General features: G+C 40.2%; 1 long non-coding RNA gene and 3 other non-coding genes across 4 annotated transcripts; all 4 read left to right on the top strand.

Moving 5' to 3' along the window:
* The first annotated feature begins 42,101 nt into the window (after positions 1 to 42,101).
* LOC137200060 (uncharacterized) lies at positions 42,102 to 51,256 on the top strand. The gene is made up of 3 exons (XR_010931908.1): positions 42,102 to 42,781; positions 46,951 to 47,047; positions 49,940 to 51,256. It is a non-coding gene; the product is annotated as an uncharacterized lncRNA (long non-coding RNA).
* A 10,353-nt stretch (positions 51,257 to 61,609) lies between these two features.
* Positions 61,610 to 61,682, top strand: trnak-cuu (transfer RNA lysine (anticodon CUU)). The gene has a single exon. It is a non-coding gene; the product is annotated as a tRNA-Lys (tRNA).
* A 990-nt stretch (positions 61,683 to 62,672) lies between these two features.
* trnak-cuu (transfer RNA lysine (anticodon CUU)) lies at positions 62,673 to 62,745 on the top strand. Its single transcript has one exon. It is a non-coding gene; the product is annotated as a tRNA-Lys (tRNA).
* Positions 62,746 to 63,534: 789 nt separating this feature from the next.
* On the top strand, positions 63,535 to 63,607 carry trnak-cuu (transfer RNA lysine (anticodon CUU)). Its single transcript has one exon. It is a non-coding gene; the product is annotated as a tRNA-Lys (tRNA).
* The last annotated feature ends 8,482 nt before the right edge of the window (positions 63,608 to 72,089 follow it).

Raw genomic sequence — 72,089 nt, 5'->3', positions numbered from 1 at the left:
GGATCGATCTGCAGCGCTGCTCCAGTTTATGACAAAAGAGTTCACGACACGGCAGTCACAAAGTCAATACCGTGATAAATACTCCCTCTCCACTCGCTCCTGTCCGCCACTTTACCAGGCATTTGGCCTGACAGTTATTACTCCCGCGGTAAATCCACTGACCAGAAGGGGAGAGAGGGGAAGAAAAGGCACTCCGCTCCAGGTCTCCAGGCTGGATTTATGAACCCAGGTGGACCAAGTTTACTTAATTTAAAGAAAGGATATAAACTTGGAGAGTTGCTCCTTTTGCAGGAGAGCCACTGCTGTAGTTTTACTCCAGAGAAGGTGGAAAAAAACCTGTTAAACGCACATACGCTTCCAACATACTATGCCATGCATTGATGTATTTATGCCTGTATGCAAATGAAGAAATTATAAGCAGTGATTCCACTTTTGTCCATGCATTGTAGATGACTATTAATACACCCAAAATAGATTTGTAATATATCCTCCCTTTTTTTCTCTGGGAATCTAATTTGAATAACGATTAGTGAATTAAAATCAGGGATTAAATCGTGCGCTGTCACACACACTTGTTTGTTTTTGCCTTGACCGACTAACACCCTGAAACTTTCCATCACATGCTCGTCGCATTAACGCGAAAAGATCCTTGTAGTTCAGTTTTCCACAAATGAAGAAATATTAGGAAATGTTTTGTAATTTGCCAAAGATCCTTGCCTTAGTGCTAATCCAACATGTTAAATCCCTTTACAGTTAAAAGTAGCCTTATCCTCGCATATGGCTGGGATCACAGTAATCAACACAGCCGATTATGTGGATGGAAATTACATTGGTACATATGAATATTTTCAATTATTCTGGTCCACATAATACATGTCTGGGGTGAGATTAATATTTTTTTTTTTTCAATAATGACTTACAAACAAGATATCTATTGCATGTTGAGTGGCAAGTCATCGTGTTGCAGCATGACTCTTAATCCTGTTAGAGATTGGAAAACACATAAAAAGATCTCATTAAGATTTAAGTTGTGGCGGGATCATCAATAAAACGTTGGCATGGACAACCCGGCACTTTGCATCCCATCATGCAAAGTATCTCTCACGGCTGTGACCCACATTGGCACCAACACAGCACGACACAGCGTCAGTTAAACTCAATCTGAATACTGACACTCAGCCAACGATTATGGACTAAACAAGCCAAAATCTCTCCCATGTTCTGCTTCTCACTCTTGCTTCTTACTGTGTAACATCCAGAGGTGGAAATTAACATTTACCTAAGTACTTGTATTTCTGTAATGTAAGACTATGTATTATTATTCATTTACAGAGTTTTCAGAGGGTCAAACTGGACTTTTAAATCCCTTCATTTAATTTACACTATACACTGACATCTGAGGAGATTACACCAGCCAGGTTGAAAGATGGAAAATTTTTGATCATTAATTTGTGGTTATTTTATCATTAGTTTCATAAGGAGAGATCAACTGGAAGTGTAACAATATTTACTGAGCCAACAGAGAAAGACTTAGACCTCATTGACAAGAAGCATCTTCATTAAGCATGGCCCCATGAGGATTGGAGATAGGACAGGATCATCCGGAGTCTAAATGCTGGTGATAGATTTAAAGGCGGCAGGAGGAAGATGGAACCTCTCCATTGAATCTCCTGAAACATCCTGGAGGTCTGGAGAAAGACAGAGTAACAGGATCACAATGATATTTAAAGATCATTCAATGACGGAATGGCTAGAGGAACCAGGGCAGAAAGATCATTGCTGAGATGTGGTGAAATCAGGATTGGTTAATAAAAGGGATTTTGACAGCATGAGAGAGGAGAAGATAACATGAGAGAAGAAATAGAAATTCACTCATAGAGGAAGAGAGGGAAAACAGGACTTTCACTAAATCTGGATTAGTGACATTTTGACTCCTCTGTACCTGAAGATGAGCCAATTTGGGCTCGAACTTTGTACTGTTTCTGAAATTTTTGGGAGAGTTCAACAGAGTTGTGAGTCCTTGAGAGGCAATTTTCAAGTAACTTGCCCAACACTGGAAGGAAAGCACCATCTATTAGTATATACATATCCCTCTCATAAAAAGTACAAAACTAACACTATATGGAGTAGTCAGACCACCTGCAACCCTTCTTATAGGTCAGGGTTATGTGAATACTTCAAACTCAGGTTTGGTTATATTCAAATGTAATTTATTAAGGAATGTCCTACCCCACAGACTATTATGCATGCATGCATATACTGTATTAGGGACACTGCTGCTATGGCTCTTGACTGGGACACTAGCCTCTAAACTGGGGCAGATTCATTTCCCCATGAAGATTATTAAAGGATAGCTTTATAAAAAGGTTTTCCTGGTTTATACTCTATCATAACAAAACCCAAGTGACTCTGCAATCAGAGCAACATCACTATAGATTTTCAGTAAGTAAAAACGTCTGCTCTAAATCCACACCTCCGTGTTCCCAGACTGTTCACTGTAGTCCAGACAGGATCAGAGGATGCTGGTGTGTTTTATCCATGAGGAGGGTGGGTAGGTGGGTTATTTGAACACGTAGCAGTGTCACTACCTGGAAAACAACCACAGAGCCTAAACAGAGCAGCCCAGCATAGGGCTATAATGTGTGTGTGTGTGTGTGTGTGTGTGTGTGTGTGTGTGTGTGTGTGTGTGTGTGTGTGATGGCAGCTGGGATGTGAAAGCGCAATACGCAAGAGGTGATTTCAGTAAAGGGGTGATTTTGGCTGGAGGGATGCTATTGATGTCGAGGATAAGTGGACCAGGCCGTGCGGGGGCTGAGGCCCCATTCACACCTGGTGTTAAACTGTGATCTAGAAAAACACATGGTAATGTTAGGTGTAACTGCTCACAACACACACACACACACTGTAGTCAGAATGTGTGCCAAGAAGAAATGTACAGTGCATAACAGAGAACATATCCACAAGCTGGGTCGGAACAATGCCACTAAGGTTAGAAACGCTGGCAGCGTATATAGAAATGGCGTCACTTCAGGCCATAATGTCATGATCAGGGTTAAAATGTTTTCACTGCAGGTCACAGCATGATCAGTGAAGGTAGAAATGTCCTCAATAGAGAGAGTCACTGGCAAAACATGATGTTACCATTCTGAAATATAATGGGCTGAAACATGGTCACTAGTAGTGGAATGCAAAAAGGTGGTAATGCAAAAGAAAAAGTTGAATTCCTGCTCACTGTCAGGGCCACAGGCTGCAACAACCAATCAAAAGAGCTTAATGTAACATTGGACTATTTTCTTGAAGGTTTTCACTTGAAATACAGACTTGATATTTTGTGGAACATTGGACAATTTATGTCATATTTCCTCAATAGCAATTTATATGTTCCTTCTTTTGAAATCAACAAAAAAACAAATGTACAATGTGTTTTTCTTGAAGGTTATGAAAATATATCCATAAAAGACTTGGACTATTTATTGTCCAATCTGCCTCCACTAACTTCTCTTGTTGATTAAAAATAGCTCATTTTGCGAAGGTTATCCAATCTTTTATCAAATAACTTTTTCTATTTCTTTTTTTTTTTTCATTTCAGTTTTCATATATTATATTGACATATGCTGTCTGTCTAAACATACTCACTGCTGGCAGTGTGTAGGATTTTTTTTTTTTTTTGCATGACTTCATTTTCCTATACCTGCCTGTCTACTGGGTATGCATTAGACAACACTTAGTGATGGTAATTACAAATGTCAGCCCAAATGTTTCCAGTGTAAATGTGATTTTGCAGTAAAAAAAAAAAAAAAGCATCACAATGGGCAGAAACATCACTACACTGCAGGTAAACACCATCAGTATGGGTGGAAACATCATTGTGGGTAGAAGGATCATCACTACAAGTACACATATAGTCTGTGAGGTGAAGTTGATTCTTCATCACAGCATGTAGAGTCTCAGTCACTTCAGATAGAAATGTGATCACAGTGGGTACAGGAAGCCTGAGAGGACGTAGATGGACGTGGTCTTTTTCTCATGACCATGTGGAAATCAATGATTAATCCCTCCATAATAAACTTTTATGTCTGGAAACCATGATTGCGATTTCAACAAAACAAGGAAACACCCTGTCGAAAAATCCTTCATGACTTTCAGTTCTACAAGCTGTTTGCACTGCATGGTTTGAGTTGAAAGACCTAGCCTTCATGTTTTAGAGCTCTGACACAAAGCCGAATGAAATTTGAAGTTGTTAAGTGACTAGAACGTGTATTGTCACTGCAAGGTGAGATGTTGGTTGGTGCACAAAAAGAAAGAAAGAAGAAGTGGAGAAAGTAAGAAAGAAAAAAGAAGTAAGAAAGGAGGAAATGCAGTGCAAGGCTGATTAAGAGGCATTTCACTTTAAAAGATTTCAGGCACAATCTCAGATTGCTTGTGCATGGTCAGGCCGCATTTGTACGTTTGCAAACTCAGTTGTTTAGTCATTGAGAGACTAGAAGCAGAGATGACGTTAGTCATGTCAGGAGAGGTGAAAATAAATAATAAGCTGCAGTACATGTTTCACTGTATGTCACTCTGTTCCATGTCTACCCAAAAACAGAAGTGCATGTTGATGCAGCCGAACACTTTGCTACACTTTCATTTGTTTTACTGCAGTGTTATTCAATCTTATTTGATTTGATTTTACTTATTTTAGTGTATTTTTGCATACAATATACACAATTTCTCTAAATTGCATAGCATTGGACTACAACTGCATTTAATTGTGCAACCATGTGATAAAACTAGAAGCAGTCTAGGATATGACTTTCCACATCTAGTGGATTGGATAAATTCCCCAAACTCTGTTGGATGATCTTTGAAATGCACTGTCAACAGAAAAAAGGCTGTGTATCTGAAAAGTTGGCATTCTGGAGATACAGAGTTTTCATATGACGGAGGGGAAACATAGCTTAAATCTACATATTATATTGTTCACAGTCAGTTAACTAATAAACTTATTGTTAACCCTTGAAACTGTAACCCTATACCAGGCTGTATACTTGTCTGTGTGTGAGGGCCTCACTCTGTTGTTGGCTTCCATGTTGCAATTAAAACTGCCTCCCAACTCTGGATGAAGGGAGAGACGCAGACTAACACAGGAGGGAAAACAGGAGAGTAAAAAACAAGAGGAGGGGAAGAAGGAGAGAGAGAGACAAGCAGGCCGAGAGATGAAGGCAGAGATTTTTCTTCAGAGTTTGACTGGAGGCGATACAGCAAGCCGTAATTAATTACCACAGACAGGTACGTATTAAAAACAATATTCCATCTCACCAAAGCCTTGGAGGTCTTTGCGCCAATAAAAAGGAGGTATTCATCAGATGAGGCCCTGTCCAAGTAAAGCTTCCTGAAAGGGGCCGGTGCCTTGTGTGGTTAATTTATATCAAAATCCCTGCATAAACTGGGAGGCCGTAAAAACTCCCAATTAGCCATCTGCGATTGTCTGGAGGAGGTTTGATGTATGGGCCTATCAATACAGCACAACTGCAGTTTCGGCTGTAATATCAAACTGTAATCCAGGGTGCACATGGCAAATAAGCACCCATTGATTCTGTGTGTGATTTTACAGACCGTTAGGGAGAACTATTTCAATATAGACACGGCCATGGAAGAGTGCTGGACATAAAGTGACAGATGACGTAGGTGCCGAGTGTGCGTTTATCTGCTGTAAAGTTCGACATGGATGCTTGGAGCTTTTATTGTCTGGTTGTCAACTGTTTTACAGCTAACGTGTTAAGGTTAAAGGAAAAACATGCAGCAGTTTCAGACCGCTGCATCCCTGCAGAGGAGCTCTAAAAATGCTAAACTATCATGAAAAGTTGGCTTTAAAGCCTCCAGTTAACTCTGAGCAACTTTTAAAGAAATGAAGATAAAGGGGGGAAAAAAAGCCATCAGGTCACTGTGTCTAGACATTTATTTGTGTCTGCAGGCTCGCATTTCAAACCCAGCATGTCAGGTGTGTGTCCAGGCAGGTACGCCTGCTGTGTCTTGTGTGTGTTATGGTAGGCGGGAGAGAGAGAGGCAGGCTGAGGTGATGGGTGGGGAGATCAAGGTTTTTGAGGGGGAGCCAGAAGAGGCGGGAGCAGGAGGAGGAAGAGGAATGACAGCACTGATGAAAGAGGAGAAAGTGAAGAGTAGAGGGAAAGAATGAGGAGAAGGGGGAGTTGAGAGAGGAAGAGAGCCCTCAGGTGATTTATGACAGAGGAGACTACCAGGACAAATATGATGAGGGCTTTCAACAAATAGTCTGGTTGAAACCACACTAAATCCATTCCTAAAAAGTGTTACATGATACCCAACCAAGGCCTTATTAACACTCTAGGGGGCCCTGAGGCTAAATGAGCTGTGTGCCCCGACTGACAACTGTTTGCTCTGGTCCAAATCAGTGGTTAAGTTTGTAAACTTGATGCGTTTTCCCTTTGGTTCTGTTTCTTTTCACACAAAGAAAAAATCTAAGCGAACCAAGATGCATCACTACAAGCTACGTGGGAACATTCTCTCCTCTCATTGGTCAGATGTGTCTGGGACCTGAGCAAAGAACATAAACACAGGAGGAAGGTTCTGAGGAAGGTCCTATCTGGCCAAATATCAAAACTGCAATGTACTGTGTTGCACTAGTCCAGGTCAGACCTCCAACTAGCTGCTAGCAACTGATGATTTCAGTCATCCACATCCCAGCATGCAAACCGCACCTAGCTACAGGAGCTGTTTAGCTCAAAATTGCAGATCAAATCCAGATTATCATCATCTGACTCCATACTTCCTTTTTGTTCTACTGAGCTTTTTAGCATCTTTCAGCTCTTTACTTATTTGCAACTTTACTTATTTGGTTGATTCTCAACATTCATCCATCTTGTTTACATCAGGCAGCTGTATAGCAAAAATGCTTTGATAAACTGTTACAATAGCTGGTCAGCAGCAAACAACAGAGAGACAAAGTTAGGTAAAGAAGCAGCTAAAGAAAGAGAGATTTTTCTCAGGAGTTGTTGAAGACTAAAACAGAGCTAAGAGAGAGTGAGTTACTTGAGATGCCCAGAAACACTACTCCAAATGAATGCTAATCTTTCTCTGTGTATGTGTAAATAGTAAACTGTTAATGCTTACATTTTATCAACTTCATGAAGTGACATGTCAGTGTTTTGTTGACAGTCTTGACAAATCAAGACTGAACTAATCTCATCAGACTGGGAGGTGTGAAATGTTCTGATACTAGCACCTATGCAAAACCGGAATTTTGTTGCTGATAGATAAACAATACTTTTGTTTTTTGATGATTTTTGTACTGAAAAAAAAAATCTTTAACAAAAGAAGCCAAACTTCTAAAATGTTAAATGCTGTCTAAACACAAGCAGTGATACACAAAATGTTGCCTAAGTACAAGTCGAAAACTGCCAAAATTGTGATTTAAAAAAGGAACTGTCTGATCACAGAACCCACAGTTAGTTTAAAGTGTTATTTCCAAGCCTTGTCATACAGTACCTGTCAAACGTTTGGAAACACTTTCTCATTCATGGGAAAGCATGTCCAAACTTTTGACTACTGTATCTCTAGAGATAATTTTCCCTCAATCAGTTAGGCAAATACAAAACCACCATGCACACGGATATGGTAAGCACATTAATAACATAGTGATCTGAACATGCCAAGGGCGATGAAGTGGAAGAAAGGAGGAGATGGTTTACAAGAGGTAGAGAGGGATGAGGTGGAGGAGGAAAGGAGTAGATGGGAGGATGGCAAATGGAAGAATTGGTTTACAGACTGAGTTTTATTCCCATTTCTCCAATTACCAGGGAAAAAATAGAGAAAGAGAGAGGAGAGAGAGAGGCATTCCAGAGGTATTATCTTCAGGCAGCTTGGCCTGTGAGTCAGCAGAGGAAACAAAGGGCCAAGAAAACACCGTCACCTGCGCACACACACACCGACGCAGGCGCTACTGCACATCACACACCGTAAAGCATACACTGATCTGTAAACACTTCGCTGTAAATATTGCACACACACACACACACACACACACTTGTACACACACTGCAGCAGTTGTCCATACAGTCCCAGGTTAATTTGGTGGCAGCGCCTCATCATCATCATCACACAGATGGCCACAGAGAACTTAATTCTTCCTCTATTGACTCAGTTTGCGTCGCCAGTCCCTGCTGTAATGACTGATCCATCACCAAACCTACTGGAGGCTCAGGATGAGAGAGGTTCCCGTTCTAAAAGAGAGAGAGAGACAGAGAGAGAGAGGAGGAAATAAAGCTGAAGCAAGGGGAGGGCTACAGGTGTTGATGCATTTAAATGTGCATGCATGTACATTCCCATTCTGTATGTAGTGTATTCATTCCTCACATATTCAGCATGAATTCATATTTTTGCATAAATTCTATTTTCACCTTTCACCTTTCTCAAAAAAATCAACCTTCTTCTCAACAGGTTCTGCTATTACTGATACATCTTCTGCTTTTTGTTCTGTCTGTGCAGAAATCCATTCAACTTTGAAACATTTCTATTTAAAACTAAACCAAGACGCTGTGCTCAAAAGAGTTGCATATGTTCATTTAACCCTCTTATCTAATCTAATCTAGTTTGGCATTAAGGTTCACTCTCAACTTTATAAATTATACTTATCGGTCTACTTACTAGCTTTTTCAGGGGCTTTCAACCACATCTCATGGTATGAGTATTACTGAGTTTTCCATCCACTGATAAAGGCCCTGAGATGCACTTGAAAGCTCCTGTGATAATAAAGTCCTGTGCAACAAGCCCATTTATGATTTAAGATAAGTGTTCTTTCCCAACCATACCACCCCAAAATGGGGATTTTTAGAGTATTACAGCGGTGTGTCTGTGCATGTAAACATCATATCCTAGTTTTAGTAACCTGGATGAGCCCTTATTGCGGTTTTGAGAAATCCCAATATGGTAGCTGGAACTGCCTGCTGACAGGAGTTGGATCGAACAATCAGCTTGCTTGACATTCAGGTCTGCACAATGCATTGAGATTTGTGAGGCATGTGCATCGGCTTTTCTGCAAGTCATTGTAACCTACTGTTACTTGTAGTACCCTTCTCTATATAACCCTGCAGTGACTTTTACAGTTTACTTGTTTCTTTGGAGAACCATAATTCCAGCCTGATAAAAACTGTGTATCTAAACACCTTGATCCAGATTTGTTATCATTGTTGGCAATGTGTCCTGATGCATCCTTGGCTTGATTTATGTAGTAGCAATTATGTAATGATGATCCACATGCCAGAGTTAAAGTAAAAATCAGATATCAGTAATGTAGAGGGTAAACCGTTTTGTTGATCTTGTCTTCAGTTACTGGTAATCAGATAGAGAAGCCAAATACAGAAGGACCGTGACAGCAAGAAACCAAAGTTCCTTAACTGCTGAGGTAGCTCAGTCAGGGCAGAAATGACAGGGGGTGGTTGAAAGTAAAGACACAAAAAACTCTGAAACCCAGATAATGTCAGAATCATGTATAGAGGTTTAGGAATATCTGTATACACAATCATGAATATGATGAGAACCAGGATAAGACTCAAACCTGGATACCAGTGCACATGTTAACATACTCACTGTCGTGAGTTTCATTTCTTGCACTCAGACATAGACAAGTATCAGACCGAGAACCCATTTAATAAGATTTAGTCCCATTTGGGAAGATTTCATTGTTGCTGACTAATCGTGTTTAATTGTAGAATTGTCTGCATTGAATTCTCTAATGAGGATTATTTCTAAAGAATTTAAATACAGAAAAAATTAAAGTACTGCTAATTTCACCTGGGACCCCCTGTAGCCACCCTTAGGGACCTCTGGAACTCTTTTAAGGACTCTTTGAAGTCCATGCACCCAACTCTGAACCACTGCAGGGGAGAGTGAAGGGTTAACCAGCTGCCAGGGAGCCCTGTCTTCCTTCTTAACTCTCTTAACTCCAACAAGTCCGGACTTCTCAAGCCAATTCCTCCAACATGATGGACGTTCTCTAACAGTTGGCCATTTCCACTTTTCCTTGCAGACTTCCCCCTTCCCTCCCCTCCCACCCTCCCTCCCTCCCTCCCTCCACCACTTCTTTTCTTCCCCTTTTTCTTAAAGATGCCTGCGAGATGAAAGGCTGTGGCCCTCGCCCTCGCCTTATCACTGTCTTTAGAGCTTGCGAAAACTTGGCGGCACCTCAGCTTTTTAAAGAGAGAGAGGAGAAAAAGAGAGAGAGAGGGAGAGAAAAAGAGAAGAGAAATAGCGTTGGGGATTATAGTTCTGAGGACAAACCTGACTATTCACACTTGGCATTAGCAAGACAGCCCGGGTACAAGAAGGATATTTTTTATTCCCTTCAATTTAACTTTAATTACTCAAATCTCGGCGAGGGCACACAAGAAAAGCCCAGGCATTTGTGTCTGGGAGATTAGCAGACTGCCATGCCAAGTCCTCGCCGGCGCTGCATCGTTAGATAGAATTCAAATTCAAATCCAGGCTAAAGACAGTGCAGCTGTCGCCCCCCTGGCCTGAAAACCCCCTGGATCAGGAACGAGCTGTCCTCCCTCCTCCCTGCTTTCCCCAGGAGAAACCTAATCCTGCCTCCCTCTCTTCCTCTCTTTCCATCGCTCTGTCTCCCTCTCTCTCTGATGACTGTGACAGCTAAAATAAAGCCATTAAAGCCTCCCTGAAATAATTAGTAATTAAAAATAAAAAAGTGGGTTGTTTTGTATTTCTTTGGCATCTTTCCTCAGGCTGGGAGTGGAGGCTGGCGGTTGTGGGTGTCAGGGGTGATGTGTCTCTCACAACTCCTCGGATCTTTATTGAAGTGTGGTTAAAGGAGGGATTTCTTCTTGGACATATCAGGTTAAACAAATGCTTCCACATCCACACCTCCTCCCAGCTCTCAGGGAAAAACTTGCTGGGCTTTCCTCTCCTTGGGAAGTTTGACGACATGCCGAAAATTCTGCTTCTCTGTGACGTGTGATACCGCGAGTCTTCATTGGGGGCTTGTTTAATCTTGTCAGCATAGGACTCTTCCTCCTCCCCCACCTCCCTCGCTCCCTTCCTGTATCTGAAGCCTCTTTGGGAAGACGGCTCAACGGGAGAGCGTCTCACACGACGCCGAAATCCCCACTAGTTGTTCGCCTTTCACCCGCAATTGACTTTGCGAACACCTGCAATGTCTTCGATAAGTAGCTCGTCTTATCTCCTTTGGGAGAGCAGACCCCCATTATCGCGGGTTCGGGGGCAGATACCCCCGTCGTGCCGCAGGCCGCAAATGATAATCCATGCTGCCACACCGCTGAAATCCTGGTAAAGTGATCCTAAATTGACAAAACCCTTGGATCCTCTGGACTAGGTTAAGCCTCATCTATTAGTGCTACAGTAGCTCAGGATAAGGGTTCGTCAGCCTTGTGCCACTCCTGAGAACGTCATCAGCAATGCCGTCCTTTTGGTTATCTTCCTCCTTTAATCCCCGCAGACACAGCAATGCAAGAGGGGCAAAGAGTTCACCATCCCTCTCTCTCTAAAGTCTTTAGGTAATTTCTTCATAAAGTCAGTGGTTGGGTCTGTGAAAACACTGCATCGAGCCATAATATCAGAGCAGACGGCATTAAGCTTGTGCGCAGAGTACTGCAACTGGTTATTTCACTGGCCCAGAGTCCGTGAGCGCAGTAATTGATTGGCGTGATGGAATTAAGGGGAGACTTGCCGTGCTGAAGGGAGAGCTGGCACGGGCCTGATACATTAAATATCTGGCACGGCTCAGCCAGCCAGGCATCTGATTATGATTTCAAAGGACTCGGACCTGGACTTGATTAAAAACCACGTCGCCCAGATGAAGGGCCTGCAAGGCCCCCATAGGCATCCACAGAGATGCCAGTAAGGGGAGCCACAGTGAGTAACAGCAGCCCTGTATGAAGTCATGGCACGCCAGCCTAATTACAGGTCCATTTAAGGGGGCTTGTTTCAGGCAGCCAATCAAACTTTGTCTGGGAAGGATGTAGGTGGGCTACGGCTGTATACCTTTCTCACAGAGATAAACCCTCCTCTGCAAGAAAGAGTGAGAACTGTTATGAAATTATGGCAAATGAAACTGCGGAAAACAGAGGGAGGAAGATGCAAGAAAAGTCTAGACCTCCTGGAGGAGTTTACTTACTGCCTTCCTTGCTGAGTTCTAACAAGCCGCAAGAGCCAAGTTAATAACCCCTATTCCCCCCTCCCTCACTCCTTCCATCCTTCCATCCCTCTTTCCCATCATCCTGCCTCACACCCCTCCCTCATCACCCCCTCATCCTCTCTCCCAGTCTGCTCTGGCCTAAGGGAGGGGATAGCGATTAATATCTGCCTAACTTGTTACCTAATTCATTATGGAATAGCAGTTAATTTGATTTGATATTATTTTAATAAAATTCTGTAATATATTAGATTGTTTCAGGCTATCAAAATCATTTTCCAATTATTATGGTTACTCAAGCAAGTCCAGCTTTTTCCCCCCTTTGTTGCGAACGGCAGTTGGTCTGACTGTGAATACATTAGCTGCTACAACTCCATCCTGCCGATTGAAGGGAGACTAAAATATACGTGTATGCATGATTACACCCCAAATGTTATTAGTGCTATAGATCCACACAGCCGCAATAGATTGGAGTGTAACTGGCCCAGCAAGGTGCCTTAAATGTGTTTGATTGAGCCCTCGTAAGGAGGAATGAATAACAAAAATCCAAAGAGATCTGATTTCTTTCTGTGCTAACGGCCGCACACTAGTGTTTTGGCTCTCTGTTAATTAGTAACACGCTTCAGCAACCCTGCCCTTTCTGAGGCATCAAGGCACAGTGGGCTTCGCCTCAGAAGGATGTGATTTAAGCAACCCCAACACCACCACCACCCCCACCCATACACACACGCACACCTCGCTGCCCCCCCGCCAGCCTTTGAAAGCTATCGTAGAACAGAGAGATGGGGACTCACCATCACATCTCGAATACCCTGCCCACAGCTTCAAGGAGAGGGGTTTAAAAGGGAACAACACCTTATAATCGCAGCGTGATGGTGTGCTGTTTGTAAGCTTTTCATTTCCAGCACCTGTGACCTCACTCGTTCCTCCCACAGGCTAGAACTGTGTCCTTACTTCAACTTGTAGTAAGCAGGGCAGAGGTAAATATTTTAACCCTAAACTGGATCACCAGGTTAGGGTTAAATGTATAAATGTGATAAAATTATGGCCAGTTTCTAATCTGATGGAACCAAGTTTTGCTCAGATTGTACCAGTCAGTTTTGAGTGAACATTTCACTCATGGAGACATGATTCAGACTGTCATACAAGGTTTTCTGATACAACAGGTCTTTCAGCATCTTCTTCCTTATTACACATACCAACACATATGGACTTTCACTCCCTCAGGCTAAAAAGGTACTATATTTGCTACCTCATTATTGGTTCACTCTTAAGTAAGGACAGAAAGAAAAGAATTTCAGTTTATTGAGTAGTTGCCAACAGTTTCTAACCACCTGTTTAACGCACTGAGTTGATCTAAGGAAGAGGGCTTTTATTATATGCTCTGTTCAGTCTGTCAAAGATTATGCAGAGCTGCTGCTACAAAGTGCAATTTATGTCCACTTGCACATCATTTCCTTGTACAGTCAATGGTGCAGAATTTCCAAAGCTGTCCACCTCTTGAAGAAATGCCTCTACGTCTATAATTACGGGCCACGCAGTCAATTACACCCAGCTGGAACAGTGGAGCCAGGTTGACATTGATGTCTTTTATTTGACCACAGACAGGTTTTTTTGTCTCAACGCCTTGTCCAGTGACTCTGATGTCTGTGCCAAGGGGTGCCCCGGGGCACTCGCTTAGGGCCCAGCCCGGTTTCATGAGTTCCACCTCTCTAAAGCTCATAACTCAACTTTGACGAGCTGTTGGCAACCTCCCAAACACATACCAATCTCTTGCCAATGTATGCAAACCACTCTCACCTCGAGAGTTCTCCTTTTTTTCCATACCATGACAATGGAGTTCACTTTTTAAACGCCCTACTTTTTATCTCTTATTGCATTCGAATAACCGCCCCCCTTCTTTTTTCTCCCTGCAGTCACAGCGTTATCATGATTTATAGAAGAGTCCATTTTGTTTTCAGTTCCAAGACGCTCAAATCAAAGTACCATTGCAGTGCTTTATCTTGGTTTATTGGAAGCCACTGTATACTCCCCTCCTGGTCAGTTAAATGTATTTAAGTGTATATTTAGATAAAAATAGTCTCCGAACTGCAGATTTCATTGTTTTCCATGTCAGTGATGAATTTCTCTTTTTTGATAGTTACTCGCAGGGAGAAGAAAAACGCAGGCTTGGCTGCACTGTTATTTCCTCTGAAGAAAAAAAAAAAAAGAGAAGGCACTCACGGTAAGAAAAAGGGACCGACTCAAAGAATCTGATTACTCTACCTTGCTTTGAAAGTATACCATCTGCAGTGCATTCACCATTGTGGTTTGACATTTAATTAACATGTCAAAAAATATTTTGGTCATTATTTCAAGTTTTTCCCCCGGGGTATTTGCCCACAAGCCTGGAATGTTCCCATCAATTATCGCCACTCCCTTCTCTCCTCCACTGGCTGTGAGGACACGAGGAGAGGTCACTGGAAAACTTGTCTTGCAGACTTGGAGCGCATTATAAAACACAGCGTTCAAGGGGTTTATATGCAAAGCAAGGTGATGACAAGGCATGCTTATGTTGACTGAGACGCCAGCATTTCAGAATAACACACAAGCTTGGCTTTTCCCCTCAGTCTCTTGAGCACCCAACTCAGCAATCTCAATGAGCTTCCATGTTCTCTAGCAGTCAGAGGAAGAGAAAAAAAACACACACAATACACAGAAAACATGAAAACCCACCTTTGTTTAAATCAGGTAACAATACCTTGCTGTCTGTCAGGCCAACACAAAAGCCTTTAAGATGCACCCTGCTGTTTCTAAGATTCTCAGAGAATGCATCTGCACAGGCGGATGACGTCTTATGATTTATGCCATGAGGACACAGTATAATAGAACAATGGCCAGAGTCCTTCCATAGAACAAAGAGGGCTGCAGGAGAGCCGGTGAATGGCGAGATGCTGTCACTTATTACAGGAAATATGAATGGATAGAGGCCACATTTGATTTTTAAGGTACAATACTTTTGTGAGATGTTTGTCAGTCATCACTCACCAATCAATCCTTGATTAAAGGCTGCAAACACCTCAAAGAAATAGGAAGGGATGGTGGGAAGTGTATTTAACAGGGATACATGATGGAAAACTGATTCCTGTTTATTTCCAAGACATTATTGTAAGTGATATAGAAACATTATTGAGGTAATTGACAGCAACTATGATGTTTACTGCTGTCTTATTTATGTTTACAGTGGATAACACATGATTTCAGATGAGTAAGACAAGCCTAAGCTGAAAGGACACATATTAACACACACACAGACATGCTCACACAGAACACATCAACACAGAGGAGCAGTGGTGTTGTTTTCGAATTCAGCCTGCTTCTTTGGTCACCACAACTTTTGAGTTTAACCTCCATCTGACTTCGACGCACATCTTTTTAACTGCTCTCTACCGAGGCGACCAGGGGCACTATGTGTGCTTCCTTGCACCCCGCGCATTAAAACCTTCCCTCTTATGTTCTGGGAGATTGAAAGTGTCCAGCATATTATTCAAATGACACGCTGCCTCACCGGGCGCCTCTTTTCTCTCTCCTCTATCTCCTTTCCTCCGTCCCCCCCTCCTTCACATTATTTTTGAAGACAACTGCAGGCTAGAGGATAAGAATCCCGGTTGCGGTGCTTGCCGGCACTTCCTCCTCGGCCCTGATTTGAATAAAGAGCTTTGAAATTAAGTGGACAGGCCCCGTCAGAAAAGCAGCGGTGTGCCTTTAAGAAAGCCACCGTGCCCGGGTAAATTATTTTGATTGACGGTACCAGGAAATTTTTTGCGAGCTGGGTGATTTAATTGCGAGTGCCAGGGGGCATCTTCAGGGGCCAGGTACCGACGCTCCTCGCCACTGCCCGTTTGATCTCCTCTAGCCGTCTCCCGATGGTACCAGCCGCCCGGGCACCGAGGGCCAGAGGGCAGATGAACAAAGGCAAGTCTGAGTCTGTGAGCCTCTCTCTACTTCGCCTCTTCTGAAATAGAAAAAAAAAAAAAAAAACAAAGCTGTGGAATGGGCAGCCAAAAGTGTGAAAATGGATTTCCAAGCTCATTTGATGTTAAGTCTTTAGTGTCAAGAGTAGTATATTCATTGATAAAGAAAAAAGAAAGAAAGAGAGGGAGAGGGTAAGGTGGAGATGGAGGGGTGGAGGAGGAAGAAGGGAGGGAGAGCAAGAGAGTTAAGGCAAAGAGAGTGAGAGCATCTTCTGACAAACAGTGTTTTTTTTTTCTATTTTCTGGATGGAGGAGAGGTGTGGACTGGGTTTCAAACGGGAGGGAGGATTAGGGAGAGGGGGCTTAATGAGAAAAGGATCCCTAGTCAACGGACAGGGCCTGTCAAAAAGAAGAAGCCAATACTCACTCCCAAAAGCCAAGCCGAGCCCCAGCCAGCAAAAACATGCACACAAATGCACACACACACACCTCCAGACCCAACAGTTTTCTTTAAATCCCATCAACCAAAACCCAACACTACCATATATAACCCATACTACTATCTCCACCAACTGTCCATCTCACATTCACTCTCACAGCAGAGTGAACCAGCAAGAGAAGTTGTCTTTATCAGTCCCAGTACTCGATATGAACTGAACAAAGTAGCTTGGCTGTAGCGCTCAAATCAAACCTCGGATCCAGATGCCTCTGGTCTCAAACTCTTGTGTCTCAGACTCTGCCACTACCGCTCGTTGGCTGATTTATTGCCTTAGATCTACTCATTTACATACATATAACATTAGCTAAGCCATATTCTCTCCATCTGTTGTATAGCAAAACAATGTTGAAATGCAATTACATAGTATTTAGTATAAACTGCTAGCTAAATGGCACTGAGGTGTTTCTGACCTCAGCCCGGTTAGTTTTAAAGGGTATGGGCTTCACAGTGCTATATTCTAATGTTTTGTTGTATTTAATTATATGTATTTATTTTATTATTATTAACAATAATGGTAACATTGATAATGAAAATATAATTCTGGGTTTTTTATTCATTATTATTATTATTATTATTTTTATTTTTTTGCCTGCAATATATACTGTTATTGTGTTGTTCTGGTTTTCTTATTTGTAACATTGATAAGGAAAATAAAAGAAGAATTGCACTTCTAAATATTTGTATGATTTTTTTTTTTTTTTTTTTTTTTTTTTTTTGAGGCGGGGTGGGGGGTCACCACCAATTACACTTAGGGCACCCAAATGGCCAGCAGCAGCACCAAGTAACAGGGAGCTGAATAACCAGGCTTATATGCTGAATTTGATAGAATGAGATTCAAAACCTATATGGTAGTGTAGATGTGAACTATATGCATTTAGATTCCAAACGTCTCTAAAGACAGGATACATTAGGAGATATAAAATGCATCGAATACTATATGTACATTCAAGTCAAAACATGTAATCAGCATTATGCGTGACATTTACTGACATATAACTGTTAGGCTGGAGGCTGTAAATCCAGTCTGTGTTCAGAGGAACAGCGGCCTGTTGTGACCAGCCTATACTGCACAGGATCCACACACTATTGAGAGAAATGTTCCCTCAGTTACTCCCAGTGCTTTTATGGCATCTCTCCATGAGCTATGTTATAGAGGCTGTATGCAAGTGTGGGTTTAGACGCTCAATATATTCTAATCTACATGTTGATAAAGAGGACTGAGATTTCCTATTGACACTTGGAAGACGCTAGCTTGTATGGAGAGGCTCCAAAACTCAGAGCAATAGCTATACCTATGATTACAATGCTTATACATAGCAAACAATAAGATGGAGCTGCGTGCAGTTGATAGAGAGAAAACAGTGTCTTTATGAAAATCTCACATTCCAACGGAAGGGAATAATTTCATTTGCAAAGAAAAGACCCTAAATTGTCCCCAAATGAAAGCCCCTGGGGGCTTTTACCTCAGTACAATAGACCTTTAATCCAATGAGACTCCCATACACATTCACATTCACACACGCATTATGCTCACCACCACTCGGTTGTTCTTTAACTTCCTATATACTCTGTGTTCTTTGTCTATATTGCACCCTGTGATTTTTTTTTACTCTTAAAATTACATATTTTGTGTGTGTGTGTGTGTGTGTGTGTGTGTGGCTTTTTTAAAAAAACACCAGCATCATTTGCAATATTAAAATCTCTCAAAAAGTGTAAAAAAATGTTTTTGTACATAGTTTGTACTTTTTTACTGGGGACACTTTAGTATGAAAAATTTCTATTCATCCTGTGGAATTAAGTGTTCTCTTTTCAGTCAAACATTTGGACAGAGAACAAATGTGTCTCACTGAAACAAAAGAGTGAAATGTCCTTCCCTGAAAAGACGATGGTAAAGTCAAAGGAGTCACACAAGATCAAACAGCTTGATTTTGTGTTATCACAGCTAAGGCTGCTGGGTGATTAAGAAAAAAAAACAAATCACAATATTTGTTTTCAGTCAATATTAATACATATCATTAATATATATTAATACATATTAATACAGGTTGGCATTGTGTTTTGTTTGTCAGAAGCTCTGTCATAAAATTACATTTTTATCCAGTTTTAAGTCACATTTTACACTACACTTTTGAATTCTTGTTGTTTTACCTATTTGTTTTAACAAGATAAAAGATTTTAGTTATCAGATGCTCAGATTTTAAGTAATAAGTTTCCTGGTCAGGGCAACCTGACACAAACTTTGCTGCTAGCATAACCCGGCTTGTTTTTAGCAAGGGAGCTAGCTAGCCAACAGGGGACTGTAGATACTGGGTTTCGAGACGGTACCAACACCAACTACCAACTGAAGCCTAATTTTAACAGCGGGTCCACTTGCTGGGCTTGTGTCAGTAAGATTCACTGCTTGATGTCCTTTCTGTGGGTAACCTCTGCTTAAACCATATCAACACTGCGGGCTCCGGGTTGGAGCCTCTGAGTGTAAGTGCCTTAGACCTCCCTGCTAGCAGCTGCTACCCTCCATAGCTGGTCGCTAACCTATGATTATGCATTTTTAGCCCTTGTACTGGCCTCCTTTCTATTTCTGTTCCCCAGCCACCCCATCTATAACCCATGGCTCCACTCACCTCCTCATCTGGCTGAATCAGCTGCGGCCATCTTGCTGATAAGATTGCAAAGTTGGAAGGAAGAATCTCCAAACGCTACCAGACCCAGGAAGCTGAGAAATTCATGGACACCATCATTTTCAGCCCAGCACAAACAGACATAACCTGTGGCCTGATGCCACTGCTCCCTGTCACACAGAGGGAGAAGCTCCTCTCGTACACCTCCTAACTATGACATCCAGCTGGAAAATAAATTTGACATCCTCAACCTGCGTGACTTTCCTCCTTTGGCTGGGGAATCCCAGCCTCCTCCTCCATCTCCCCTTCCCTCGTGTGGGTCCCATAGCTCACTGTCACCTCTGACCCCTGCACCAGCCATACTTGGACACTCCTCCTGCCCCAGGGCTCGCCACTCCATACCACACTTTAGACCAGTGCCATGTGGGGCTCTGCCCCCCTCTCTGTCCACCCTTCTCTATCCATTCTGTGACCAACTGCAACTTCCTCCACCGACCACTCCCCGTCCAACCACGCTCATTATTGGAGTTTCAATAATGAGGACACTAAGAAAAAATCTGTGGTGACTGATATCCTAGAAAAGATTCCCAGCATCCTGGCTGAGCACCCCCTCGCCCAGGATATTGTCAACTATGTTGGCTGCAATGACATTCCCAGTCAGACCTCAGAAATACTAAAACGTGACTTCAGCAAACTCCTTGACTCCCTCACAGTCAATGGTAAATGGATCTTTATCTCCAGTCCCATCTCCTCAGTCAACCCCAGTGTGCGTCAATTTTGCTGCACTCTTAGCCTCCCTACCTGGCTGCAGTTAACCTGTACAGTTCATAAAAAGCTTTTGTTGACAATTTTAACCTCTTCTGGAAATGCCCAGCCTTCTTCCATGATGATAGAATCCCGCCCAATGGCCTAGGCTCACTCACTTTAACTGACAATTTATTTTACACAATCTATAGCTCTCCCTCACCTTTTACCACATGACCTCATCCACTCCTGGTCACTTCAGGTCTCCACCAGCAAAACCACTCCCTCCCCTACAAACCATATTAGTTCCCCCTTGCAGGTAGGACTACCCTCTACCTGGGAGAAAACAACCTCCCCAATACAATAGCAACAGTGTCAAGACAAAGATTAGATAAGCAGGTCACAGTAAAAATCTTCCAATCCTACAAATTTGATTCACATTCCCTGTAAGCCAAGTATCTCAGGCCCTGCTCCAACAAATTTAATATTAGGGCCCTGATTAACCAGTCACTTTTAATCGATGATTTTACCTTTTACAAGCTTGATTTTATGTTATTAACAGACATTTGGTTGGACACCAAGAATGGGAATGCTGTCCTTATTGAATCCACCCCACCAAATATCATGTTTGAGTCTGAAGTACAAGAGAACAATAAAGGACAGGGTGTTTCTGACTTTTTTAGGGATATGTTCCTTTGTAAGAAGTTATCATTGGAGAGTTCTCATCCTTTGAATAAAAAAATGGAAATTAAATTCTCTCCATGTATTCTACATATAGTCATATACAGGCCACCAAAATACTCTCCACATTTCCTTGATTATTTCACTGAGATGCTTTCAATTATCTGCACTGAATTTGACTGTGTAGTCATTAGGGGTGATTTTAATGTACACATAGACAATGTCAGTGAAAAAAATGCCATAGAACTTTCTGCCATACTTGACACGTTTGATCTGACTCAACATGTGAAAGAGCCGACCCATAATAGAGGACACATTCTAGATCTAGTTATTATTAAGGGTGTTAACATTTCAAATGTCACTGTGTTTGATGTTGCTCTATCAGATCATTTCTGTGTATTCTTTGATCTGTCTATTACACCAAAAATCAACATTAGATCTGAAACTGTTAAAAAAGGTACATTAATGAGAATACCAGGGCACTTTTTATGGAAGCCATCAGATCTGAAACTGCCCCAGCTTCAAATCATGTTGATGATCTACTGAACATCCTCAATCTAAAATTTGGAATGTAATTGATGCCATTGCTCCTGCTAAGGTTAAATTCATCGTTAGTAAGCAAAAGACACCATGGAGAAACTCTCATTCTGTAAGGGCCCAGAAAAGGGAGGGCTGGAGAGCCGTGTGAAAATGGCATGAATCAAACTTCCCGATTCACTTTGACATCTATAAAGAAAAAATACATATTTACAGTCAGAACTTGAAAAGTGCTAGGCAATAATTTATTTCGGAAATCATCAACAAGAGCAGTAATTACTCATGCATCTTATTTGCTACCATTGACAGGTTAACTAACCCTCCGGTTCCAATATCCTAGGAACTAGTTTCTACCAGCAAATTCAGCAAGTTTGCATCCTTTTTTAATGAAAAGATTCAAGGCATCAGAAATATTATTATCTCCTCAATGCCAAACAAAAAAAAACATCATCACCACAGTCTCCCAGAAGTAACTTGGTAGGCATGACACAATTTAATCCCACTGACAACAAACCACTCAAAGAAATTGTATCCAATCTCAATTCATCCACCTGTTGCCTTGATATTTTACCTACTAAAACTGTTTAAGGAAGCTTAAACAGTTTTGAGCAACCTGATGAAAGAACTAATATTTATAGTTAACAATTCTCTCCTGTCAGGAATTTTTCTAAAGCCCTTGAAAACTTCAGTCATTAAGCCTCTCCTAAAGAAGAGCATTCTTGATGCTACTATGCTGAATAACTAACAGTCTATATCAATATGTTTTTAGGTAAAGTTATTGAAAAAGTTGTTCACCAACAACTTAATAACTTTTTAACATTGAACAATTGCTTTAATAACTTTCAATCAGGATTTCAGCTCCATCACAACACTGAGACTGCACTCATATAGGTGCTAAATGACATTCGCCTGAACAATGCTTTTGACACTGTGGAAAATACAATTCTATTAGAAATATTAAAGAATTGTGTGGGACTCTCTGGAGATGTCCTTAAGTGATTCAAGTCATGTCTTCATGACAGAAAATACTTTGTCTCCATTGGAAACTGTGTGTCCGAGCAGATGGTCATGACCTGCGGGGTTCCACAGGGCTCCATTTTGGAACCTCTCTTGTTTAATCTCTATATGCTTCCTTTAGGTCAAATTATACAAAATAATAAGCCTACCATAATTATGCAGATGACATGCAAATCTACATATCACTTACGCCAGGCAACTGGACCTGAATTTCTGTCACTGCATCAAACAAATCAATTACTGGATGCACCAAAATTTTCTTCAACTAAATAGAGATAAGACTGAAATAATTGTCTCTCGAGCACAGAGAGAAAGACAGAATGTCAGCTTGCACCTTGACTCCCTGTCTCTCAAAACTAAAAGTCAAGTCAGATATCTTAGCATTATCCTGCACTCAGATTTAAATTTCAATAGTGAAATCAGTAACTTAATCAGCTTAATACCATCTAAAAATATAGCAATAGTCAGAGGAATAATGTACAAGCAAGACCTATAAAGGCTTACCCATGCCTTTATTTTCATTCGATTGGATTACTGCAATGGTCTGTTCACAGGGCTTTCAAAAAAAAGCTTTTGGGCAACTCCAACTTATTCAAAATGCCGCTACCAGGGTCCTGACAAAAACTAGAAATTAAGACCACATTACACCAGTTCTAAAATCCTTACACTGGCTACCAGTCACTCAGTAAACTGACTTCAAAATCTTGTTGTTCATCTACAAATCACTCTGTGGCTCTGGGCCCAAATGCATCTCTGTGGCTTGTGCCATATTAACCTTTTAGGAGCCGTACAAAACACAGTGAAGCAGCTTTTTGTTATGCAATCCCCAGAATAACCCCCCAGATGATATTAGACAAGCCCTTGTGCCTTTTGCACTTTTTAATTGTAAATCTTTTACCTTTGCTGTATTTTATTACTCTGTAAAGCACTTTGAATTGCCCCAGTGTATGAAATGTGCTATAAATAAAGTTGCCTTGCCTTGCCTTGCCATATCAAGATATAAATGAAGTCACTATTTCTGTTGAGTTTAAAGATTCCCTTAAAGGTATAATTTGTAAGAATCTTCCAGGCCAATGGATGTAATACCATCTTCTCTATTTTTAAAAGTTTTGCCAATTATTGGCACCACTGTATCAGCTATTGTCAATTCTTCAGTGTCTGCAGGATGTGTCCCTTCCTATTTTAAGTATGCTACTATCCAACTTAGATCCTGCTTTGCCCAAGAACTATAGGCCCATATCTAAACTCCCATTTTTGTCAAAAATTTTAGAGAAGGTTGTGTCAACTCGTTGCTGCGTTGGAGAGGCATAGTATTTATGATCAATTTCAGTCTGGGTTTCAGAAACAGCACTCTACAGACACTGTTCTTCTGAGGGTCTCTTATGACATTTTAATGTCCTCTGATGTGATTTTTCTGTGCTAGTACTACTTGACCTCAGTTCTGTGTTCGACACAGTAGACCATCATATCCTGATAAAGACGTTACGACTGACGACTGAGTTATATCTTATCTTTCTGACAGACGTTTTATCATCTCTACTGGTGACTTTATGTCAGATTCCTCTCCACTGCCTTGTGGTTCGGGTTCGGTTCTGGGGGCCCTGTTATTCTCTCTATATTTGCTGCCCTTGGGATGTATCATAAACAGATTTGATGTTGCTTATCATTTATTTGCAGATGATATCCAACTCCACTTTTCATTCAAACCTTATAAGGCTTTTAGGTTAACTAGGCTCCTAGACTTTCTTAACACTATTAAATACTGGATGGCAGAAAATTTTCTACAGCTCAGTGCTGATAAGATGAAGGTTCTAGTTTTTGCCCCAGTGTGAAATATCTTAGGTGAGCACCATGTTTTTTGCCATTAAAAAAGAATTAATGTGGGGAAAAGCAGATTGTATTGTTGTTGTTTGTTGCCGGGGTGTTCCTCTGCAGATGGGACTAATTGCTGGTGTTTGAGACTGTGTACTTGTACTCTGTGTGCTTTATTGGATGGTAATGCTTATGGTAATAAACATAGTTTGTAGTGTTTCCCATCTTTGTTGGTACAGGTTTTCAGGAGTATTAATATACTGTACATCACTCATATCAGTATTTATGTAGACTAGCCCTGTTTGGGACTATGATTTACTGCATGGCCAAACAAGGAGAGGCCATACCACAGTTTATTCACCAGTGCTCTTGATGTTTAAAGGATGGGTCCTAGATTTTTCAAGTCTGTCTTAAAATGACAGTCAGGCGCCCAAATGAACATTGAAACAGGTTTTTCTTGCTATAATTATTCCTGCTGTTCATACTGACTATTAGCAGATCCCTTCATAATGCACTTACAATGTAAGTAATGATTACTAATGAAGTAATCCTTATTATACTTCCACCACAGCTCAACAGGGAAACACTGTCCAATGGAACACAAAGACGGAATTTGATGCTAAAAAGACTGTAAATGTGGCAGATATCCACTTGATATGACTAGCTCAGACTGCTGAATCCTCATATAAGCATCAGCTCAATTTTTAAATGCATTTTTGAACAAAATGACTGTGTGGACACACTGTGGATTTTGCCCTTCATCACTTACACTGAAAGCACATTTGAGGTTTTAAGGGATCTTTAACTCTAATAGCCAGTATGAACAGGAGGAATGATTACAGCAAGGAAAACCTCTTTCAATGCTCATATGGGCACCTGACTGTTGTTTTAAGACACACTTGAAAAATTATGAACCTATCCTTTAAGGTTGTTGTTACTGTTGAGCTGTTGCCTTTTGTGCCAGCACAAATTTTCTCAGAATGAGCGCTTGTCTCTGCCCTCTTAAGCCACCTTTTGATATCAAATCAAAAGCATGTGGTGTGTTTAGCTAATTCAACCAACCTGGCTGTGCATTCCTAAAAGACTGCCATGTGATTGGTTTGTTTATGTGATGTCATTGGTTGTTAGTATGTTTCAAGCAATGTAACTTGAAAGTATATCAAATTTTTTTCTGTCATGGAAATGCTTCTATAGGAATCAGTGTTCCCATATCACAGAGCCCTAATCTTAGTCTGACATTACATTCGCATATACCTTCGGCTCCAAAGTAATTAGCTGTATGGTGTTCATGGTTAAGTGTCCATCACCATCCATGTGATTCAGAATGACAGCGGTTTCATCCACATGCCTGGCCTCACTGGGAGAAAAACACCTCCACCTGTGCATTTTAGATTCACATGCATGTATAGAGACAGTGGCTTCTGTAAAATGATACTATTTATCATGTAAAATGCACTATTTTCTCAGGATGGGAACCCCTGGATGGGCTTCTGGAAGTATGACATTTTGAGGGAGAGATTTCAGATTTAGATGTAGATTTATGCATTGTCTTTAAAATGAATTCTTTGCAATGGTGCGCTTGTTAAAGGGCTTGTTTGTATTTGAAATCTCTCCCTACTCTCCTCTCAGACACCTTTTTCTCTCCCTCTATGGATCCAAGCAGCATTCTACTCCCACTTAATTGACTTTGCATAAAGAGGCATCTCTAAACTGGGATAATAATGTCAAGTTAAACCTCTAAACTTTGCACAGGGAAATCAAGTGCATGTTGTAGAATGGATTCAGGTACATGATACATAATGCAAACTATATCCTCTGCGGGCCAAACTGTGTATGCATTTTGTGGATATTGTATATAAATGGCTGTAGAGGGACAACTCAAATAGAACAGATATTATTTCAATTAGAAGGAACAGTTTTGACTAGGCAATAAAAAGCAATCTGCTAGATACGATGCAATCAGTATTAAAGGGATATTTCAGTGATTTAGTATTGCACTACAAAAAAATCTTACAAGAAAGAAAATAGAGAAGAGAGATAGAGAAAATAGAGAATAGCATTGTTTCATTAGAAAGTCCCTGCCTGATCAACATCCATACCTTTCAAACTCCGCACATCCAGTTTGTCTCGCTGTCTTTCTGATGGCCCAGATGTTCCATGCTAACACTTAGCATACATGTCCCATGTTGAGACTTTAGTAACAAGTATGTTGAGAGACAGTATAGGATGGCGCTTCTTCTCATTAATGTGTAGACCTATAGCAGGTAGGTAGTAGCAGGTGGTAGACAAATAGTGTGTCATTGCTGCTTGCATCATTCAACAATAATAACATTTTAATCATTGAAAGCTGCACATATTAAGAAGTTTTATGTTCCTAAATTTAGAAAATATATAGCCATGGTGCCAAAAATGCCTTGTTATCAACATCAAGGTGATGTTGGTGTTCTAATTGCTAAATGGTTAAACTGACAGTGTGAACAGTCTCTCAAAGGGTTCCCTCAAAGATTAGTTTAAAGCTATATGGATTTTTTTCTATAATGTGGGGACACTCACACTTAGCCAAGCCATGAGCATTCTTTCAAGATGCGCTGGTACAATGTGAAAGATTTTCCATAGCATTTAACAGCTAGGTCAAAAGTAATGATGTGTTGGAGGTATGTTGGTGTACTCACATTGAACAATTGTATAACTAGTGTTGCTAATCTGAATATTGCATTTTGGGTAGCAGCTTCACAATAAAAACCTTGCTACTAATGTGAAGCTGAAAATGTTGGGTTTGCATAAAGGGTTTTTTTTTTGTTGGTCCAGTCATTGGTTATATCAATTTTGATGACACATCAAAGTTATTCCTGAGATCCTGGAATGCAGCAACATCGCTAAAAATAGGTCTAACAGGCAACAAGCACAAGCAATCAGACAGTCTGACAGGTTCTAAACAAGCTAATAGGTTGGCCAAACTTATTTGGAAGAGAAAACAATGGTGAATGGTAAAGTTATTACCCAAACCGTCTGTTGTAAACATCCACTATAGTTTGCAGAACAACTTATTAGTTCATTTTTGGCCTGCCGTACCTGCCATCGTTGTGATCTTTAAAGATCCTCACCAGACATGTATTAAGATGCATAAACATACTGTGTTTGGAAGTATAATGTGTGTCTGATATGATTTTTCAGCAAAAAAAGTATAATTACCGCTTTAAAATCCTTAAAATGACATCTACTCCTTCTCCCTCATTAAAAATTCCAGAAGCTATGAATATGCAAATATATTCATGGCAGTGTGCAGCAGTGCAGGGGCTCCTCTGCACTGCTTCTCTGTAAAGAGTGTTAGGGACTCTTCTCTTAACATGAGTAAATGTGTAGATAACAAGAAGGTACAGCCCAACCGAACTCCTGAACATTATTAATAACTTGCATGCCTCATTTCCATCAAAGCTTAGAATGGCACTCAGCAGACTTCAGCTCATAGGACACAATGCCCTGCAGCAGTGGACTGGTGTAGCAGAACAGACTACAACGGCTCAGAGGCAAGAGGAAGTGGTGTGCACGGAAGCAAGAGAGGGGTAAGCAGGCCAGTTTGTTAGCCAAGCTAACAGCTCATGTGACCAGGCCAGCCATTCTTTTTGGTCAATTTTCGCTCACTGGATAGAAAATGGATCTGATCCGACTGAGACTGAATGTTCATTGGGAGATGAGGAACCATTGTGTTTTTCTCCCGACGGAAACTTGGTTAAACCACAATATGCCGGACTTGGCTTATTTTCAAATCAAGGGGTTGCTACTTTTCCATGCAGATTCCATGCAGATCTTTAATTATAAATGATTGCTTCCTTAGATTTGTGACGTAGGATACCCTGCCTGATTGAATCCGTGTTTTTGAGACTGTCCTTGGTACAATGCAGTTTAAAAGCAGAAATGCTAAACCATGGAGTTGACTGCTTATTTTGCTCCTGATATTTCTTGTAGCATATGAAAAACACCACATGGTCATGTTAACATAACTAAAAACTTGATATTCATTGGAGGGGGTCTTTAACAGTTTTCCTGTGATTTATTATTAACAACGGGTGTGCGCACATTTGGTCTTACCTACAAACAAAGAAGTAACTATCAGTTTACACCCAGTTTGGCTGCTCGTGTTGGACCTATTTTTAGTGATCTCAGATCTCAGCAATGACTTGGGTGAGTAAAGTGTTAATATAATGATTCTATGATAGAAGCAATGGCCAGAGCTACGGAAATGACAGATATGAGAAAGTATGAAGTAATAGGTAAAAGTAAAACTAAACTAAGAACCAATGAGATTTTAAAAGTAGTTATCTTTAAACAGAAGAACAATCTTACACATGTTGTTAATCAGTTTAGCACAAGCCCTGCTACCAAGCAGGACCACAACAGTGCAGGTCAATGCAGTTACTGTGTCCCCTGATGTGAGGCTTAACTTAATTTATCTTAACTTGGCAGGCCTGTACAGTACCAACTGGCTACATAACCAGTTCACTGCTACAACATCAACAGAGAAGCAAAGCTCCATCCATCAGTGAAATTTTTGCAGGTTCATCCCCATAGCCCTGCAGTGTGTTGATCATCCTCCCTGCTTGGATCTCATCAACCGTCTGCTGCCTAACCCTCACCGCTCGTCTAATTCCCAACAAGCTGATTTCCGCCCAAGATTATTTAACCGAGAACCTGCATTGTTTATTTTGTTATATAAGTCAATAATCTTTTTCCCTCCTCTATTCCCCAGATTTAGCTAATCTGCCTAATTACAAATTAGCATTCTCCACATAGAAGACCCAGATTTCCAAATTAAGACCCAGGCTTCCAGGGGACGCTGAATCAGCTGGTATTGGCTGATGATGTGTCTCCAAAGCACCCAGTAAGACACACAGGAGCTTCCTCCTCTGTACCTACCATGTTTCCACAGCCCAGGATAATGTGGCACCTGAAGAGAGAGGAGACTGAGCTTTGTTTAATTTGACCCTCTGATGTCAATAGAGAATATGTGTTTAAATTGTTGAGTGTCTCTCTATGATCCCAGTATGCTAAAGTGGCTTTGATTGCCACAAATCTCCCAACAAGTGGGTTAATTCAGCCATGTTAAACTGATGTCTTCAAACTGCTTGTTTTCTCTGGCCAACAGTCCAAAACCCAAGGAAATCAACAAAGTGACAAATTGGTTGCACTGAAATCAATTAAATGTAGGAGTAATTAAATGATCTTCTCAGTCAAATAAAGTACAAATATTCATGGCCTTCTATTTTGTAGAGATGGCCAAAGGCATTTAGTACAACCAACTGTTAAAGTGCAGCAGATATTGTTATTAGTACATTATGTCACCTGGAGATCCTGTATGGTTATTTTTAGATTACCTTAATGGATAAATAAGTCTTAAACAGAATGTGATGAACATGATCAAAGAGGCTATCCTGAGTTAGCATGTGTTTCAGCATAAACGGGTTCTACCCTCCTTCTGCCCTCCAATGCGGAGTCGAGGGCAGTGGGGCAAGAAATAAACAGATTTGAAAAAGCAATCAACAGACCCCCCCACACCATCCCCCAACTCCCCCCGAGCTGATTTGCATCTGATCCCCAGATCATGTTTTATTTATCAGTAATCACAACCAATCAGGGAAGAAATTAATCAATGAAGGCGCAAGGCAGGAGCGATATCCGCCATCTGGGGGTCGCACTGATCCCTCCACCCCCTGGCAGGCACACACAAACACACATGCATACATACGGGCATGTACACATACACATCCAAGGTCCAACACGCATAGATACACACACACATGTATGCACATGCACACATGGGCAGGGAGCAGCAAATACAGACATGCGGTGAGAAAAACACACATTCACAAATGCGTGGACACACACAGGGCTCAACAACGATAAGAACCAACATCATGCACCCACACAAAGACACACACACACACATACACACACACACACACACACACACTGAAGTCCCCTTTCCGCTGGCTTGTCATAGGCCCATATTTAGGTGACTGATATTTTTCTCTCCCACTACCAATGAGCTCCAAGCAAGTCCATATGGCCCGGATCAAAGGTGTTGCTGGGTGCATGCTTCTGCTTTATTGCCAGCCGCTGCTGTTAATTAGGAAACAAGATCACAGGCAGTATTAAAATCCAATTAAATTGATATGAACAGATTGCCAAGTGATGTTCGCTAATGTATAATTGAGCACCATGCAAATTTCTCTGGCTGCCTTTTGTTTTGCCATGTCTCTGCCTCTATCTCCCCAGCCCACAATGAGCAACTGAGCTTGAAACTTTTCCTCTTTCTGTCATCACCGGCTGAGAGATAAACAAGTTAATGCCCTGAAATGGGGGTATTGCTTTCATCAGTTAAAGTGATATCCTTCCCATCATGCACAAGGAGGACCGTGTGGAGAGGGAGGGATGGCAGCAGGGGGCATGTATCCCAGGACGCTTTGCCTCTCGGAGGGCATCAATCTGGCCTGCCTGGACATCAACATTTGAAAACTTTGTATGTTTTTCGTGAAAGCTATCTTGAAATCGAGTTTATTAGGCAACTAATTATATTGGGAAAAGGTGAAACATAGTTAGGCAACAGAAAATGAATTTCTTTTAGTCAAAAAATGGCTCCAAACTACAAAAATCATCCTCCATATTCAAATATACTTTGGTACAATTGTTCAAAACCTAGGGGTTGATACTGCCACAAGGGATAGCAAGAATCATCTGAGAGGTTGGAAAAAGTCTAATTTCTACACAAAATTATATTTATTTTTTATGCTTTCCACCCATTTCTTTTTTTCTCCCTTTGATTTACTGGATAATTCTTTATTCTGTACATAACCTTTATTTAATCAGGCATACTAATTGAGATCAAGAGAGACCTCAGTAAAAAAAAGGAAGCCAGAGAAAACACATAAATTACCTTCAGACCAAATTTTTGTTGAACTGAATGGTCATATGCAACCAGTGATGAGTGATCATGATTAGACATTGTAAAGGCTAATTAGCTAAACATGTTGGAAATCACTGCTTGTAATACACCTCCCAAAAGATATTGCAAAACACTTTAATTTCTATTTTTACTTTTATTTTCAAAATACTATTATATGTAATTAGTTGTATATTGTAACTATTGTATATTATGTTTAAGTTCAGGCCACATACCAAGCAGTTGTTATGAATACTAATAAGAATAAATCAAATCTTAAGTAAGTGTAATAAGGTTCCCAGTAGAGCTCCAACAGAAGCTGAGGACTGACATGTAGCACACAAAGGAAGCTCCAGAGCCACAGAAAAGAAAGTGAATTTCTCAAAGAATGTCTAACTTTAACACTGATCTCGTCAACCTCTTCTAACATGGCAGGTCAGCCAGGTTATGGGATTGGACACATTAGGGATTAAGGATTAAAAAGTGGATTATAAAGGCTCCCCCCTGTCCCAGGATTTACAATGTGACATATTCATACATGGAGATGTGACTGGTCAGACTGGTTAAGAAGTGAGGGATTTCTCTCGGCGCTTTAAGCCGGTCCAGCAGTGGACTGGCAGGTTTTAACAACGGGGCTTAGTCCTGCTGGAATGATGAATGACATGAATGATGATCAGGTTGTCAGACTATGTCAGCGTGTAAAGCTGTCACTAGCCTATGCTTCCTGAGTGACTTTTCTTTTGTATCTTTTGACATAATAATTTTCAAATTGGCTTCCCTGTTCCATGGATCCTTAATGCAATCCCAGGTTTTGAGGAGGTTCTGGGGACCAGTTTCATGGGGATTTCTGAGACATTTTAGTATTGGTGAATGTGTTCCAGTGCTCACTGAGAGACTACCAAGGGTTTGAGGTCATTCCACAGGGCCCCAGAGGGTTTTTGTAGATGTTTCAGGGACCTTCATGGATGTTCAGTGAGTATTCAAGGAGTGGGTTCTAGGCTCCACTGAAACATTTGAGGGAGGTTTCATGGGCCTTTGTTGGTCTTTTAAGGGGTCCTTGAGTGTTCCAGTTCTTTAAAGTGGTCCACTGAAAGGCTTACTGACTTCAGGGTTTTTTTAAAGGTTTCCCAGTGGTTTCACTGTAACTTAAAGGATGGATTCACAACTTTTCAAGCCTGTCTTAACACAACAGCCAGGTAACAAAATGAAAATTGAAACAGGTTTTTCTTGCCATAATCATTCCTCCTGTTCATACTGGCCATTAGAAGATCCCTTCATAAGGCACTTAGAATGTAAGTGATGGGAGGCAAAATCCACAGTCCTCCTTCTGTGCAAAAATGTATTTAAAAGTTCATCTGAAGCTTATATGAATCTTCAGCTGTCAAAATTAGTCAACTCAAATAGATATCTTTCAACGTTACTTTTCTTTTTAGTGCCAAAGTTCCTCTTTTTGTTACTATACTTCCACCACAGCTCAACAGTGAAACACTGTCCAATGAAACACAAAGAGGGAATTTGATGCTAAAAAGACTGTAGTGTGGCAGATATCCACTTGATATTACTAACTCAGACAGCTGAAGCCTCACATTTTTGCACAAAATGACTGTGTGGACACACTGGATTTTGGCCCCAATCACTTACATTGAAAGGGCATTTGAAAGGGATCAGTTAATAGCCAGTATGAACAGGAGGAATGATTACAGTGAGGAAAAAATCTCTTTCACTGTTCATATGGACACCTGACTATTGTTTTAAGACACACTTAAAAAATTGTGAACCTATTTTTTAATTTACTAAGGCTCCTGAAGACGTTTGGGTCCTTGAATCGATTCCACTGGTTTTTGAGGTTGGATGGTGAGTTGATTTCAAGGGTCCTTTGAGTCTTTCATTGTAACTAAATTCACTAAGGCCTCCAGTGGTCTTTAAGGAGGTCCCAAACAATCCCAGGAGCAGGGTCCCTATGAGTTTTACAAGGGTTACAGGACTCACTGAGGTACTTGTGGGTGTTGAGATCATTCCACAAGACTTCCCAGAGTTCTTGGGGATGTTTTAGAGACCTATGGTGGTTCTCGAAAGGGTACCAGTAATGAATCAAGAGTTTTCCAGGTGGACCTTATTTCACCCCAAAGGGTCTTTGAAGGGGTTACAAAGGATACCAAGAGTAGTGTCTTGTGAGATCTTTAAAAGGTTCCAGGACTTATTAATGGACCTGCAAGAGACCTGAGGACATTAGGTAGGGTTATAGAAATAGTTTTAGGGATCTCTGCATGCATTGAAGAGGGTTCCAGTAGTCCTGAGGGTTGTTCCAGGGCCCACCAGGGTCCTGCAGGGGTTTCACTATAATTTTATTCATTATGGCCTGGCTTAGACATCCAGAAATGGGGCTGTGTGGCCTGATATGTGTCTGTTTGAAGCCTCTTGACACATAAACCTGTTCTAGCAAACAAACCCAGTGATTACCGAGTCAGGGAGGTCGGTATCACCCATTCCAAGCCCATCCAATTATAACCCCATATTATCAGCGATTAAATACCACTCACTCTAACAGCTGAATGAGCCTAATCACATATATTGTCGACATATCATCTCACATACAAAACGAGAAAGTAGAAGGCTTGGATGTAAATGAAAAACAACAATCTCTCCGTCAGATGCCGCCATCGCCAGCGTCTCGGCTGCCGGCCAAGTCAAAACCTACCGGGAATGTCAGGATGTCGCCAAGTCAGGCCAAGCGTGGAATGAAGAGAAAAAGCGAGATGAGGAGAGAGGGAAGGATAAAGAGATGGATGAGGAGAAGTGGGTGCAGCTGGTGCCCTTTGTCTCTCCAGTGCTTGGTCCTCGGAGCTTCAGATCCACTGGGAGGGCAGAGAAAGCCCCAGTAATGACATGCTAATGTGACTGTCAGGAAAGAAAAGTAGAGAGATCGGAAATTGCGCCAATTCTCTGCCATAAATGGGCAACATTGCAAAAAGGAGGGGAAATACTCCCCGTCCTTTTTATATGAAAAGTGATAAAAGCCTCGATAAATCCCAATAAAAAGGGATTTGGAGATATGAGGCAAGCAGATAAGAGCGAAATGGTGGAGTAGGGATGCAGGTGGGGGAGGACGGATAAAGGTATAATTTTGGTTGGAAAGAGTGGAAGTGTACAAGGCCTGCTGGGAAATCTGCGTGTGGAGTTGGATGGTTTTGTCTTTGCATCCCAGTTTGAGGACTACCTTTTTTAAAGTCCCTTATAAAGTAGACCAAAATGAAAGGTGAACAGAGTGACAATAGCCTTCATTGTGGAGGTTTGGAATCATAAACCTGAATGTCTGACAGACAAGCATAAAAGAATAATTCAGATAAATAGGTTCAAGATACAAAAATATACTGAACACACATGTATGTTTTGAAGTAATGTTTAAAGATGCTACATGTTGCCTCAAAAATTCATTGTCATGATATTTTATTTTTGAGACTATGAGTAAAATAACTTTTAATAAATCAGACCATCTCTTGAAAGACTGTTAGCCTCGAATGGCCTCTACAGTACATTTTGTATTAAATTTGCAAGGTGCCGCTAGATTGGAAAGCAAAATGAGATACAGCTTGTAAAGTTTCTGTTGATGGTCGATAATGAAAAGAATGAAAAGTTTTTTAACAAATTTATCTTCCTCAGACACAAACACCATCCTCCTCTGAAGAGCAGACAGAAACCACCTCCATCACCATCAGATGACATGAGACTTCCTTTGCAGAGACAACAGACTTTCTGTATTACCTGAGCACTCTGCAGCTCAGTGTCTCTCAATGAAAGAACAGGGAAGTACAGTGAGGGATTTCCAGAAAGATTTCTATTCAAGTGTTACACTAATTTTAGGATGTTGTTGGTCAACTCACAAACTATCATGTCCCCATAATTGAATGACAAAATGTCATTGATTTTCCAAAAATGATCTGCCACCTTAATGGGTATTCACAACAATAAGTTTTTAGTTTGATGTGTGTGTGTGTGTGTGTGTGTGTGGATGTTAACATGGATGTTAACATTAACATCCATGTTAATGTTAACAACATTAACATGGATGTTATTTCTGGTGACAGTCCCTCTAAAACACTGCCTTGTCTTTCTGACTTTACACTGTGGTCTGTTTGCTTTATTCTTGTAGCCAAACTAGGTCAATGTTGGTGACATTCTAGTAAATACATCAGCCACCTAAAATGTGAACTTTAACACATCTAACACATCTATACTGCATTAGCATGAGCAAAGTGTCCAGAAAAAGCTGCTTCCCTTATAGTAAGGCAACAACACAATGCCTGCCATACATCTATATCTGCACAATACAGCTAATTTCTCTTTTATCATTTTGTGTGTGTATTGAAAACTGTTTAAAAGAGCATGAGCATGCACAGGCATCCAAACAAAGAAACACTGTATGAGTAAAATGGCTGCAGTGTATTTGTACATTGCATCTAATTTCTGCTACTGTTTATTCATTAACACACACGGATTGGCATTTAATTCACAATGTATCTCTTTCTGGAGAAAACAATGGTGCTAATTAAGAAACAAATGGCCCACTCCATAAATTAGCACTGCTTGTACTCGCTTATAAAAATGATGTGTTTAATTAAAAGATTCCTGACTTTTCCCCAGACAGTTACTGTCTCACTCCCTGCTGCTTTTGCTCACAAATATGATTGTATCGAAGAGTGTATCGACATGAAGAACACCTCAGATCTATATGTGTTTTTTATGTTTAGGTGGAATATGGCTTTCACCAAACAGGCTCAAATGGACTTTTCACATTAATGATTATTATCATTATTATTATGATTATTATCAGATCATCAGACATTTAAGTGTGTTTTTGTATGTAAATGCAGGTGTGATGCACTGAAAAAGATGATGCATGGGGAGAGATTTTATTAAAGATTCTTTTAGTTATTTTCCTTGAGATAAATGCACTCTTTTGAATTCATTTCACTTAATTTATGTTACTGTCACTTTCAATAAATTATGCAAAAAGAATTTGATCTCCAAACAAAAACAGGCCTCATTTAATGCCAACAGCTCTTATTGACATTTTACAGTTTTGTGAGATCATTTGACTAAATTAAAGTTTTATTATGCTTGAATACAAAATAAACGCCTTAAACTTGCCCTTGTTTGCAGTGTATGTACATGTACACATTTTATTATAGCTTCTGTGTTATCCTACAGATCATTTGTTTTCCAGATCTGATCAGAAACCAGTGAACACACAACAAAGTATAGGCCTATTTGGTTATAATCGTGTGTGTGTGTGTGTGTGTGTGTGTGTGTGTTCTTAAAGATCTATATTAACCATGAGACCATAAAAGGTTCCATGTGGAATAAAAGAACAGACAGGAATGTTAGGCAGAAAAATCAGAGGGGTGTTAGGGTGTGTGTGTGTGTGTGTGTGTGTGTGTCCTAAATATGGCAGATGAGTGTAAGGTGTGGGTGTGTATGAGCACCTAATTGGCCCAGATATCACAGAATGAAATATTCATGTTGAGGCTCGGTGTCTTTTAAAAAGGGAATCTGGTGTGTAATGATGAAGTCGGACTATTTTATCTGCTGTGCACCCCACTGACACACTTAAAGCTCGCCATGCTACACCTCCCACCGCCCACACACACATACATACACAGGCCTGTGTACACAAACATACTCAGACATCCTTATGAAGTTATGCATACACATAAGCCTGTGATCATAGCTGCATACAAGTCATGAGTACACTTCATATTGTAAATAAACACATCCTCCTCCCCTATCCATCCTTGACTGTGCTGTCAATTGAGTTTTCCATTGCTGAGGTGCTTAAAGTGTTTTTTAAAACCAAAATCTAATTATAAAATATATATCAGATGTAGTCTCAACATTTCATGAGAGGTTAGTATGGTCTAGAAGAAATGAGGCCTTCTACAGTTTGAGCTGTTCTCACAGCAAGGTGGGGCACAAAGCACAGTGCAGAGGCAAAGTATGCATAGGTTTATGTTATGTGCACCAGGTAGTAGGAAATTAGAAATAGGAAATTTGAACAAACAAAACAACAAGCAAAGCAAAGACCATTTGTGATTTATGTATTCTGGTTTAACATAAAAAGCTGGGTAAAAATCTGATGATCAAGAAGCTTTTGGGTGCATGCCATCTCATTGTTTCAGTATTAAAAGGTCATCGATAAGTAATGTCAAAGTTGCATCTGGCAAAACTTCAAGCATAGTAGCAAGGTGCAAAATTTTGGCAACATGCATCTCCCAAGGTAGTGTCCATCTTCCCTTCTCTTCAGGAAAACAATGGCTCATGACTGATTCTGTCACTGATCATGCAGAGTCTTGGGGCCTGGTTAGTGTGTATGACCTGTTGTGTTACCTAGTCGGAAATTAGATGTGTTTATAGTTGTTCTGAATGGCTGCAAAGGTGGAAAAGTTGTGTGAAGAATAAATAAAGAGAGCTTGACATAGAAGTTAAGACCCTGGCTCCTTTTTCATGTCAGCACAGCAGGCCAATCATAGCTGTGAATGACGAATTGGTGGTTTCAGGAAGTTGTAGAAATTGTCGCACACAGCCAACCTGTTCCCACATGGTTTCCAAAGCTATTCACTCATCCGACAAGCAGTTCTGATGTAGTATACTGGTGCTGTTAGGGTGCAGGACAGACATTAGCACTGCACTGACAATAGCATTTCACTGAGACAACAAAATCCATGTAATGTCAATACACGGCTTTGGCAAAAATCGCAGGGTTGTCTTGCAAAAATGTTGAACCTGGCTCAACTTTTGTCACAACACAATGCAACATCAACCAGTAATGCACTCCAATGTCCAATCACATACAGTACTGTGCAAATGTTTCAGGCACTAAAAGTAAAGTGAAGATGCCCCAAAAATAATGGCATGAATAGTTTTTATTTATCAATTAACTTCATACAAAGTTCAGTAAACAGAAGAAAACTAAATGAGAACAATATTTGGTGTGAGCAGTTTTGTTAGTTTTTCAAGGTACTTTGTAGGTATTGTAGGTTGTTCCAAGCATCTTGGAGAACGTGCCACAGTTCTTCTGTTCACTTAGGCTGTCTAGGCATCCAGCTCACGGATCTGTTACTCAAACTGAACTTCCTGTTTTATCTTCTCACCGCCCGCACCAGCCACTTTGTGGGTCTCACTCAGCCAAAAATTTAACTATTAGGGAAAAAAGTCTGGTTCAGAATATTTTAGGCCTACTTTGTACAAAAAAGGTCTTTTGAATGACATTCAAATATAAATGCAGGTTCCCTTCTTAGCCATTGATTTTGGTCACTCAACACTCTTCTTCAGCACGTTCTTGTTGGTCCAAGAACTTCTTTGTTTTGGTTGCTGTTTGGATAAAATTCCCCACAGAGTAACTGAATGACAATCTTGTGATTGATATTGAGATTGAATCTTGCCAATTTTGAGGACTACAACTCTCCCAGAGTCTTCTTGTCTCACACACAGCAGCTAACTAGCCAAGCAGCCCCCTCTCCCTCCCATCCTTCTATCCATCCTTCCCCACTGGAGCAACTACTGAGGAGTCCCATGAGGAGGAGGTAAATGAAGGCCCCACACCCTCCTCCTCCTCCTCCTCCTCCTCCTCCTGGATGCACTGCAGAGCTGCAACACACCAAGACCTCCCTCCACCCTTGAAACCTCTGGAACAAGCTCACACACACACACATGCACAGACTGATTTTCCCATCACACACCCAGCCACTAAAGCCTTGGCAGTGAGCAGCACAGGCCTTGGCAAAGTTCACCTTAATGAGTGGCAGCTTCAAGCCCCCTGCCACTGCTGGGTGGCCGAGAGAGATAGAGAGAGCGAGAGAGAGAGAGAGACAGAGAGAGAGAGAGAAACCTTATTGAGCAGAGTGGATTGTGGGATTGGCATATGCTGTGTGTTTCTGCGAGGCCTTGGCCAGCCGGCCGGCTACTGAGCACTCAAAGCCTCCCTGAAGTGATGCTGAACAGAGAGAAGAAGAAAAATGAAAAAAACATAACCACAATGGGGGTTTTGCCCTTTGTATGGACAATTAATTAAAATCCATTTATTTCCTCTTTTTATTCATTCTGTTTCTCTGTCTCTGTTCTGCTAACCAAAGCTCGTAAAAGCTGGCCACAGAGAGAGGCGAGTGTGGCCAAACTGGAGCCGTCCCATCCAAACCACAACCAGCTGACAGCCTTCAAGGAGCTGCTGAATGGAAGAGGAGGAAAAACAACGGCTGCTCTGCATTAGAGAGCACAAAGACAACTGATGGTCTCTATAGGCCCACTGCAGCACCATTACACTGAGGCTGGCTCCTGTTAAAAATCTTTTCAGGCAGTAATTGGCCTTACAAGATGAAGCATACACAACAAATATGTCACATGTTGTCCTGTCATCTTTATATTATTTTTTGTACAGAGCAATTGTATCAAATTGGAGCGGGTTGATTTAAAAAGCTTTTTTTGTTGGTTTCTAAAGGAACCAAATATTTTTTGTCTAAGTCAACATATTTAGATTTAGGATTGCACTCCTTTCATTTTGTGGGACTAAGAAAGGATCAAAATCAATGCAGCAGAACCAAAGATATCTTTTCTCTTCTTTTCTTCTTCTTCCTCATCCAAAACGTTGTGCCTACATTACCCACAATGCAATTCTACCGCCAACAGTTGTGGGGTATGCTAGTAGTGGCTAATGCAGCCTGGAGCTGCTACTCAAGCAGAGATGAGGAGCGAGCTACAGAGGTCTGATAACTTAGTAGATTTTTTTAATTTTCAAACTTGCAGTCTTCAGCCCCAACCGATGCCAACTCATGTAACATCACTTGAGACAATGCATCAGATTTCACACAGCTCCCTCTGGAGACACAAAATATTTTATACAACTGTTTTTACACGTGCAGTACCTGAAAACACACGTGTATGTGTAAAATTGGTGGAGTTCCAACACAATAAATTGTCAGTGCGTTCCAAAGCAACTAATACAACAACTATTCACCTGAGCGTTTTCTGATCTGCCACCTATATGGTTAAGTTCAAGCAACTAAAACTATTGAGTTACGGTTAGGGAACTGTTTTTGTTATGGTAAAACAAAACCTGACACGTCAGGATATGAACCACAATTAAAGTCAAAGATGTCTAAGTCAGATAACTAAACCATATAGGTGGTATGCCCAACCATCCACCACAAACTCCTTTTTAAAGGCCAAGTCACACCAGCATTAAAGTAAAATGTTGGAGTGAAACCAGTTTTAATGGAATTTGCTTTCCAAGTAGATCTGTATCTTTTATGTGACCTTGGCGTGCTAATTTGTACTGTTGACCAATAGCACAGACTCTAGACAGTGCTGTTCTTTGGGGGAATTTGGAGAGCTGGAAAGTCCAAAACAGAGGAAACGATTATAGCTTTTAGCTGAGTTGCACCATCCACTTTTATATTACCCTGCTCTGCTGGAGAATAAACTGCTCCACAGGTGGAGCTCCCTGAGGTGGAGAGTAAGGCTGTGAAGCTCAGGGTGGCGGATGGGCATGTAGCACATAGTGTAGCTCAACTTTTATGTCCCATCAGTGAACATAATCCAGCAAACCAGATGGGGTCCTTTGACATGGAGGAAATATTGGGAACTTTTGTCCTGAAGCACCCAACTTTGGTGCCTTTGCTGTGAGGCACTCAGATCATATTGGATGGTTTAATTTTGGTTGTAAAACCAGCAACCCTTACAAAAAAATATAGTAAAAAAAAAAAATACTGCCTTGGTCTGTATTCTCCTTTCTCACAGTCCTTGCCAAGAATCCCCTTTAAGGTTTAGACTACCTAAATTATGGAGTATTCTTCCCTGCTTCCTTGATTCATCTCTCCCTTCATTCTCCCATCATCCCTCTCTTCTCCCTCTCTATCCTGGACATCCGGTCTTTCCTCTCTGGTACCTGACATATGATTTCTCAATCTGACAGTAATTCAGTCCCTCCGCCTTTATGAATTATGGAGTGAATATGACAGTAGTCAGTTTAACATAACAACTGCCATCAGCCATGACGTTAATTGCCCTCTGATTCTGCCAGTTATGGTGATAGCAGAGATGACTGGTGCATAGAGAGGCCAGGAGGGGAAAAGAGCCCCGAGTGAGAGCTATAGGGGAGGATGCTTGGACGAGCGAGAGTCCAGGAAGAGAAGGACGAGACCCACAGGAGTAGCTGGAGGAGTAGGTGGTCAGTAGGAACAAGAGTAGGACACTTGGAGGAAACTAGGAGTATTGGGGCCAACAAAAGTGGGAGGCCAGGAGGCAGCTGGGAGGATGAGGCCTGGAAGAGCAGGCAGGAGAAAGGAGACGAGGCCCAGAGGAGTAGCTGTGGGAATAAGGCCAAGACCATTCAAGCGGAGTATGATTACAAGGATGATGAAGCCTGAAAACTGTATCTGAGACCAGGGAGAGACAGACTACCTAGAGTTTTCTACGTAACCTGCTTGTCTTTGGACTGTGTAATGAAACTATTGCAGGGAAAACATGCAGACTCCTCACAGAAAGGCTGAGTAGTAGATTCAAAACCAGTTGTCTAACCTCAGTGGTTCTAGATTTGAACCCAGGACACTAAGGTTGGCACTGAGGTGACAATGGTTACACTGCAAGAATTTAATTTGAGTATCATCATACTGTACATATACAGTATTCTTCGATGTTCATATCAGTTTTTTTGTGGCAAAAAAACAGACTAAAAGTGAATAAAAAGTAACCTTGAAAACAAGAACTACAAAATGTTTTACATCTTTTATCAATATATTAAAAAATAAACAATAGTTTGAAAGTTGGACGAATGGGTATGTAGCCAGGTTAAAAATACCATATATTGTAATAAAGTTTATGTTAAGAGAAAATTAATTAAGGTTAAAAGATACATCATAAATATGGTTAAAAACAGCTATTTCCTGAAAGATTAAAAAGTTCAGTGTAATAAATAAGTTTAAAAATAGGCAGAGGTATAGTTATAAGTATTTCATTTTATTTTGAAGAGTTCATGGTCGTAAAAGGAAGTAGTATTCTAGATTAAGTTTAATACTGGTCATTCATTGGTTGAAGTGGGTGGGATCACACAGGTGTATGTAAGGAAAGAGAGAGAGGAAGTAGAGTGTGAGTAAAAGTCATGTAACTTGACGGACTGCGTAACGATGTATACGCAGTGTTTACAAACAAATGTGTAGCTGGTGTCTGACATTATCTACCCGACAGTCTATGCCAAGATACTCATGCTGCATATTTTCTGCGAGCAGCTGAAGATACTTCTACTCGAAGTTTGTTGTACAGTTGTTCACGTTTGTTTGTTTATTAGCTCATTAGCTGAACGTGTGTTGTTAGCATTCATTAGCACAGTGAATGGACTTATAGCCACTATAACTAACACGAGTGATTAATTAGCATTCATTAGCACAGTGAATGGACTCATAGCCACTGTGTAGCTAACCCAGCTTATGCTAAAGGCTTTAGTTCATCGTTTCGACATGAAAACCCTGAGGATTTATTGGACAGTGCAACGAGCTACTAAGTCATCGCTCAGAGAAACTTTTCACTACATGGGCCGGACCCGCCATCTTGGGACTTCAGCGTGTATCCTGTTCCTTCCCGGAGACCGAGACTGGTATAAACTGCATCCTGTTCCTTCCCGGAGACCGAGACTGGTATAAACTGCATCCTGTTCCTTCCCGGAGACCGAGACTGGTATAAACTGCATCCTGTTCCTTCCCGAATACCGAGGCTGGTGTAAACTGCTGATTGGAGTCAGACTTCATGACCAAGGTAAGTTACCACATTTTATTTAGTTGCTCTTTGAGTGAAGCAGCCAAATAGTTTTGGGCCTTTCCATTCACAAGCGTCGAATCAGGCCTGCAACAGGGATTTTATTTTATTTTATTTAAATACCTGCCGGCTTACGTATAGGGTGTGTGCTTGGTGAATGTGGGCCCACAAATTTTGATATACATTTAAATCAGAGGAAATCTAAATTTCACTTTGAGTGTATTGTTTTACATTGGAAGAGAGTTATTGCCATAAGTCAGTTATTGAAAGAGACTAAATATTATTTCATTGTTTATATAATTCCAGTGTGATGTTTGGTTATTTCTTTCACTTGAGGTATTTAACAGTGGATATCAGTGACAGCTTTGTTTAAAGGAGTGATACACCTATTTCATTGTAGTAGTCTTAATTCATCAGGTAGATTACAGTGCATAGATTTAATACAAGTGTTATGTACAACAGAGCCTAATAAGTGTGTTACAGTTCATTAACAGTGAATAAAGTGACCCAAGACAAATACAAAAGTGTATATAAACAAAAGAGAAACATTTAAGTATTTAAGTTGATGTAAAGAACTCAGGGTCCTTCCCTGATTAGACTAAGGATAGGTGGGCTACAGGTAGATGAACAAATTGCAGTTTGTAGTCTCATTGAGAGACCCCCATGCATCTGTAGCTCCTGACTAGTAAAACCATATCCTCCACCAGCCAATAATATATCTTGTTTAGAAGTTGATAAACCACTTGACCTGTTGCACTCCTAATTAATAAGAAGCATCTTGTATTCAGTAACGTTCTGTCTCTGTCAGTAATGTTATCTGATGTTAGCACTTCTTGGAAGAAACATATTTTTGGACTACATGGACTGGGACTAAGTTCAAAGTTTATACCAGCCACATGTCCAGCCTGCTGATCTGTGCCCTGCACGTCTGGCAGTAAATGTGTGTGTGTGTGTGTGTGTGTGGATGCTCTGGTGCACATTTCAGGCCGAAGGGCTGTACTCCCACAAGCTTCAGCCACTGTGGTTCAAGGCTCTAAGCTCTGCCTCTGCACTCGAGGCGCCGAAGAAATGTGTTTCCCACAAGGGATTCAGAAACATAACAAGAAACAGGAAGTAATTAGATTTATTTAACCATGACCAGTGCCTTTGTGATCAGTTATTATTCCCATCAGTTACAACATTTTGGTGTCCAGCTTATTTGTAATGGTAAAGATATGAGGTTGGTTTGATTCAACTCCATACATCTTTACAATGTAGTTCATTAGAGCAAGCAACAAAAGTCTCTTGTTTAACCACTTTACCTAAACCACTCATTTGGAAGTGAACCTAAATGATGAAGACATGTCAATGAATAATTCATTTCTGTAGGGAAGGTCCACTGCATTTTGCAGTTATACTTCCTTGTGCATGGAATACAATGGTTTATTATAAAAGAGATACATTTTCCTGTATTTGTGCCTCCTAATACTTTGAGTGCTTTACAGACTAAAGCTGTTAAGATAACTATAAGGGCTCAAACTATGAAAATATGACACAGCTTCTAAAATCATGGCGCTTTCTTTCAAAGAAAGTTTTCTAAATTACCAAAATGTAACCACTAGCTAACCTTTAAACTCTATATGTCAATGATTTTTTTTTTCTTGTTGAGAGTTGACAGTTTGTATCAAAAACTGACAACTCTTCAATAGTCTTGGTACTTATAACAGATAATTAAAAACTGTTGCACTGAAGCTGTTTATAATGGGAGCGAACCCAATAATACCGGAAAAAATGTTAAAGTTGCCAACAGGTATGTGGCCTTTGCTTATGTTTTCAATGTCTTATTGTTCTTTTACATTCAAAACCCAGATGTTTACTTCTGTTCTCCTCTGGAGTCAAAATTAGTTGCAGAAATTCTTGTAAAGCCAGCATTTAATGTTATTAATTCCATAAAAACACCTCTCAGTGTAAATGTCTATGCATTATGCGGTGAAGGTCTACATTTGGTTTCAGTGTTTGTTGTTTCTGTTGGAAACGTGGCTGCTGCTTATTCACACTCTCTAGTTGGGCGCTGGTGTTTTTCTAGTGGATGCAAAGCGACCTGTTTGGTTGGAGAGGACCAGGGGCGTTCCTGTTTCATATGCAGATAGAGGGCACCTCAGAGGGAGGGAGGAAGAAGGCCTCCTCCTCCTCCTCCTCCTCTTCCTCTTCTGTAGGTCTCAACTCTAAGAGGACGAGACAGTGAGGGAAGCTTCAAGGTGGACCTGTGTAGAGGATGCATGGATGCTGCTTTCACCACACAGACACACACACACACACACACATCCATGATGCTAACTCCCAAGGGCCTCAGAGTAAAGTCATACACTAGCTTTCATTGAGGCCAGTGGCGGATGGTGGATAAAGAAGAAAGCCGACGCGGGGATTTGAATAATTCTGCATCATACACACACACTGCATAACAAAAGGTGAGAACAGAAGAAGACATGTGGATTGAAACAAAAAAAAACATAAGGAGAAGAGAAGGAAGCTGGTGTTTCAGAAGACAGAGAAAATTACATTTTGAAATGGTTGAAAAATTAGAAATGAGAATGAATTCAAAGTAAAATGAAATAGTATATATTCATTCACCAATTCCATGTTCATTTAAATGCATTCATTCAAGAAACATTCAAACATTCAGCCATGCACCCAGCTATTTATTCTTTATTAATATATTCCCTTATTCTTGTTTTCGGTGTTTTATTGAGTGATCAAAACATTCATTCATTCATTCATCAAATAAACATTGTTTCATTTACTTATCCACTCATTCTATTTAAAATGATCCCTCAGTCATTAATCTATTTATTCATTAAAGCATTCATTCATTCATCCATCTATCTGTCCAGTTTTTAATTGTTCCCTAATTTATTCATTCATTCATGCATCCATTTATTCCCTTTTAATATATTCCTTCATTAATTTGTTTTTAATGTTTTGCTCAAAAATAACTGATTCATCAATGTATCCATATCCATCTCATCCATTTGTTTATTAATGGAAACATTCATTTATTCATCCATTCATTCCTCTCTAATCGGTCGTTCATTTTCCCCTTCATTTATTTATTCACTGATCAGTTCCTTCATCAAACATTTACTCATTAATGGAGACGTTCATTCATGCATCCATGTATTCCTTCATATCCTTCATTTGCTCCTCTGTTCATTTCATTATTTATTCATTTGTTCATTACATTCATCCCTTCATTCATGGATTCACCCATCCGTTGATTTTTTCTTAATATGTTCAGTCATGTGTTACTTCCGTCATTCATTCATTCATCAAAACAATCAACCAATCATCCATCCAACTATTATATTTCAGTTTTAAGGAGTTTGTTCCTTCATTCATTCACTTTTAGATATGTTCATATGTCGTCTTTCTATGTTAATTCATTCGCTCACTCATCCATTTAACCGCCTCAATCGTCCATCACTTCCTTTAGTCATTCTATCATGTATTCATTCATTCATTTTTCCTTACATGGAGACTATCCCAGCATGCACCGGGTCTCCTCTCCCCACACTTCAAACATACAGTATGTGTATGATGGGGGGGGTCAACAGCAGACCCGCGCTGCGGTTAAACTGCAACTTGTTCAACTCCGTCTCATCTCCATGTGGTCTCACGACTCCCACACAGTCCAACCCCTCCGCTGTTCAATTACAGCGTATTAACTTCTCTTTTTGGCTCTCTCACAGAAAGTGCTGCTGCAGTAATTGCGATACAATGTAGTAAAAAAAAAAAAAAAAAAAAAGAGGAAAGTGTGTATTGTCATAATTACTAAAATGTGGATATTAAAATGTGAGTTCATTAAGACTCAATTTAAGCGTTTCTGCAAATCACAAGACGCTGTATTGTACAGAAATTGATATCAACAAAGGGTAATCACATTTTCAAAATTGAAATATTACCACCTATTAAACAGTAATCTCATCAAGTGCTGATATGTCGGAGATTACAAAAGCAGAATGTAGGGTCTCCAATGACTGTAATTAAGGCCGACCCATCCACTTACAAATAAAGGCTATAAACCCATTATTATGTGGAGAATTAGAGGAAATTCTCTTTTCAGAAATGAGTCAAGAATGGAAGTATGATTACCCTTTTTTTTCCTCTTTTACTTGGTCTTTTTTAAATCACAGCAGAGGGCTAATCTTTGTGCAGCCACAGACAGACAGAATAGCAATGGTGCCCCGGAGAAATGTGTTGAATAAATGGACAAGGCGGGAGGATTGTGAGGTAGGTGTGTGTGTGTATGTGTGTGTGTGCGTAAGGGCAGGGCACCCAAAAGAATGCCATTTTCTTTTCTTCGCAACACCCCTTCTAATAAAAAAAAAGGCAAGGAATCTGATGGAGTTTCTTTAATCACAAAGGAAAGGATTTGGCGTCTGCTTCCTTCTGCTAATTTATTCATTCAAAAGTCTTAATATCTGTGCAGCGGGCGAAGGATCACACAACACATGCTAAGCATTTTCCCTGCCACTCAAGATTTTTTTTTTTCTTTTTGGCTTCATTAAAAAAGGTTAGAGATTAGATTTTTTTTTTTTTTTTCTTCATGAAAGCTTCCAAAATGTCAATTTTCTATTAGAAGGACAGTGAAAACGCAACAAAAAGACTGTGTTTGATGAGTTCAGTAAGGCAGTATGTGCATGTGGGTGGGTGTTGGATGGGTGGGGGGGGGTTCATAGGCAATATGTAGACAATTCGCTGGAAGTACTGACTGTTCTATTTGCTGTTAAAATATGTTGGAACTTTTAGTTTCTCCACAAAATCACAACACAGCGGCCTCCACTAAAAGCAGTAAAACACGCTAAGCTACTAAAACATATTTCTGTGCGTTTCGCCGACCGATTTCAGGGTCAAATATGTCCAGATGTATTTGAGAAGTTTCCATTTTGAGTAAAGAACAAAAAAAAAGAAGTGAAATCCTACTATGACTGTTTATGTAGCCTCCTGAGCCGCCAAAAATCTGCAGGGGGGCAGCTTCCGGAAAGCCGGCCAATCAGAACAGAGCGGGCCCATTGGGAGGGAAGCCATAAAGAGACAGGAGGAAAAATGGCCTGTTTCAGAAAGAGGAGCTGCATGAGGGACCAGTATAAGAGAAAAACGTCTTTTAAACTGTACATATAAATATAGACCTGGCGATGTGTATGATACGTCTCCTTTAAGTTTGACAGGCTAAGAGGCAGCTTCAAGCACACTGCAGATGTGAAGCTGCATGATGTGAGTTATGACAGTTTGGTCATTTGGTAACAACACAACTGGACCCAACTAAGAAAGACAGCTAATGTTAGCAAGACTCCCTCCTTTCTATAAACCTAATGCACATTAACAGTGCAACAGGAACTGAGGATTACTGAGCGGGCAGTGAAATAACATGAATGAGAGGTAACATCTATTGGAAATCAGTGTTAGCAAGATAGGCTAACTAGCTTACACTCTCTGAGTGGAATACAAACTTAACAGAATGTCCTTGCAAATGTCTTAAAGGGACAGATGGCTTAAACTAAGTGGACTTATTAAAAAAGGGACAAAATCTAGTGTACACAGAAGAAGTGCCTTTTTGAATTTTTGCTGTTGCCACTCAGAGAGTCTTAGTAAATGACTGCCTTGCCCTGGTTCCCCACAAAAAACACAAGCGCACATACTTTGCATGAAGAGCATTACACATGTCTAACTTGATAATCCCATCCTTTTTCTGACATCCATTTTTCTATATAGTGACATTGGTGCTATACGTAACTCCTACTGCTAATACTGGAATGTTATTGAATGTATGCCATAAAATGTATTATGGACATGTCATTTCCTTCACTCATTAATCTTCCCTCACCTGACTGGTCAAACACACCCATTGTTGCCACATGGGACTCATAAGAAGAAGCCCAAACAGAGCCTTCAAGCCACTCAATTGCCATAAAAGTAGCACTATTGAAAAGAAAAAAATAATATTTACAAAAGGTTTCGTTTGTGTATTTATACATGTATTAAACAGTAATGAAAATTATTTTAAAATAAAAATCATAAAATAAAAGTCTTAAAAAATATTAAACAATTCCATTTATATGAGCAGATGTTACCAATATTTATCACACAACTATGACAAAATTCCAATATTGGAATAGGAAAAAAGATTCATTTAGTTGTTCTAAACTGAAGTGACATTTGGTTTGGATGGTGATCAGTTATCAGTCATTACTTGTCCAGCACCTTCTGAACTCAGCACACTGTCAATCTCAATCTACTCAGATGAGAGGAGGGGCCGATTCATTGGAATATAGCTGAACTTTTCCTCAGTGAAAACTGTCCAAATGGTACAAAATTAGCCCAAAGTACTACAACAGGGTTTTTTTTTTTAGTTTTTTTTTTTTTAACCCGCTCAATTGAAGAAAGTAGACCAATGGGGTGGAAAAGCAGCCAATCTGGCAACACTGAAAACACCACTCATTTTCATAGGTTTTCAAATGCTTAATCTTTTCAATCTGTGAAAATATAGAAGCTGTCAGCTATTTCTCATAAACTATTATAACAAAAGTTTCTCAGTAAACAGGACATGTAGTCACAGAATCTGTTTTACATTAACAACACCTAGTTTGAGTAGTTATTCATATGTCCTGGGGGTTTCACTGAGCAGTAAGTCATGTCATCATCTGGACCATTTCTTGGATTTGTCTGGCTTTTCGTTCACTTGGCTGGTAAAACCTGAGCTTCATACTTCTGAAATATCTGCTTTACCTGAAAACAAAACCGGAGTGGCAAAAAAAATGAAAGTACAAAAAGGTGATGATCTGTTGAGACAGGCCCCATGAGACTAGTGTTTCTCTCACAGACAATACATACACAGAGATGTGGCCTCCAACCCCCACCATCCTCACACACACACACACACACACACACAGCTACCATCACCCATCCAGCAGTGAGAGAATGATTCATTCCAGACTGCTTTTATCTGACCTGAGCCAAGTGTTCTACACACTGCGGTCAGGCCTGCCGAGCACTTTCTCACTTAGAGATTTCACCGTGTGTGCATGTGTGTGTGTGTGTGCATGTGTGTGTGCCCTCTGCCTTGTTCGCTGGCCCTTCTTACAACCTGTCTCAGAGATAAGAACCGTTGCTTTTTCATTTCAGGAAACTCTCCCTCTCTGTTCTTCCACTCGGGAGCAGAGCGCTGAGGACCGGCGAGGCTTTCCGACTTCATCCTGTCAATACGACGGGATAAGGAGTCCAACTGAAAGTTCATTAATTCCTGGGTAACCTATGCCTGGGCCAGGCTAATACCCCCCTCTGCTCTATTGATGTTGCTGTTCCCAGGGTGAGAGAGCAGCTTTAGGCATGCAGCACACACACTTCTCTCTCTCTCTCTCTCTCTGTCTCTCTCTGAACATTTCTTTCCACACCTACAACATTTACATTTGACACATAGAAACTTACATGGAGGCAGAGATTCTTATGATGCTATATATATATGTACTTTGATTCTCAGTGTAAATATGATGCCTTATAGCTCACTTTTAATACTTTGTACTCCATACAGAGCACTTTGTGACTCCTGGTATACATATTATACATATTGTAGGTGCCAGATGATGAAAATGTCATCATCCATAGGGCTCTGAAAGCTGTGTGCTAAATTATTATTGACATCTGGAAGCCCCTGAAAACTTTAAAATTACATTTTTGTCTTAACAATTTACCTAAATATTTTGTATTCTTGTACAATCTAAGGTTTATTTGCATGTTACTGTCCACATGATTAACCAGTTTCAAAATAATAATGAAAAAATGTTGCTACCATACCATTTAAGTATTGGGAGGCCTAGTTTCATCAAAATATCAGTGTTACTTATTGTAACAACAAAATGTAGTCAAGTTGTGCATGTGATAATCAAAATATAAAACATCATGAATAGACCTACTGCTATACGTACCTCAACAACTCAAACAACAACATATAGGCCACCTGTACATCATAAAATAATGAGATTGTAGCAATCAACAATACAAATATCAATCAACAATAACTATAAATGTCTCAGGAGCTTTGCATGTACATTGGGCCTTCCTATTTGCTTGAGCTAGACACCTGGTATCTTTTCAATGCTGCAAATTCATTAAAGTTTGGAGTCAAACTCTGAGCTGCTGAAACTCTCAGGATGGAGTGAAGGTGTTTGTCAGTGAGATGTTGTTCTTCATGACAGAGAACAGCTACTCGCACAGGTACGCGCTATCAAACATGCAGAGCACCCGGGCGGCCTGTAGGCGGAGTTCGGACATTGTCTCTGGGATGAAACAGGAGAAGTGTCCTATCCCAACAGAATAGCACTTGGACTTCAATGTGCTGTTACACCGGAGTTCTATGAGCTCATCGGTATGCTCACTGGTGTGCTGTCCATATCAATGGAAAAGTTCAAGATTAAATTTCTGGCTCTCAAAGTCAGCAAACCATCTTGCAAATTCACTATGAAGTGTTTTCAGTTTCTTGGCAGAACTACCAGTGCGCCAGTGCGGGGATGTCGCCACTGACACCAGATTAAAAACTCTGGTATACTGCGAAATACAGAGAGATTAACCTGGCAGTGATAGGCTGAATCAGCATTGTGTGATATTGTTTGGCAAGGGCTTGAATGTAACGGATGTTCATTTATATGTAAAAGTCCCGCACTCCAGCTTTAACATCCAGAAGCTCATCCGTAACATCATTTGGAATCCACTCCACGGATGAAAACTGACAACTGGGCGTCATCCGTAGTGTCAGTACTCTCATACACATCCATCATTTTTTACGGTGTTTTGTCTCATAAGGCCTCCTTTATATTATATTCATCACAGCCATGTCAGCCCCACAAACAAGACAAAGGGGTTGTAGGTAAACAGGTATCCAGTCTCCCATCTGTCTTGGAACCCCTTGATTTCACAGTCAACCTTTCTTTTGGCCACTTTATTTATTTCAAGCTAAGTTTGCTAAGTTAGCTAGCTAACATCGTTTTTAATGGATAACCATGGCAACATCTGGTGCAGAGCCACTGTCTCAGCAGGAGATCTGATTGGTTAAGAATGCAGGATGTTGCTGGGATTGGACAATATTCAGTAAAACCTTTATTTAGACAGGGTAGACCATTGAGAGTAAGCTCTTTTTTACAATGACGCCCTGATTACAATACAAATATAAAATATAAGAGACAATAAACATAATCTGCAAATATAAAAAGCAATAAGAACAGATAAGCAATGTAAAACTTAAGAAACAATAAAAGCATTATATAAAACCAAAAAAACATATAATATGAAAACATATTAAGGCAATAAGAAGCAATTTATGCACATAAAAGTTAAAGCTCAATTAAAATATACGCATTCACACTGCCCTATGTCGGCTCAAGAGATTTAAAAAAAAAAAAAAAAGGGATTAGCTCATTTAATTTTACTATCTTCTGCAAGTTGTTCCATAAAATCATCTCTTGGGCCAGAAAAAAATGTGCTTCAGGCCTGATGTGGGCCGCAGGCCTTGAGCTTGACACATGTGGTTTAAAGCATTTATACGGGCCATTTAAAAAGACAGTGTAATTAATAAGGCCGCGGCAGGTGTTGTTAAAGGTGCCCACAACCGCAATCTGCTATAAGGTTGGACTCAAAAACAAGTGAATAAATAGAAGATTTGGTTTGATGTCAAGAGAGGAAATTTTTGGATGTTAAAAATCACTCATGCTAATTGCTGACAGGAAATCGGGGGCACACTGTGTGGTCGGATGAATGAATGATTACAGTGCTTCAGATGGTCAAAGGCTACAAGAAAAATAAAGTAAGTCTTGCTCATGAAGAAGCTATTAAAATACAATGTAACTACTGCTGTTAAAAATGTCTGTAAACAGGTAAAAATGTGAAAATTTTAATTCTAGCCATATATGAAGTAGACCAGTGGTGGAACCACTGGTTTTTAAGTGACTAGCATGATTCTATATCTCCTGGACAGCATTATATTATGTTATTTCTTATTATTATGTCATTTATCTGTTTTTTACTTTGTGCTGTATAATTTTATTACTGTCTCTCACTTCCCTTGTTGAAGAACTTTGGCAGTATGTTAAGAAAAGTGCTATACAAATAAAATTATTGTTATCAAACTGCACTTAGAACACTCACCCTGGTTTAGTCTCCACACTAAGAGTCCATCACAGTGCAGAGCTGGTCGTTGTGGGCTTATACAGGGGGAGCGCAGGACCTCGACCTCCGGGGTCACGTTCCAGGAGCCAATTCAAAAGCCTGCATCTGTCACTCGGCTTTCCTGATGAGGGATAACAAAAGAAGAGAGTGCCAGTCTTTGCCCCACACCACCCCTCACCCCCACCCTTGCCACCCCATCAGCAACAACACAGGTCTGTGATTTGTGATAAGAGCAAAGAGCCTGACACATCCCGTCACTATTTCACTTGTTTTACAGCTGCTAGCTCACACTGTGCAGGGAGTACGAGAGAGAGGAGACTGAGAAAGGTAGAGTGAGAGATGTGTGTCCTAATTGAATATTTTGCCATGTTTAAGAAGATGGTTTGTTCAAAGAAAGACATGATCAAGTGAGCATTACAAAAAAAAAAATATTCAGTGTATGGCCTTTTTCTGATCTGCAAATGCTACACTTGAGATTTGGTGAGAAAAACTGCAAGGATTATGGAAAGATCATAATTAGGTTTACAATACCACTTTTTTAAGGTTAGGGAGCCTTTGTTGTGTGAATAAGTATTTGGTTAAACCTGTAATAACTGATTCTTTGGCCACTTGGGGCAGCAGAAACAGGTTGTGAACTCAACATGACATATCATAACCTTTTAAAATGATATGTTGAACTTTGTTGTTTTTGCTTTCTACCAACTCCTGAGGGAAATATCTGGCTCTGTAGCTGCTAAATACTCCACTATGCTCACCAGTTAGTCACTAACTGTGTCTGTTTACCATTTGGTGCAGGTAGCGTACGGTAGGTTTTTACAGCTTTTTCACAGAAAACAGCTACCTGCTGCGGCCGAAAATAACACTTTGAGAGCACTGAGAGTGAACCAAAACAGTAAAGTTGCAGCTGCACAGCTAAACAATGAGCTGAACTTCTATAAAGCTCTGTAAAGCTGAGGAGAGCTGCAAAGTCGGGTAATAATTCTTAGACATTTTGGGCATAAAAGTGCGTCTCCAGGTGTGAGGGAGTGCTACTGCATGTGTAAAAAGTCTTGTGTCTCCAGAGGGAACTGTGTGAAATCTGATAAATTGCCTCAAGTGATGAACTTGCGTCGGTTGAAGCTGAAGACGACAAGTTTGAAAATGCCAAAAACTGGGGGTGTGGAGTTAAAAAGGAGTGAGGTTGCCAGACCTCTGTAGCTCCTCATCTCTGCTGGAAGCTAGCAGCTCCTGGCCATTGTTGCCAACTCTGAAGGCTAAAGCCTACTTGAAAAGTCACTAGATGACATCACGCGTAATAACGTAAGCACATACTGTATTAGATTTTAGAAAATGAAAGTCAAGAAATCAAGTCAAACTAAACTTAACTGACTCTAACTTGCTATATCATTAGCTACTGTTATTTTTTATGCTGCTATTGTTTCATCAATAGGCATCTAAATCTACCTCTAATATCCAAAGACAATTTAACGCTGGCTCCTGTGTAGACCGTGGAAGTGGAACTGTGGAACCACTAATAGAGAATAAAGTCACTCTTGTAAACTGTAACCAAGATAAAACTTAAATAGTCAATATAAATTGTTCAGAATAAATGCAAACAATAAGGAGTTTCCCCCACAAACAATGGGGATCAGTGATTGGTCGTTAGTTATGCACATTCAGAGCTCAGTCACGTCTCTGTCTGGCTGATGATTGGTCGACTGAATATGCCGCTGCAATGCCCCACTCATTGTCCAGAGACATCAGTGCTCATTCACTGAGATATACTCCCTTCAAGGCATTAACCGCTACTAGCATAACACACCAATTGAGTTGCATTGTGGGTAAACACCTGGTTTTGACAAGAAAGATGAATGCATGGAATAAAAAAAGATGATATCTCTGATTCTGCTGCATTGATTTTTAAAATATTTCTTAAAAACTGTCCACCGTGAGTCCAACAATGTCATAGGAGTACAATGCTGAACTGCTTGAGTACTCTTTAGAGCATTTCAACAAATGACTGATGCTGTTGTTTTTCTTTGGAGGAAAGTCTCCCGCCACACTGGAAGAGAGAATTCCACTCTCCTCCAGCAGCTGTCTCCACAGAATTTACAGTCCTCATTTTCAACATCTCTTCATTCACCATCTCTTCCAAATGCAGCAACTGCAGCATAAATTAGTAAGGCAAACTGTTTTTTATGGAAGTTTCTCTTTTGGTTCAGAAACACAAGTTTGTGTTCTTGCAGGATTTTGGGGTTTGTCAAGTGACAAAACTGTCACAAGACTGTAATCACAGTCTCCTACTGTTGGTGTCTGGTGTGTTCTCCTCCATTTACTCATTCAATCTGCACTTTTTCCAGACTGTCAGGTCTAATAATATCTGTGTATGTTGATGGATGTAGTGTGTTTAGGCTGTCCAGGTTTTGTACATTTCAGTCATCTTAAAATGTGTTCCCAGCTTTACTCAACACTCCTGCACAAATTAATCAAACTGTAATGATTATGTTTGTCTTTTCGACATCATTTTTTAGATCCAGGTTTACACATCCAACTGTAGCCAACATTATGAACCAGAGAAATGAGCGCTGTAGAGATTTAATAACAAAATCAAAACTATCAAGTGTTTCTGAGGCCAGACCCCTTCTGATGCTTTCACATCACATCATATCGTGAGAGATTTCAGAGTCTTTAAAATTGTGCTATTGTCTCAGGTGTGATCTTATGAGATCTGTAACCATGACCTCAGTGACACTGATGGCGCAGTCATTCAAGGAATTCAGAATAGCCGCTAAAAAGCAGCTGAAAAACAATGATTTCAAAAACTCTGCTGCAGCCATTAGCTTATCCAACCCCAAAAGTTATGGAAACAATATGTATGAAAATGAGTCGGTGAGTCAAAATCCTCTCCTCTGCAAAGTGTTTTGTCCCATAAGCAGCCTGCTGTTCCTAAACTGATGAGAAGCTTATCCTGGGTTTGCGGGCCAATAGACTGCCATTTTGCTTCTTTCTTAGGGGTGTCCCTACTTTGCGATGCAGAGCTGTTTTAATAGTTTCCCGGTGCAGTTGGCATGGTTACCGGTGCAGAGAGACAGCGACTTAAATCTGCCAGCTGAATCTCACCGAACCTACTATAATCTTTGGACAATCTCTGTATTAACATCCAACTTCTGCCCCGGCTCTCCCTCTGCAGCTTGTTTCCCCGCCTGCTGCACACCTCAGACCAGCACAAAGAGGGTTTTTTACTCTAACAGGATAAAGGCTGGTAAAATGGGGGTTCCAACATCATTACCTATCAAAGCCTTCCTTATTGCCCCTGACCCAACACAAGCCATTTGTCTTTTTAATTTTGAAAAAAAAAGAAGGGGGGTTGAGCCTTAGTGTGACAGGCTACCGCAGGCTGTAGTGAGGTTTTGATACAGGGAATGAGAATGGGAATAATAAGGCAGGACAAGGGGCTCTGGCGATGGCTTACTGGCCCTCTATGTAAATCCCTGGAACGTGTGGGGAAATGTAGCAGGCAATGTGCTAGTGTAAGCCCTTTAGCGGCCGCTGGCCCTGATTAAAACAGCACATTAAGATGCCACAGGCGCCTGAAAGACATCGGCCAACCCCACAACCAAACTCTGGGTTATTTATTAGCCGGCCCTGCTAGTATTGACTGGCCTGAATTAATGTGCTCTTTCCTCTTTTGCTACTGTTGATGTGTTTAGTGCTACAGCCATTTGTAATGATGCTGGCCACTCCTCATGACCTCAGTTTATATTAAGACACAGCATGTGTGTGTGTGTATGTGTGGGGGGGTGAATAGGGATATTCTGATATGTTGCATATCAGTGTTATTGGACAGGATTAACCCCAACTTTAACCTGCCATTTAAAGTATGAACATTACATGGCACTGTGTTCATCATTCATATTTGGATAAGATTCTATTAAAAAGGACTAACAATAAAGTGATTGTTACAAAATCATTTTTACTCCCTCCCATGGTTTTATTTCCATAGCTCTGACCATCATTTCTATCAGTTATACTGTAATGGCTGAGATCTTGGGACACTCTAGTGTAGCTTTTCCAATGCTGTCTGAAACACAAGCAATCTGATTGACCTTAAATAGACCTCCCAATCAAACTTATATTGAAGAGAAAATGAAGGTAAACTGTTAAAGGGGACATAATATGATTTTTCTGGTTTTCTTTTATATACTGTTATGTTGTCAGATATCTGTGTTAAACATGGTCAAAGTTCAAAAACTTGGGGTTATCTTATGTAGAAATGCTCCCTGCAAGTCAAAAGCCAGGGCTTCAACCTACTTTGAATGCTTCATTTGTGATGGTTTTCTCTACCTTTTGTATGCCCACAAATGGCCGTCTGTTCTATAGCCTTTATTGCTAAGGTTGTAGCTAAGGGTTTTCCATGCACTGTTTGTGTTGTCCACTCTCATATTTCAGATGGGATTCTGGTTCGAACATGTGCGGATGTATTTGAGAAGTTGACATTTTGAAAAAAATGAGAAAAAAGCCACCCGGAAGTCAGCTGAGACCCAGCTTCCAGGAGCTGGCCAATTAGAACCAAGTAAGGTCCTCGGGAGAGACAGGAACTAAAATGGCCTGTTTCAGACAGAAGCTGAACTGAGGGGCCACATAAAGGCTCAGCATAAGATAAATAAGGAACTGTAAATTCTGCAAAGATATTCCAGTGGAGCCCCAGATTAAAAATCACAGGAAGCCCTGTCTCCAATTAGCACTAGCTTCACAGCAGAGCTTTTAGGCCCAGTCAGAACAATACAGTTTAGCTGGCCTGTTGCATTTATCCAGAGCCAGTCACATGATAGAAACGTCATTAACACGCCCACTTGCTTGATGTGAATGAGATTTGAAAAGATTTGTACTAGGGAGCTGGCAGGGTAAAGTCCATTTAATGCCTGGTCCGACTGATTCGGACATTTACGTTCACACATACAGCTCCCCTGGATAATGTCCAGAAAATTTCAGGGTTGCAGTGAATATGTGAAAGGGGCTTGTGATTAAAATGGTGCGAGGCTTGGGGTTGGACTTGTCAAACTGTTGTTGGCAAAGTTATAATAATGCAAGCATCAGGTCTGGCAAATACAATGGGCCCCGGGCGCTCTTAAAAAAAGAAAACCCACTAATCCATTATATGCCATGTGCCGTCCATTTGTTGAAACTTGTAGGTGTCAACAACATTTATTATTGCTGTGAGAAGGTTGACTCTTCTTTTGAACTGCTACAGTCTCTGTATACATTTAGCAGCACCTCAACCCATCACTGGAACACAGTATTCCATAACAGCAACAATCACATTAGCCACACTCTAAAATCCCTTTGCAGTACTAGATGGAGTTGTAGAGCAGACTGCACAAACGCTTTCAATGAGAATTACAGGGCAATTAGAGATACACTGTGCACTGTGGACACTGGACTGTGATGAGAAAATCCAAACCAAACGCGATGCTGCTGCACTTGTTTTTTAACTTGATAAACTGGAGACGGTAATAATTACTTTTTTGTGGGACAGGGTACTGGGTAGGTTTAATGCAACAAGTTATCTGGTTTTAGCAGCTGCTCTTGGTCATTGCACTCATATGTTGGTATTCTATGAGACCAGTTTGCAGAGCCCGAAAAATCAGCACACTGTCAGTGCTACACAAGCCTGAATGTTGGTGCCCAGGAGCACAGTAAAGTGTTAATACAGCCCAGAGAAGGACTCCAGTGCGCATGCTCTATGGGCCCAAAAACATGGAAGCTTGAGGAGGTCTGCAGAAACATGGCAGACACACAGAACACTTTTTTGGCTTCACGCATCACTGAGCAACTTTTATAGGAATGAATGGGCACCATCTTTGTACGCTATATCCAGTTCTCCTTAATACCTCCATGGTGCAAAATTCAGCTGCAGTCATTTCCGGTTTTACCTCCAAATAAAGTGATAATCTGATATTCTAGTCTGATAATCTTATCCAATATTGCTGCATTCCAAGATCTCAGCAATTACTTTGGTGTGTGCATTATCCTACACAAATATGTTATCATAACTGATGGAACCAATTGCCAGAGCTACAAAAATAAAATCCAAGTACTGAAAGGAAGACTGAAGGGAACTGTCACTTTACAGTGACATTGTTCAGTGTCATGAATGGATTGGGGAAATGCAGTTAAATCCCTTAAACAAACATTGAACAGACACTCCATTGATCTCTAATTAGCAGGTTCTTAGACAACATCATGACAGAGTAGTTCCCCCTGCTTACAGTCTTCAGCTATGATGAAATTGGTGACAAATGAGGCAATTTTCTTTTCATTGAACCTTAATGCTAAGATATGATTTGCTGTGCTGTGTTTCTGCATAGGCCTTGCAGAAACCATGCAGCATGGCCTTACTTTAGAATAACTTGTCAATCAAGCAGTGCAGGTTAGGTCACTTAAAATCCACCATTTATGTCGAATCAGACAATTTGACCAAACAGTTGTCACACCAAATTCTGTACAAACATTCGCTCTCCACTCAGATCCATTTACAAATACAACTCACATGTTCCTCTAATGTTCCTAAAGCTTAAAACCAAATGCAATTACTACTTTAACTTAAGTAAAGGATCTGAATACTTCTTGCACCCCTGATGATTTTACACCTCTCCAATGACATTGACAGTGTTGGTTATTACGATATAGGAACCTGAGATGAAATGTGAGGAACAGTATAAGATGACTTTATTGTGCTTTTAAAACTGCTGTGCCTCCTAAAGAAAAGGAAAACATCAATATTTTTTTGTTCTTTTACTTTGCAGCTTCAGTTTAAATGTTTCTATTACTTTCACTTTCAGCAGGGCAGGACTGACAACAGAGCTGTCATTTAACATAAACATAAAGGAAACAGTGATGGTCTCTGTATGGTGCTTGATTTCAGCAGTCTGTTGCCTGACAAAAAGTGAAATGACATCAGTGGGATGATTTTTTTTTTTTTTTACTTCTTTTGTTTCCCTCAAACCTTCCTCCTCCAAACAATGTAATATCTCAACGGTCCCTGCTTCCACACGTACAGGGTGATTTCAAGTCATAGAGCACTTTTCAGCCTCCAACAGTTGAATATGTTAACCGCTCTCAACCTGTCAGCCTCAGAACAGTTTCACCATGTGTTTATGTTTCCAAACAGCCACCCTTGAGGTTTTGTTTTTGCATTTTCAAGCCATAGTTGACTCATTTAATGTTCATTGAGAGCCTTTAAGGACCATTCTGCTCTGCTAAAATCCTCAAAGAGCATTGCTATGGTGAGGTCCAGGCAGAGTGACCCTCACAGACCTCCATCTGTTGCTGCCCCATCTCTCTACAGTTGCCTCACTGCTCCCGTCAGTGCAGCAGCATCTGATGCGTTGAACTCCCGGGCCACAAAAAGAAGTCAGCCGCACTAAACTTTAAGTTGCTTTAACTTAGTTTCTGGGAGTCGGGCCAGGCTGTTTAGCCAGCCTGCAGAGAGCAGCAGAGGTGGGGGACAACAAAGATGGACCCTTTGTTCTTCCATATGGCAGGTTGAAAGGGGTCGTCGCTGGAAGAGAGAGGGACCATACACCAGCAGCACTTGGTATTAAGGAGCCTGTTGGTACACTGCAGTGAAGCCTAAGTGTAAAATATCCCTTTGGCTCAGGACTGTGCTGAGGAAAGAAATCTGCAGGGAGTTAGGTAGTGTGAACATCGAGCCAAAATAACCTAGAGTTCAAGACAAATGCTGTGTGAGGAAGAAAAGAGGGATTTTTGTCTTGTTTACAACAGATTTATAATCTCTTAGGGGGTCCAGGGATGTTTCTGTGATGTTGGTATGCATTAAAATCGGCACCTGTTTATCACCTTTAAAACTATCTCAGAATCAGACTAATGTTGTGCATGATGTCTTTTTCCAATAAATGTAGTTTAGATGAGACCATAACTGAATGTCTCAAATTTGTTGGCATCAACCTGCTGAAGGTTTTAAATATACTCAAATGAACTACTGTAGGTCATTCAAAAACTTCTAAAGGCAAATATGTTTATACTTCTTTCAAACTATACCAACACATTCTCTGCCTGCGGCATCACACTGCCTCTCCAGGCTCTCCCCAAGAATGCTGTCTTTGTAGTCTTGATGTGATGAATCGTACAAAAGGGGAGAGCCACGTACACTTTCAGACAGTCTCCCTTTAAAGGCATTCATAGTGTTGCATAAGAGATTTAAACCCTACCTACTTTCAGACATCTGCACACCTGCACAGTCGAGACTGTCCTCCCAAAACCAAAAAGAAAACCACACAATAGGTCATAATGTCAGTCACCCAAAAACAACATATAGTTAAGTTTACAATAAGATCAATTAACACAATTTATCTGAACTTCTCATTCAAGGCCACAGGATCATGACAGTGCATTTGTATGTGGTCGTGCTTTGTACAAGACTTTCTCAGCAATACAAAGGTACCACACAGAATAAAGGCTCCGCATTCCATTGACTGATTGCTCTCCTTGAATACAAATTAGCTTTAAGATTTTGTTCAATACATTTCATGGCTCTTAAATTTAAATACTTGTGAAATTAGGTGCATGCCAAGATAACAGACACCAAAACAAAATTATTCTTTCATGAAAAATTTCTGCTTTGAAAACACAAAGACGGCCTGTTTAGCTCAGTCGGTAGAGCATGAGACTCTTAATCTCAGGGTCGTGGGTTCGAGCCCCACATTGGGCGCAAAGTTTAACCTTCTAAGCTGTCTTTGGAGGACATTAGGATTCAAATGTATTGTACGGTTTCCAGTTTCAAATACAATTCCTCTGATCTTGCCAGAGAGAGTCATAGAATCATGACAGTGCATTTCTATGTACTCATGATTTGTACAAGACTTTCTCAGATATGCCAACGTAATACACACAACAAAGGCCGTGCATTCCAATTAGTGATTCTCCACCTTAGACGCAAATTACCTTTAAGATTTTGTTCAATAAATGTCGTGGCTATTAAATTTAAATACTTTTGAAATTACATGCATGAAGACAAATGCCAGGATAAACTTCACCGAAACAAAAACATTCTTTCTCGAAAAATCTCTGCTTTGAAACAACAAAAAGAGCCCGGTTAGCTCAGTCGGCAGAGCATGAGACTCTTAATCTCAGGGTCGCGGGTTCGAGCTCTTTTTGGAGGACATTAGGATTCAAATGTGCTGTATGCCCAATTTCAAATACAGTTTGTTTGAACTTGTCAATCAAGGCCATGGGATCACAACAGTGCATTTGTATGTGGTTTGTACAAGTGTGCTTTGTACAAGATTTTCTCAGATATGCCAAGGTAAAACACAGAATAAAGTCTGTGCATTCCATTGACTCATTTCTCATCTTGAATGCAAATTAGCTTTTTTGTGTTCAATAAATTTCATGGCTCTTAAATTTAAATACTTGTGAAACTGGATGCATGAAGACAAATGCCAGGATAACATACACCAAAACTAAAACATTCTTTCTCGAAAAATTTCTGCTTTGACAAAACAAAGGCAGCCAGCTCAGTCAGTACCGCATGACACCCTTAATCTCAGGGTCATTGGTTCCAGCCCCACATCGGAAGCAAATTATTAACATTTGTATGTACTCATGATTTGTACATGGCTTTTTAAGATATGCCAAGGTAATACACAGAATAAAGGCTGTGTCTTTCTTGAAAAATTTCTGCTTTGACAAAATGAAGGCAGCCCGGTTAGCTCAGTCGGTAGAGCATGAGACTCTTAATCTCAGGGTCGTGGGTTCGAGCCCCACATTGGGCGCATTGTTTAATCTACTGAGTTGTCTTTGGGGGACATTACAATTCAAACATACTGCATTTCCAGTTTCTAATAAAATTTCTCTGACCTCACCAGAGAAAGCCATAAGATCGTGACAGTGCATTTGTAAGGGCTCACGCTTTGTACAAGACTTTCTCAGATATGCCAAGGTAATACACAGAATAAAGGCTACGCATTCCATTGATCGATTGCTCATCTTGATACAAATTAGCTTTAAGATTGTGTTCAATAAATTTCGTGGCTCTTAAATTTTAATACTTGTGAAATCAGATGCATGAGGACAAATGCCAGGATAACATCCACCAAAACAAAAACATTCTTTCTCAAAAAATTTCTGCTTTGAAAACACAAAAAGAGCCCGGTTAGCTCAGTCGGTAGAGACTCTTAATCTCAGGGTCGTGGGTTCGAGCCCCACATTGGGCGCGAAGCTTAAACTTCTGAGCTGTCTTTGGAGGACATTAGGGTTCAAATGTACTGTGTTTCCAGTATCAAATACAGTTCCTCTGATCTTGCCAGGGAAGGTCATGGGATCATTTGTACAAGACTTTCTCAGATATACCAAGGTAATACACAGAACAAAGGCAGTGCATTCCATTGAGTGATTCTCCACCTTAGACACAAATTACCTTCAAGATTTTGTTCAATAAATTTTGTGGCTATTAAATTTAAATACTTGTGAAATTGGATGCATGAAGACAAATGCCAGGATAATATCCATCAAAACAACAGTATTATTTCTCGAAAAATTCCTGCTTCGAAAAAGCAAATCTAACCTGGTTAGCTCAGTAGGTAGAGCATGAGACTCTTAATCTCTGGGTCGTGGGTTTGAGCCCCACATTGGGAGCAAAACTTCAGCTTTTGAGCCATCTTTGGGGAACAGTAGGATTCAAAAATACTGTGTGCCCGCATACAAATACGTTATTTGACAAAACACAAATAGTGGGTTTTTTACAAAAATTAAAACATTTAATCCAGAGGTCAGTTTTTCAAAAACTATAACTACAGTCATCTCTTAACTTTAACCCTGTGGTTACTACTGTAGTCATTTAATACTGATAGAGGCACCAGATTAGAAAATGCTCCTATGTATTGTTCTGGGATGCATGGTCACACAACATGTCTGGTTGTTTAATTTGGAGGACTTGTTGGGCCAATTGCTGAGCAGAATGACTGAGATTGGCTGTTTAGAAAAGTTACAAAAATTGTCAGACTCTGTTAGATGATCTGACAAGCTCTTCGTTTGAAGTATAATGAGGCCTTTAGTGTTCATTATGGTGGATATTGGCCTGAGCTAATAGGTTTCAGAAAATGTGTGACTGATGCGGATCTACTCAACAAGTGTTGGACATATTCATACTGTATGACACTGCTGTCACAGGTTAATCCCTGGTTGTCAGTTAAAATTCAGTTTCACGTCTTTCCTTCTGTAGAGTATGCTTGTTCTCTCTCATCCATCCAAACCAGCAGGCTTATTTCAACATAAATATCAATATAGTTCAATATTTAAACGTCAATATCATTTAAATAATTTCCATGCCCAATAGAGACATAATGACCTGCAAATTAATAAGGCATCTTGGCATGTTGACCCATATATATATAAACCACCAACATATGTGTGACCCACATCACTGTGTCAATCACACTGAGATACAGTATGAAAGGAGACTTTCAAGACTAAGCTGAGCTGTCGGGCTTTTACAATGAGTCCTTCCTGCCTTTCAATGTGATTTGTGTTAAAATCATGTTTTCTTTGGTATCGGTTGGTGGTGGTTTGGTTATCTGTGTATATTTGGTGATGGGGTGATTGTTTTGTCCAGTAAAATGGTTGCCCCAGTATTACATGGTAAAGTGACTGTCTTTGCGAAGTTTATAAGTTTTGGGTATTGATTCATGTTCTTGGCACCTGTTGGCTCCTGTCTGTATCATAACAAATAGAAGCAAATTTCAATACTTATATTTGATACTCTTGACTATAAAATCCATTAATGCTGAAATCCTCATTGAGGAAAAATCTCAATTACAATGTAATTTAATATTAAACCCTGTTCAGGATACAAATAGTGTCCAAAGTAAAAAGGTGACTTGCATATATGGAAAGATTTGATTGAAAATACACAGGAGCAGAGTGGAAGCCATTATTTTAGAAATGTGGAGGCTCTGAGTATTAAAAAAAATCCCCAAATTCTACATTTTATTTATTCATTAAAATTGAAATGAAATTAGTAAATCTTATCTCCCTATATTATGTTCCAAATATTTAAATTTAAATATGTACGGCAAGTATATCTGGTTAGGGATACTAAACCCATTATAATTTTTTTTTTTTCCCTAAGAACAGCCAGATTTGAAGACATTTAGTCTAAAAAGTATCTAAGTCAGCCTTTAAAAAATGCAACATGTCTAATGTGTGTGTAATAATAGAATGTCAACTGATTTTGATGTCATGAAAACCCCCAAACAGTGAAATATTGCAGAGGATGTGACTTAGCTGTCATCAGTGGTAGCCGTGGCCATGCTCGGGAACTATTTTCTATAGGATTCTACTTTGTGCAAGTAAAAAATGAATCATATAACTATGACAATAGCTTGTTTATCACACATACCAGCATCTTAAGTGGAATTAACAATAAAGAAAAACCTCAAGCAAGCGTTAGAACAAAATTCATTGGCTTGCATTTGACCCAGTGGCCAGGTGTTGTATGCATTATTCAAGCAGATGTATCTTAAGAATGTTGTGTTATACTTGATAGAAATTAATGCACAAAAACCTATTCGCAGGAAGCTCTTCCAGCTTTTGTGCTTCTCCAGAGTATGAAAACAAAACAATCCATTTGAAACCTGTTTGCCCCAAACAGCACAAACACCTATTACATGACTAAGTTCCTGGGAAAAAGTGGCGTCTTCAAGATAACACGTAAAGGGCAGTGGGCATCTTTACAAACCCCTGAATGTCACCCGTTCCAGCGGATTGACAAAATAATATGTACCCATCTCTTTATGCCTGCGGATGGAAAGAGAATAGAAAAAAAAGGCATAAAGGAAAGGACGCGGGGCGCATTTGGGCTTTTTTTCCCCCCTCTCTTTTTAATCAGAGGAGGAAGACTGACATGTCCAATCATAACAAAACATCAGCTGGTAAATGGGCCTTCGCAATCACTGTCAGCCAGCCTCCATTAAAAAGACCCCCTTTCCTGGACATCAATCAACACTTTATGGACTGATTCCTTCATTCATTATTTAATTACAGCTATTTCTTTATTTATTTAACCACTGAAGACTTTTTTGTGAGGCTTAATCACTTCTTTGTTGGCAATCACATTTTTACTTCTTGTTTATGTCAGTTTTTTTTCTTCCTTTTATCCTTTTTTTGGTAATAACTTTGTTCCTCTGTTCTGTCTCCGGTGAATAAAAGCTGGGAAAGAAAAGCAGCGCTGGTCCTATCACCACCCACAACAACTACTGCAAGCTCAAACCAAAGTGGTCAAAGCACAGTGTCAGACATTTGATCAACTTTGGATGCACTAAAAGTGATCTGCTGAAAACAGCATCTGCTTTTTAATTCGAGAACATTCGATGAAAACACACACACACACACGCACACAGAAAAAGCAACATCCCCAAAAGTGGCAAGCCCTCTGCAGAAATCACATGCAAAATAGCCAACTGTGGAAATCTGGAATTATTTCCTGAAATTAAGCCCATTAGCCGTGAAATTATTTGCTTTCATTTAAGAAGCCATGCAATCCAATTTGAGGTGGCACGCGCACAGTACATCTCTTTCCAATTTCCCACTGATCCCGCGGAACCGAACATCCACAAAAGAAGCGGCGTGGGTCACCTAAGTATAGAAATAAGAGATATATCCTACTGAGAATCAGATTGGAATGGAAGATTAGCGAGGCTTTATCATGATATTCATTCAAATCCTCCCTCCCCATACCCCCACCCCACGAACACAACCAGCTTTTTTTTCCTCCAGTTAACACTTGAGCAAAGTTTTGCAGGGGAACTTCAATGATCCACAAAGCAGAATGCCACATGGAAACGATCAGATACACACAGCTGATGGTGAAATCGTGATGGATTTATTGGATATGGACTATTACTGTCATTTACATAAATACCACAGTGGTCGGATGTCTGTTAGAGCTGCAGCACAGCCTGTTTGCTCTCACTGTTTCACTATTCACCAATTTCCAGCACCATTAATCGTATTAGGATTAATCAAGGCTGATTTGGATTATGGTTGTAACAACAGGTGAAGATTTATTTAAGGAAGAACTCTGTTTCACCTCAGGTCAGATGCAGATTTACATTTTCACATGCAGCAGCAAGGGTTAAACTTCTATGATACCTGATGTCCGATATATGGAGGTAATATTAACACTATATTGATATCAGCTATCAGCCTGTCTGTGTAGTTTTTTTCTTTTTGCACATTTGATTTATTCATACAACTGTGTGGTTATATTATTCTAAGGCAGCTTGGTGGTGCAGCACAGAAAGAAGGTCCTGGTTTGAATCCAGAATCAGCCAAATTAGTGGTAGCTATCATATAAACTGCGTACTGAGTATGTGCCATCTAATTTGATATAACTCTGCTCTGCTACACAAAAGAAATGGCATGCTTGGCAGTTATTTGTGAGACAGGAATGGATAGTATAAATATCTTGACTTTACTGTGTAAACTTTTTATCTGGTTAGAGACCAAGGGTGCAAGCAATGTCGCAATGTCACCAAACATCCAGCACCACCTGTTTATAAAGAACATGCAAATGAATTTTCCTGTGTGCCTTTTGGGTGTTACTGCACACTTAAAGTGTCCAAAGGGTGTCTTTACGTATCAAACACTCAGTCACCTGTGGTCTTGAGAAGTAGCTGCAAAAAGCTTGTAATTTCCTGACAAATGGTTCGAAACTACAAACTGTGGTCAGCTCAGACTCAAGGCAGCAGTTATAGTTCTACTGGGTGTTTCTAACGGAGACTGCATCTTCTTGACTTATGGTATTGTCCAGTAGCCCTTTAAGCACATCACATGTACCATATTTTTTATCTAAATGTTGCTAAATATACCACTTTTGTGTCAGCTCAAGTATTTAGCCATATTTAATCAAAATTATGACTGTCTGCAACATTCTCAAACCACTCCTGCTGCATAATTTACATCTCCACTGTCCATTCATATGCTCAATATGTTTTTCTACTACGATAACTCATCACTGTTGGAATATACTGCAACTGTCATGAAACCAAGCTGACCAAAGGCTGTTCTCATCGTTGAGAAAAGCAGACACTTATCACAGCCACCTTTCAAGCCTTCAGGTCGATATATTTGGATTTTGGTAACATGTGGCGTGAAAACAGATAAACCGAAAGATACTTAATAGTGGCACAGAGTCGGAGCCAACCCCCGGAGTACTGAACCGTTAGCACAGGTGCCCTTCTGACAGGTTGCTGCCATGAGTTGTGGTTTGTCAACACAGGATGTTTTGTTCAAACAAATGAAAAGTCAAAATGAGTGCATGCATCCAATCCAGCAGCAAAACACACGTAGATATGGGTTCATAAGCCACATCCTGTGACTGAATGACAGTGCTGGATGTGCTTCTACAAGAAAGACGACCATCCAGGGTTTTTTGTACAGTACGCCAACACTCATTAGCAGCTTAACACACCCTGAACCAGACAGTAGAATCTGACATCTGGCCAATGGCTGTGGATGGACGGAGAACAGTCGACTAAAGGGTAGAAGTAAATGCAAATGCATACTGTACTCCTCCACCTCCACCCCATCCACCTGCACTCCTACATTAGTGAGATTGCTCTTGTTTGCAGGAGGTGAAAGGGCTGTCCATCTCTGTCTGTCTATATGCTGTTAAGTAAATGAGGACTGTGGCGTTTGGTTTTGCATCTCCCTGTTTAGTCAGAACAGTGTACAGAGGCTCATTAGGTAAATAGTAGCCAATGGATAGATGACGATCTCATTTTGCTACAGTAGAAAGGTAGAGATACAGTAGTAAAGGGCCAAAGGACAGTCATGTTGCCTATCTGTCTAAAAGCTTGGTCCAGAGCAAGATATCTCAAGAACATGGAGTTAGAGGATTAATCTTAATGCATTTTGTGATCCCCCTTACCTTTTTGTCTTTTTCCCCATAACCATTGGGTTATTTCAGTCTATTAAGTAGTGGTGGAAAGTAACCAAGTGCATTTAATAAAGCTTTGTATCTAAGTGAAGTTTTGAGGTATTGGTTCTTTCTTTGATATCTATAGTTAGTTATATTCCAAAATTAAATTTTTTAATTGAATTTTTTAATTCAAACACATGAGTTCATGTTAAAACCAGTTCAAATATGATGCATCCACCAGTATATAGCTTCACCATGACCAGCTGCAATAGTAGCATGTTACTTACATGTTAATGCATCAGTAATAATCACACATTATTATGTGTGTAGTAGTACAATACTTTGAAAGGGTCCATTCTGCAAGAGTCCTTTTGATACTTAAAGTACATTTTGTTTCTAATACTTCTGTACTTTAAACTAAATAATTTAGTTTAACTTGTAAGGCATTTTTTTACTTTGTGGTGTTGTTACTTTCACTTTAAGCTGCATTACTTTATTTTTTGTCCACTTTGGGGCAACATATCAAGCTGTAAACACATTAATGGCATATTATCACTGTATGAAGTTGTTGTGACAAACCTGTAAGTAATCAGTTGCCTATTTACACATCCAGCAGAAGCAGAGAAACATTAGAATCCCATTGACGTAGAGTTTCTGTCCACCTGATGAATGTACCTCTCCTTCTAAATCTGCCTCAGTTTTCACCAACTCCTGAGAAAAATATTTGTCTCTTTATCTGCTAAATACTCCACTATGCTTACAAGCTAGTCACTAACTTTGTCTTCTAATACACCAGTGATGACAAGATATCTGGCAAGCTACACGCTTGATTTCCATTACTGTGGCCTCCTAACTGTCATAAGTTGTGATGAAAGGTAGCAGGGTGAAAGGTGAGGAGAACAAAACATAATGCTGGCATCGAGACTTGAGGAAAACAGGCAGCCATTAATTACAATCTCCATAATTAATGAGTAAAAAAAAAACTTCTATGGCAGATTGCCATGAAATTTGTGGCCATCTGTAGAAGACTGTGGCCACACGTTTTCTTCACCTGGTCCAGGGATTTGAACCAGCACCTCTCTGGTCACAAGCAAAATGACAGACAAGCTTTTACCTGAGGCACAAGGTGTTTTGTGTAATGGCATGGAGCATCATGTTGGGAAAATGTAGGTTTTGTGTGTATGTTTATTTCACTGTGTGTGTGCTAGTGTATTTGTGCATTCATACAGGTGTGTCCATTTGTGTGTGTGTGTGTATGTGTGTGTGCATGTATATGTGTGTGTTAATCAGTGGCACGCTTGTCACCATGGCAGTCGCCACTTTAATTTTGTTATCAGAGGCAGTCCAGTGAGGAGGGCACCTTTAAACCAGATTAACATTTGCTTGTGTGTTATATAAGCAAACACCGAGGCCTTGATCATGATTAAAATAAGAGGGAAAAGATTATCGCAGCCAGTCTGTCATTCAGACCCTCTGAGGCAGTTTTCCTGCTTTTTAGCTTTTTTAATGAAATTTTTTCCCTCAATTCCTTTGTTCTCAATGTCATTTACACCTCTGTGTTTTTAGCACCAAATGTTATTCATGGCGGCTGTCAGGTTGTGGCTTATTAAATCTGACTGTTGTTTTAATTTGCACCGTAGGTGAGAAAGTTAAGCTTACAAAGGTGTACTACATTCTCATAGACCTGGGATACTCAAAGTCTGGCCCAACAACACATATAATTAAGCTAAATTACACAGACAGAGCTTTAGATTCAACATAGCTGACCATTAAATCACAATTTATTCAGATGCCAAAAATAATCAAGCAGTGTACTTGGCGAGATGAATTTGGGCTGGGGTGTAGAAATGAGCAGGGCTTGTTCCTGTCTCACTGCCCACCTTAGTGCCTCTGAGCAAGATATGTAACCCTCAACTACTGCATAAAGGTAGGCCTGGTCAAACCAGCATTTGTGGTGAAATCAGTCAAGCCTCTAGAACCACCCATATGGTGAGGATATGGTCCACTTTCTGGTGTGACTAAGGTTTAAGACAGCTAAGACCTAACAAGTCCTCCAAATTAAATTACAAAATACGTTCGAAAAGCAGAATCTTTTTCTGATGTGATGCCCTTATCATCAGGATGACATTGTTACAAATTACTTTTGTAATTATATATACTTATATACTTTTATATGGCAGAAAATTACTTGGTTAGGTTTAGGGAAAGATCATGGTTTGGGTTAAAATGACTATGTCCTTAAGGTTAGCAGTGTTTTGGGTCTACCTTGGGGTCTCCTTCTAATTGAACATCTGAAACTACTCCACAGGGGGCATTCAGACATCCACCTCAACTTGGTCCTTTCAACTTTGGGCAAGGGAGCATATGAGTGGATTTTGGTGATGATGTGTTTTATTGCTATGCAGATGACACCCAACTCTCACTCCATCTGGATCTGTTGATCCGGATGAACTGAGACCCTTTAACTCTCTGACAAATTTATAGATTACTCAAATTTTTTAAATGCAAAGAGCAAAAACAGGGACTGTGCCTAAAATTTACTAATTAGTGCATTATGCCTCTGGCAAGAAATCTGGGTGTTACTATTGGCTCTGATCTAATTTTTGAGTCATCCAAAGAAAATTGCCATGGTCAGACCTTTTTTTTTGCTAAAAGATGCACGTGCACCATGTGTTGTTGTTATAAGTAGGTTTGTCTACTGCAAGCAAGTCTTCCAAAAAAGTCAAATGCAGCTCAGAATATGGTGAGAGCTTTAACCTGAACCAAGAAAAGACCTCACATCACTTCGGTTTTAACATATTTGCACTGGATTCCAGTTCATTTTAGGATACATTTTTCAGATGCTTATACTAAGAATATACTAATGGACTTGCCCCCTACCTTTTGGTTGCTGATAGGTGCTAATAGGATGTTAGGATATGTCTTGGGTAGGGCCTTTAGATTAACAGATTTGCTGCTGCTCACCAAAAACTAAGGCAAAGACCCACTGTGAAGCTGTCTTTATAGTTCTCTTAATATATGGCACTATGGCCTGCATTTGTATATAAATGGTGGTATATAAATAAAGTATCCTGACCTCCTTGCATTCTTGAGGTCCCTAAGCTGAGCTATTGAGTATCACTCCCCTAGATCTTTTTTTTATTGTAAGGTATTGTGGTTTTAATGGGGTGATGGAGAGTCAAACAGTCATGAACAGCT

This window comes from Thunnus thynnus, chromosome 16 (assembly GCF_963924715.1).
Source record: "Thunnus thynnus chromosome 16, fThuThy2.1, whole genome shotgun sequence".
Lineage (NCBI taxonomy): Eukaryota > Metazoa > Chordata > Actinopteri > Scombriformes > Scombridae > Thunnus > Thunnus thynnus.
Note: the sequence above shows the minus strand (reverse complement) of the source record. Positions and strands in the feature narration are given on the sequence as shown.